Raw genomic sequence first — 72,089 nt, forward strand, 5'->3', positions numbered from 1 at the left:
TGAGCTTTGCCTCACCATTCCAGGTGGTCACCAAGAGGGACCTGAGGAGGCAGCGGCCAAGGGGGAGGCCATGATTGCTGGGAGGTAGGGGATGTGGGGATGACGAGAAGAGCTTCTCGGCCCATTGTTTGGAGACAGAAGTGACAAGAGGGACCAATTCAAGGACCAGGAGTCAACAAGATCTCTTTCTCTGGCTTTGACTTCCAGCCCACAGAGCAACAGAAATCGGTAGGAGAAAGAGGTTCAGCAAAGTCATGCTGTGGCCAGTGAATCCACAAACCTGTCAAACCAGAAGACAATCCCCAGGCCCTTGACCCTCCAGCAACAGGAAGAAGGCTACTACAGTGACAAGGAGAGCAGCTGGGGAATGCTCTCCAAGTCCTTTCTCACAGAGGCTTCTCTGGGGTTCCTGTCTCCTTTTTTGCAGTTCCTGGTCACATCTGCAATCAAAGGTGTCCTGACTACTGGTTGCTATGATTGAGGCAAAAGTGAAGAGTCCTGTGGAGTGTCAGTGGAGGGAGGGAGAGGTCCCTTTCTTGTGGGAGGAAGTGTTACTCATTTCATTCACTCGATGATTCAACAAGTATTTATGGAGGACTACCTCGTACCAGGCATTCTTCTAGGCAGAGAGCCCCTGCATCCAAGGAACTTATTTTCTAGTGGGGAAGACAGACAATAAACATGGCAGAAAATGTAAAAGCACTTAAAGGTCGCTGCAAATGCCCTCAGGGAAATAAACGAGATGATTTGGTACGTCTTACCTAGAACCCAAGAGAAGTGGCAAAGGTCAGGGATGGCCTTTCTGAGGACAGTGATATGTGGCCAGTCCTGCTGGAAAACAGGGGGAAAACCTGCCTAGCAGGGAGAACTGCAATTCCTCTGGCCTTGTGACGAAAAAGAGGGGCACTGAAGGCGCAGAAGAGATGCCGGTGTAGCTGGAGCCCAGTGAGAGAGGGGATGGAGGGAACAAAGGACAGTGTAGTGGTGGGAAGGAGCCATGATGGAGTTTGGTTTTCACTCAAAGAGCTCTGGGGAGCCAGAGAGAGAATTGAATCAAGGGAGTGCCATGATCTAATTATACTCAGTAATTTCTCTCTGGCTGCTCTCTGTGGAAAAATCTGCAAGTGGGCAGGGCACAAAGCAAAGCAGGGAGACCAATTCGGACCCTCTTGCAGTAGCCCAGTTGGGAGATGGCAGTGGCTTGGCCCAGACTGGCAGCACCAATTTAGAGAATAGTGCATGGGTTCACGTGATATTTTGGAAAGAGAACAGACAGCACTTGCTGGTGGATTGAAGGCAGTTGGTGAACAAACTTAAGAAATGAATGATTGCTATGAGAGTCTTTTCTTGCAAGTCTTGGTCATGGAGGTGTTATGTATAGTCACAGACAATACGGAGAGTGGATGTGATAGATTTAGACAAGGGAGAAAGACAGTTGGGGATGTGTGTCAAGAGTTTCAATTTGCACATGTTACGTGTCTGAAGTCTGGAAAAGTCCGCTCTCCATGTAGGCTGCAGAAACAGAATTATCAAGACAACAGGACACAGATAGTATTTAAAGCCACAAGACTGGGCAGAATCACCTAGAGAGAGTACTGTCAGGAGAAGAAAAGTGCAGGGCTATTCCCTGAGACATGCCAACATGTAGAAGGTGGGTTGAGGATAACAAGCCAGCAGAAGAGATTGAGAAGGACTGGACGGTAAATGGGCTGGCCCTAAACCTGACTCCTCTCCAGGGCCGGGCAGGGTCCAGCCTCAGTGTCCTCACTCAGGTCCTGCTTTCAGTGCTCCTGGCTGTATGTGCATGGGACTTGGTTTAAAACGGGAGGACAACAAGAACTTTGTGTGCTAGGGTTTAGATTTCTCTTTCTGTTCATTTCAAGGTGGAGCTTTAAAGAGATAGGTTCAGATACAGAGACATTCAAAGAGTGTTTGGAGCCGGCCCTGCTCTTCCCATTTCATATGGCCCACCTCCTTCTTCCTATCAGGAGGGAGTAATAGAAAGGAATGGGGATGCGGTTCAGAGAGCAGGAGAAAAGAATAGAAAATAATGGAAGAAGGTAGGGGATGGGGGTGGGTACCAGTGGGGAGAGGGACAGATCAGCTCTATATGTAAAAAATGAATGAAAACACTGAAAACAGGGATCTACATAAAGAAGTCTCTTCCTATGAATTTCTCGTTGACATAGCTGTAGGAAGGATGCTCAGGGGAATAGAGAATGAAAACATACATGTATTTTGTAGTAGGGAAATTGATTTTGTCAATTCACACTGCCCCCAAACTCCCCCGAATGAAAATAATCTTGACATACAGGCCAGCAAAAATAGCAGCCTTAGACTTTTATTTAGGAAGAATTGGAAAGTGTTTGGGTGTGTGCCCCTGTTATTTAACAAATAAGAACAAAGATTATTAAATTGTCTTGAATAAATACAGGACATTTAGCAAATGGTCCTTTGGATCCTTATAAGGTGAAGAGTTAAGGGAGGCAGAGATGTAGGGCAGGGAAGGAATGAGAATTGAGTCAATAGACATAAGAGCCCCAGGACATCAGGACATACACACACGAGCATATTTATCACCTAAGGACTCACACTGGGCAAACTAGGATACAAAGCAAGCACTCATCAACTGGGGAATGACTGGAGACATTGTGGCACAGCCATTCCATGGATTATTATGCAATCATTACCAAGCACGAGTTATGTCTATAGGGTCTGATTTAGGGGGACCTTCAAAATATGCTATTATTAAGTGAGGAAAGCAAATTGCAGAGAGGGGACAGTAGTATATGGTCTCATTTTCATGTTGGGGGTCAGGGCACGGGAGGGAAGATAAGAGGTTGTGATCCCATATTTATTTGTATGCCTACTTGACATCTCCACCTGGATGTCTCATAGGCATTTCATCCTTAAATGGCATCACCATGCACTTGGGTATTCAAGTGAAATAAAAATGAAGAGGCACCCTTATTTCCTTCCTCTCCCACTCCCACATCTTCCTCTGGCCACTGTCTCATCCTTCAGCCATTCCTATCACCTCTACCTCCCAAACACCACTTGAACCTCTCCAACTTCACTGGAGTCCACCATTAAGCCTCTTATGGGATCCTGCCAAGCCTCCTAACTGTTCTCCCACTTCCACCAAACTTCCTTGTCAATCCAGTAGCCAGACTGATCTTTCAGAAAAATGAATGGCGCCTTTTGCCTCCCCTACTCAGAACCCCAGAACGCTTCCCACTTCACTTGGACTGAAAGGCAAACTCCTCAACATGACTTAAATATAATGAGCTGCATGACCTGGCCCTTGCCATCCTCCCCATTCTCACCTTTCTCTATCCTGGTCATTGTGGGCCTTCTTAGAATCCTCTGACTACTCCATGATCCAATCTCCATCCTTCCTGAGGGCTTCCACCTACCTCAAACTGTCTTTCTCCATCTTTTTAAAATCATTAACAGGTTTTTAAACATACAAAAAATTATAGTGGGTCACAGAACATGCCCCCAAGTACACATCACTCAAACTGAAAAAAATAAAACATTTGTCCTATTTTTGTATCAGATGGTTAGATTTTTAGGATAATACAAAAATACAAAATACAGCTACCATCCCTTTTGGAGCCCCCCACCCAATCCCATTCTCCTTGCCACCCCCCATAGGGCACAAACCTTGGCTACTTCTGGGTGTGATTAAAGGCAGGATACAAGTAAGTCCTCAGTTTCTCTCTCTAATTTCTTTTTCTCTCTCTGCCTCTTTTCCCTTACTCCTTTCATGAGAATTTCTCTGACCCTTTGCTGTTTGTCTCTCAGAAACAGACAGGGTCCACAAAAGGGAACATGATTGGTGATATTTGGGCTCAGGATGGTCGTGAGAAATGAAGAAGCCTATACTCCTAGCAGTCCTTGTATGTTGCTGAATTCCTGGGCTTAAATTCCTCAAAGAACATGGGCTTTGGAGTCAAATGGACTCTCTTGTAGGCAGAGTTCCAGAGCAAAACACTTAACCGCTCTGAGCCTCAGTTTGTGCTTTGAGTTTGAATTTCAGAAACTGTAATTAAGGTTCTTAGGAATTTTTAAAATAACAAGTAGTTTTGCCCAACCCTACTTAGGAACCAAGAACAAACGGCTGACTGATGGTTTTTACATAGAATTTCAGATACTTTTCTCTCTGGGAACCAATTCTCCTCCCAATGTATGCTTAAAACTTTAATGACCTTCTTTGTCATAATCTTAGGCAGTTTACAGGCATGACCTTATAAAAATATACCTGTAGGTATATCCCCAGTCCATGACTTACTAGCTATGCTTACCTTGGTCAAGTTGCTTTGCTTGTTTCTTTAGCTTTGGAGTCCTCATCTGTACAAAGGGATGCATATTTGTAAGGACAAAAAGACGTGATAATGTTTGGAAAATGCTTTTCACAGTGCCTGGCATGCATTCAGTGCCCAACACAAGGGACTCCTTATTAATGTCAGTTCCCTCTGTCCTGAGGATATCCTTGTTCAGCTGGCTTTTGAAGGCCCAGTGTCTCTCCTTTCTGGTGTCCAAGGAAGCTTGGCACTTTCTCTCTAACCAAGAGCAAGGTATCAGTTCAGAGGGAGTCTGATCCTCTGGGTTATAGCCCAGGTTATGGCTGGATTTTACTCTAGGCAAGTGCCTGATTCTCTGGCCTGAACTCACCTAACTCACACTCGCATTCAGGTTTTCCTTCGTTCTCCTGACCTTAAGACCTTTTTATGACCCATTTATTTATTTATCTTCCCTGAGATCCAAGGACCTTGCAAGTCAACACATGAAAGAATGCCATTTTCTGTACTCAAGAAAACCCCCTAGAAGATTTGATAATACTGTCTCATAGAATGGGGTGTTGAGTCAGGTGTTGAATTTTCCCTCAGCTGCTATTCATCCCTTTGAGCACCCTTTTTTGGGACCATTTTGGAGATAAATTATTATGAGGCAATACGTTCCTTCAACTTCTTTCCTATAGGACACTGAATGCGTTTTCATGTGTTCATGATGTCTCTGGAACTCTCCTACCAACATTCATGATTGTGCTAAGACACTTTCATGGGTTATTGGCATAAGAGTGGCTGATCTTCATTACCATGAGTTGCTGAGCAATTTAAGTTTTCACTGTGTATAATAGATGTAAGATGAAATCTCCTTCCATGTGGTAAAGCCTTGGTAAAGTCATGATGATTAGCTTTGGGACCTCCTTCCATACACACCATCTTTTAGAAACCATGCTCAAAAATAAAAATTGCTCTTACTAAAAGGAAGTCACGCACGTGGTAAATAAAATAGTGGTGACCAGAAAGTACAAATAAGCTTGTGATAAAAGGCAAAGTTCTGAGACCCCATCACTTCCCACTCCCCAGTTGTGCTTCCCAGGGTAGATCATTTCAATAATTCCTGCTTGCACTGTTTTGGCAGTTACCGTATTACATCTAAATAAAGTGCTTAATCTGCTATTTCACATGATTCATCAACTTTTGCCATCATCAAGTGACCACATTCTTCCTACAGAAGAGAATTTAACTCATTCACTGTGTCTTCATTCTGCCCTCACTTTCTTTCTCTCAGATTTTATACTTTCTTTTGATTTTTAGTTTCTCTATTGATGACTCTAGTAACTTTAAATAATGTACTTAACCCTCAGTTCCTTGCATACACCTTAGTCACTTTAACTTTTCTTTCCTTTTTTCTTCTATAAAATGAGGATATTACCACTTCTATCCTTCCCTTCCTTCAACTTCTCTTCCTCATTTCCACATCCTCTTCTTACCAGGTTCATTATCATTTACATCCATTTTTGGAAACCTAAAAAACATTTTCTGCTTTGAAAAGAAATACAAGTCTTTTACTTTTTAATGAATCTCTAATAATTTTGATCATAAGTCCACATTTCTTCACTGAGTGTAGGCTGGACCAGAGAAGGAGATTAAATCCTGGTGTCAAGTCCAAATCCTGTCTATATCTTTATTCCAGTAATTTCTGAAAGGTCTGCCACATTTGAGTTTGACTTATATGGGATCTATGCATCAAACACTCTTTCTCTCTCTCCTTCTCTCTCTCTCTCTCTCTCTCTCTCTCTCTCACACACACACACACACACACACACAAACAACCACACAATTAAATGGTTGCCAGGCAATTGATCATTAAACCACTTAAGCTTATAACAATTTATAAAATGTGTGTCCTTATAATCTCTATTTTACACCTGGGGAAATTTGGTAGCAAGGACCTAAATAACAGGCAAGGTCTCATATAGTGTAAGTGGTAGAGCCTGGAATTGATTCAAAGAAAGGCAGTCTTGTTCCAGAACTGGTCCTGGTGACCACCATGTTATTCTACAATGAGCTTCTCTCTTTCAGTTTATCAGAATCTGTAACTATTGCCAAATTAACCCATGCTGTTTAAACAGGTGGAACTGCTCACAGATGTATGGATAATGGTTGACCATCAATCACCCTACTTTCAAAACCCCCACCAATCCCAGACATCAGAGGTTACAGAGAACAAAATTACCTGTTTGATTTTTTTTTTTTACACTTTCTTCAGGTTCATAGAAATCTATAAAAACTGACTGACCTTAACCTGAGGAGATATTCTTTTATTTTGTCAAAAAAAGATTACAATTTTCTGTGACTTTCTACATTCACAGAGTAGGTTAACACACGTAGATTAAATTAATTTTGTTTTATTAAAATCTGCACTAGGGGAAAAGCTGGAATTTATGCAACAATGCCCTGATTGTTTCAAGTGTTTTATTTTAAATTTTTTCGACAGGAAGAAAAAAGTCATTGTTACCTTTACTCCCCTTTCTGTAGTGCATCTTTTTATTCTCAGCCTGCTTTTAAGTATTTAAACGTGTTTTTTTGTTTTTAAAGCAATTAATTAATGGTGTGCATTAGTGAGATTTTTTTAAAAAATCTTTATTGGAGTATAATTGCTTTACAATAGTGTGTTAGTTTCTGCTGTATAACAAAGTGAATCAGCTATACATAAACATATATCCCCAAATCCCCTCCCTCTTACGTCTCCCTCCCACCCCTCTAGGTGGACACAAAGCACAGAGCTGATTTTCCTATGCTACGTGGCAGCTTCCTACTAGCTATCTATTTTACATTTCGAAGTGTATATATGTCCATAGCACTCTCTCACTTCATCCCAGCTTACCCTCCCCCTCCCCGTGTCCTCAAGTCCATTCTCTAGGTATCTGTCTTTATTCTTGTCCTGGTCCTAGGTTCTTCGGAACCTTTTTTTTTTTTTTTTTTTTTTTTACTAGATTCCGTATATATGTGTTAGCATACGGTATCTGTTTTTCTCTTTCTGACTTAATTCATTCTGTATGACAGACTCTATGTCCATCCACCTCACTACAAATAATTCAATTTCGTTTCTTTCTATGGCTGAGTAATATTCCATTGTATACATGTTCCACATCTTCTCTAACCATTCATCTGTCGATGGACACTTAGGTTGCTTCCACGTCCTGGCTATTGTAAATAGAGCTGAAATGAACATTGTGATACATGACTTTTTTGAATTATGGTTTTCTCAGTGTATATGTCCAGTAGTGGGTTTGCTGGGTCGTATGGTAGTACTATTTTTAGTTTTTTAAGGAACCTCCATACTTTTCTCCATAGTGGCTGTGTCAGTTTACATTCCCACCAACAGTGCAAGAGGGTTCCTTTTTCTCCACATCTTCTCCAGGATTTATTGTTTGTAGATTTTTCGATGATGGCCATTCTGTCTGGTGTGAGGCGATACCACATTGTAATTTTGATTTGCGTTTCTCTAATGATTACTGATGTTGAGCATCTTTTCATGTATTTTTTGGTAATCTGTATATCTTCTTTGGAGAAATGTCTACTTAGGTCATCTGCCCATTTTTGGATTGGGTTGTTTGTTTGTTTGATATTGAGCTGCATGAGCTGCATGTATACTTTGGAGACTAATCCTTTGTCAGTTGCTCCGTTTGCAAATATTTTCTCCCATTCTGTGGGTGGCCTTTTTGTCTTGTTTCTAGTTCTGTGAAAAATGCCATTGGTAGTTTGATAGGGATTGCATTCAATCTGCAGATTGCTTGTGGTAGTATAGTCATTTTTACAGTGTTGATTCTTCCAGTCAAAGAACATGGTATATCTCTCCATCTGTTTGTATCATGTATAATTTATTTCATCAGTGTCTTATAGTTTTTTGCATACAGGTTTTCTGTCTCCTTAGGTAGGTTTATTCCTACGTATTTTATTCTTTTTGTTGCAGTGGTAAATGGGAGTGTTTCCTTAATTTCTCTTTCAGATTTTTCATCATTAATGTACAGGAATGCAAGAGCTTCCTGTGCATTAATTTTATATCCTGCTACTTTACCAAATTCATTGATTAGCTCTAGTAGTTTTCTGGTAGCATATTTGGGATTCTCTATGTATAACATCATGCCATCTGCAAACAGTGACAGTTTAATTTCTTCTTTTCTGATTTGGATTTCATTGATTTCTTTTTCTTCTCTGATTGCTGTGGCTAAAACTTCCAAAACTATGTTGAATAATAGTGGTGAGAGTGGGCAACCTTGTCTTGTTCCTGATCTTAGTGGAAATGGTTTCAGTTTTTCACCATTGAGAACGATGTTGGTTGTGGGTTTGTCATATATGGCCTTTATTATGTTGAGGTAAGTTCCTTCTATGCCTACTTTCTGGAGGGATTTTATCATAAATGGGTGTTGAATTTTGCCAAAAGCTTTTTCTGCATCTATTGAGATGATCATATGGTTTTCCTCCTTCAATTTGTTAATATGGTTTATCACATTGATTGATTTGCGTATATTGAAGAATCCCTGCATTCCTGGGGTAAACGCCATTTGATGTTGGTGGATGATCCTTTGAATGTGCTGTTGGATTCTGTTTGCTAGTATTTTGTTGAGGATTTTTCATCTATGCTCCTCAGTGATATTGGTCTCTAGTTTTCTTTTTTTGTGACATCTTTGTCTGGTTTTGGTATCAGGGTGATCGTGGCCTCGTAGAATGAGTTGGGGAGTGTTCCTCCCTCTGCTATATTTTGGAAGAGTTTGAGAAGGAGAGGTGTTAGCTCTTCACTAAATGTTTGATAGAATTCGCCTGTGAAGGCATCTGGTCCTGGGCTTTTGTTTGTTGGAAGAATTTTAATCACAGTCTCAATTTCAGTGCTTGTGCTTGGTCTGTTTATATTTTCTATTTCTTCCTGCTTCAGGCTCGGGAGGTTGTGCTTTTCTAAGAATTTGTCTATTTCTTCCAGATTGTCCATTTTACTGACATATAGTTGCTTGTAGTAATCTCTCATGATCCTTTGTATTTCTGCAGTTTCAGCTGTTACTTCTCCCTTTTCATTTCTAATTCTATTGACTTGAGTCTTCTCCCATTTTATCTTGTTGACTCTGGCTAGTGGTTTATCAATTTTGTTTATCTTCTCAAAGAGGAAGCTTTTTGTTTTATTGATCTTATCTATTGTTTCCTTCATTTCTTTTTCATTTATTTCTGATCTGATCTTTATGATTTCTTTCCTTCTGCTAACGTTGGGGTCTTTTGTTATTCTTTCTCTAATTGCTTTGGCTGTAAGATTAGATTGTTTATTTGACATATTTCTTGTTTCTTGAGGTAGGATAGTACTGCTATAAACTTCCCTCTTAGAACTGCTTTTGCTGCATCCCATAGGTTTTGGGTCATCGTGTTTTCATGGTCATTTCTTATTAAGTATTTTTTGATTTCCTCTTTGATTTCTTCGGTGATCTCTTGGTTATTTAATAGTGTATTGTTTAGCCTCCATATGTTTGTATTTTTTACATATTTTTTCCTGTAATTGATATCTAATCTCATAGTGTTGTGGTCAGAAAAGATACCTGAAACGATTTCAATTTTCTTAAATTTACCGAGGCTTGATTTGTGACCCAAGATATGATCTATCCTGGAGAATGTTCCATGAGCACTTGACAAGAATGTGTATTCTGTTGTTTTTGGATGGAATATCCTATAAGTATCAATTAAGTTCATCTTGTTTAATCTATCATTTAAAGCCTGTGTTTCCTTATTAATTTTCTGTCTGCATGATCTGTCCATTTGAGGAAGTGGAGTGTTAAAATCCCCCACTATGATTGTGTTACTGTCAATTTCCCCTTTTTATGGCTGTTAGCATTTGCCTTATGTAGTGAGGTGCTCCTATGTTGGGTGCATAAATATTTACAATTGTTATATCTTTTTCTTGGATCGATCCCTTGATCATTTTGTAGTGTCCTTCCTTATCTCTTGTAATAGTCTTTATTTTAAAGTCTATTTTGTCTGATATGAGAATTGCTACTCCAGCTTTCTTTTGATTTCCATTTGCATGGAAGATCTTTTTCCATCCTTGCACTTTCAGTCTGTATGTGTCCCTTGATCTGAAGTGCGTCTCTTGTAGACATTCATTCAGTCTATGTCTTTTGGTTGGAGCATTTAATCCATTTACATTTAAGGTATTTATCAATATGTATTTTCCTATTACCGTTTTCTTAATTGTTTTGCGTTTGTTACTGTAGGTCTTTTGCTTGTCTTGTGTTTCCTGCCTATAGAAGTTCCTTTAGGATTTGTTTTAAAGCTGGTTTGGTGGTGCTGAATTCTCTTAGCTTTTGCTTGTCTCTAAAGTTTTTAATTTCTCCACTGAAGCTGAAGTAGATTCTTGCTGGGTAGAGCAATCTTGGTTGTAGGTTTTTCTCTTTCATCACTTTAAATATGTCCTGCCACTCCCTTCTGGTTTGCAGAGTTTCTGCTGAAAGATGAGCTGTTAACCTTATGGGGATTCCCTTGTATGTTATTTGTTGCTTTTCCCTTGCTGCTTTTAATATTTTTTCTTTGTATTTAATTTTTGATAGTTTGATTAATATGTGTCTTGGCATGTTTCTTCTTGGATTTATCCTGTAGGGACTCTCTGTGCTTCCTGGACTTGATTCACTACTTCCTTTCCCTTATTAGGGTAATTTTCAACTTTAATCTCTTCAAATATTTTCTCAGTCCCTTTCTTTTTCTTTTCTTCTTCTGGTACCCCTATAATTCGAGTGTTGGTGCATTTAATGTTCTCCCAGCGGTCTCTGAGACTGTCCTCAATTCTTTTCATTCTTTTTTCTTTAGTCTGCTCTGTGGTAGTTGTTTCCACTATTTTATTTTCCAGGTCACTTATCCGTTCTTCTGCCTCAGTTATTCTGCTATCATTACCTTCTAGAGAATTTTAAATTTCATTTATTGTGTTGTTCATCATTGTTTGTTTGCTCTTTAGTTTTTCTAGGTCCTTGTTAGACGTTTTTTGTATTTTCTCCATTCTATTTACAAGATTTGGATCATCTTTACTATCATTACTCTGAATTCTTTTGCAGGTAGACTGCCTATTTCCTCTTCATTTGTTTGGTCTAATGGGTTTTTACCTTGCTCCTTCATCTGCTGTGTATTTCTCTGTCTTCTCATTTCACTTAACTTACTGTGTTTGGGGTCTAGTTTTCACAGGCTGTGGGTTCGTGGTCCCCGTTGTTTTTCGTGTCTGCCCTCAGTGGCTAAGGTTGGTTCAGTTGGTTGTGGACGCTTCCTGGTGGAGGGGATTGTTGCCTGTGTTCTGGTGAATGAGGCTGAATCTTGTGTTTCTGTTGGGCAGCACCACGTCCAGTGATGTGTTTTGGCGTGTCTGTGACGTTATTATGATTTAAGACAGCCTCTCTGCTAATGGGTGGGGCTGTGTTCCTGTCTTGCTAGTTGTTTGGCATAAGGTGTCCATCACTGTAGCTTTATGGTCATTGAGTCTAGCTGGATCTTTGCACTGAGATGGAGATCTCTGAGAGAGCTTTCGCCATTTGATATTATGTTGGGCTGGGAGGTCTCTGGTGGACTAATGTCCTGAACTCAGGTCTCCCACCTCAGAGGCTCAGGCCTGACACCCGGCCAGAGTACCAAGACCCTGTCAGCCACACCGCTTAGAAGAAAAGGGAGAAAAAAATAAAAAGAAGGAAAGAAAAATAAAATAAATTTATTAAAATAAAAAATATTATTAAAAATAAAAAAATTAAAAGGTAATTAAAAAAAGAAAGAAAGAAGGGAGCAACCAAACCAAAAACCAAATCCACCAATGATCACAAGCACTAAAAACTATACTTAAAAATAAAATAAAATAAAGACAGACAGAACCCTAGGACAAATGGTAAAAACAAAGTTATGCAGACAAAAACACACAAAGAAGCATACACATACACACTCATAAAAGGAGAAAAAGAAAATATATGTGTGTGTGTGTATATATATATATATATATATATATATATATATATATATATGTTAGAAAAAAAGGAACACAGCAACCAAATCAAACAACAAATGTACCACTGATAATAAGCTCAAAATACTAAACTAAGATAAAAATAAAACCAGAAACAAATTAGATGCAGAAAGCCAACCCCAAGTTTACAGTTGCTCCCAAAGTCCACCACATCAATTTTGGGATGATTCATTGTCTATTCAGGTATTCCACAGATGCAGGGTACATCAATTTGATTGTGGAGATTTAAACCCCTGCTCCTGAGGCTGCTGCGAGAGATTTCCGTTTCTCTTCTTTGTTTGCCCAGCTCCTGGAGTTCAGCTTTTGATTTGTCCCTGCCTCTGCTTGTAGGTCGCCTGAGGGCGTTTGTTCCCCATCCAGACAGGATGGGGATAAATTAGCAGCTGATTAAGGGTCTCTGCTTCATTCAGGCCAGGGGGAGGGAGGGGTACGGAATGCAGGGTGATCCTGTGGCGGCAGAGGCCAGCATGACGTTGTAGCAGCCTGAGGCACAACGTGTGTTCTCCTGGGGAAGTTTTCCCTGGATCATGAGACACTGGCAGTGGCGTGCTGCACAGGCTCCCTGGAGGGGAGGTGTGGATAGTGACCTGTGCTTGCACACAGGCTTCTTGGTGGCTGCATCAGCCGCCTTAGTGTCTCATGCCCATCTCTGGTGTCCACCCTGATAGGTGCGGCTCACGCACATCTCTGGAACTCATTTAGGCGGTGCTCTGAATCCCCTCTCCTCGCACATCATGAAACTAAGAGACAAGAAAAAGTCTCTTGCCTCTTTGGCAGCTCCAGACATTTTCCCGGACACCCTCCCTGGCAGCTGTGGCACACTAGTCCCCTTCAGGCTGTGTTCACTAGGCCAACCCCAGTCCTCTCCCTGGGATCTGACCTCTGAAGCCCAAGCCTCAGCTCCCAGCCTCCACCCGTCCCAGTATGTGGGTTGACAAACCTCTCAGGCTGGTGCGTGCTGGTCGGCACCAATCCTCTGTGTGGGCATGTCACTGCTTTGCCCTCTGCACCCCTCTTGCTGAGCTCTCCTCCGTGGCTCTGAAGCATCCCCTCCATGCACCCACCGTCTCTGCCAGTGATGGGGCTTCCTAGTGTGTGGAAACTTTTCCTCCTTCACAGCTCCCTCCCAGAGGTGCAGGTCACATCCCTATTCTTTTGTCTCTGTTTTTTCTTTTTTCTTTTCCCCTACCCAGGTACGTGTGGAGTTTCTTGCCTTTTGGGAAGTCTGAGTTCTTCTGCCAGCATTCAGTAGGTGTTCTGTAGGAGCCGTTCCACATGTAGATGTATTTTTGATGTATTTGTGGGGAGGAAGGTGATCTCCACGTCCTACTCCTCCGCCACCTTGAAGCTGTCTCCTTAGTGAGACTTTTATTCTGTATCCTGCTTGGAATTTATAGGCCTTCTTGGAGCTGTGAGTTAATAGTTTTGCCTCATATTTGGAACATTTTCTACCATTAAATGCTCAAATATTTTTCTGCCCCTTCCTCATTTCCTCTTTTTTCTTCAATGACAACAATTACATGTAGGTTTGGTGACTTGATGTTGTCCCACAGGTCAATGAGGCTCTTTCTGTTTTTCTTTGTCTGATTTTTAAATGCTTTATTGAGGTATAACTGACATACAAGAAAATGCACATGTTTAAAGTAAACAATTTGATATGTTTGACACATGACCCATGAAATTATCTCCACAATTAAGAAACATTTCCTCATGCCCCTTGCAACCCCTCCCCCCGATTCTCCCTGACACTTCCCTCCCCATCACCAGGAAAAAACACTATTAGATTACTTTCCGTTTTCTAGAATTGTGTGCAACTTATGATTGTCACACACAAACACACACACAGACACACATGCATCCAGGAATGCATGCATGCACACATGCACATACATCATGACATGAACTTTTCTTGGTCTGGCTTCTTTCAATCAGAATAATTATTTTCAGATTCACCCATGCATCAGTAGTTCATTACAATTTATTGCAAACTAGTGTTCCATTTTGTAGATGTACAGACGTTTATTTATGCCTTCACCTGCCGACAGACTTTTGTGATGTTTCTAATTTTTGGTTATTGCATATAAAGCTGCCATGAACATCCATGTAGAAGTTTTGTGTGGATGTGTGGTTTCATTTGGCTTTGGTAAATACCTAGGAATGGAAAGGCTGTGTAATATGGTAGGTATGTATTTAACTTTTCAATGAACTACAAAAGTAGCTTTCCAAAGTGGTTGTGCATTTTACATTTCCATCAGTGGTATACGATGGTTCCAGTTCCTTCGAATCCTAGCTCATACTTGCTATGGAGAGTCTTTTTAAATCTTAGCCATTCTAAGAGTTGTGTAGTGCTATCAAATTGTGATTTTTAGTTGTAACTCTCTAATGACCAGGGATGTTGAACATGTGTTCATGTGCTTATTTCCCATCCATGGATGAATGGTGAAGTATCTGTTCTAGTCTTTTGTCCACTTTTAACTTGGTTGTTTGTATTCTTAATATTGAGTTTTGAAAGTTCTCTCTATATGTTCGGATAACTGCCCTTGATCAGATTTATTTATGTTCTTTCTGAGAATACTTGGCCCAACACAAGGTCAGAACAGGTTTTCTTCTAAAGCTTACCTTTAGGTCTGTCATCCATTTTGAGTCCATTTTTGCTGATATATAGTAAGAGATATTAATGCTCATATTTGAGGGATAGGAATATCTAATGTTGCTAGCACCACTTCTTGAAAAGACGATCCTTTCTACACTGAACTGCCTTTCTAACTATGTCAAAAATTAGTTGTCCTTATGTGGGTGGGTTTATTGCTGCATTATCTATTCTGTTCCAATGGTCCATTTGTCCATGTTCATGCCAAAATCACAGTGTCATGATGACTATCGCTTTACAGTAAGTCTTGAAATAAGGTAGTGTTAACTCTCCAAATTTGTTCATCTTTCTTAAGGTTATATTGGCTGTTCCTGGTCCTTTGTAATCCCATGTGAAATTTAAAATATTCTTGAAATTTAGAATCTCTACCAAAATAAAAAAATCCCTTCTGGAATTTTCAGTGGGTTTGTGTTGAGTCAATTTGGGAAGAACTGACATGTAACTATGTTGAATCTTCTGAACAATGAGCATGGAATATCTCTCCATTTATTTAAGTCTCCTTTGATTTCTCTCAACAGCAGTTTCACGGCATATAGCTTGAAGGTATTATCCCTAAGTATCTCATATTTTCTGATGGGGTTATAAATTTATTTTAATTTCTCACTGCCTGGTACGAGTACATACAAATACAATTAAGTTTTCTATATTGATATTGTATTATATCCTGCAACCTGGTTAAACTGGCTTATGAGTCCAGTTCCTTTTTTCTGTGGATTCCTTATGATTTTCTGTATAGAAGACCATGACATCTTCAAAGAAAGATCATCTTACTTATTACTTTCCAATCTGGGTGACTTTTATTCCTTTTTTTGTCTTATTTGCCTTGGCTTGACCCTCCATAAAAGTGGTGAGTGTGGACATCCATACCTTGATCTTGGGGGGCGCGTGGGGGAAATCATTCAGTGGTTCACCATTAAGTATGGTGTTAGCTGTTAGATATTTTTCAGTGCACATTATATCTGGCTGAGTAAGTTGCCTTCTCTTGCCAGTTTGGTGAGAGCTTTTATCATGAAATGGTGTTGGATTTTTTAAATGCTTTGTGAAGATGATGATATGGGGTTTTTTTTTTCCTGGATTTGGTTTGTCAGCATGGTGAATTACTCTCTGATTTTTGAAAAGCCGGTGAACCTTGTATTCCAAACCCCAAGTGATAATGATGTATTAATTTTAAAATATATTTTGGATTTGACTTGCTGAAATAACGTTTAGTAATTTTCCATCTTGTTCATGAGTGATGTTGGTCTACACTTTTCCTTTCTTGTAATGTCTTTTTCTGGTTTTGGTGTCAGAGTGATGTTGGCATCACCAAATGAGTATGAAAATTAAATTAAAATTAATGTGACGTTTTCTGAAAGAGCTTATGTTAAAATGGTATTATTTCTTCCTTGAGTGTTTGGTACTTTTCACCAGTAGAGCTATATGGAGTTTTCTTCAGGGGAAAATTTTTACTTATGAATTCAATTTCCTTGGTAGATATCAAACCCTTCAGGTTATCTATTTCTTACTGAATGAACTTTGGTAGTTTGTCTGTTTCAAGAAACATGTCCATTTCATCTAAGTCGTCAGATTTATTGGCACAGAGTTGTTCACAGTATTTCTTTGTTATCATTTTAATATCTACATGCTCTGCCATGATGCCACCTGCCTCATTGTGAAGTTGGCAATTTGTGTCTTCTCTCTCTTTTTCCTGAACTGTTAACCTATAGGTTTATCAGGTACATTGATCTTCTCCAAGGAAATAGCTTTCGTTTCATTCATTTACCCTATTGTCTTCCTCTTTCTGTTTTACTGATGTCTGCTCGGATCCTTACTATTTCCTTTCTTCTTTACTTTGGCTTGAATATGGCCTTACTTTGGCTTGAATTCTCCCTCTTTTCTTAAAATGACATCTGAGTTCACTTATTTGAGACATTTCTTCTTTTCTTTATATATAAAGACTATTTCTTGCAGACATTTGCAAGAGTATTTCTGGGGTTTGATTTTTTTTTGTGAGAGTCTTTCTAAATCTTTGATGGATATTGAATTTTGAAAGTTTTAAGATTAATGACATTTTCTGTATACGTTTATTTATTATATTTTATTACTTAACCTATCTGTCCAATTTTGAAAGGTATTTTAAAATCTCCCACTCTAGTTTTTCTTGCGTTTTTAAGATTTCTATGCTACTGGTTTCTGGGGTTTGTTTTTTCAATCCACCCTGACAATATGTCTTTGAATTTGTATATTTAGACCATTCACATTTAAAGTCATTATTGACGTAGATGAATTAACATCTACTATATTTGTAACTGTTTCCTATTCATTACACTTGTTCTTGGTTCTTTCTTCCCCTCTTTTTCTGCCTTCTCTGGGTTCAGTTGAGCATTGCATATGATTCCATTTTATCTTCTCCTTTAGCATATTGATTATGATTTTAAACAAATTTAAGTGGCTAACCTAGAGTCTGCAATATACATTTATAGCTAATCAAAGTCCACCTTCAAATAGCACTACACTGCTCCATGCGTACTACAGGTACCTTATATCAGAGTCTTCCCCATTCCTTCCTCCTGTTCCTAATGGCAATACTGTCATTCATTTCACTTATCAGTGTGATATAGTTATTCAATACGTTGTTACCATTATTACTTTAAACAAGCAGTTATCTTTTATTTATTTATTTATTTTTAACATCTTTATTGGAGTATAATTGCTTTACAATGGTGTGTTAGTTTCTGCTTTATAACAAAGTGAATCAGTTATACATATACATATGTTCCCATATCTCTTCCCTCTTGCATCTCCCTCCCTCCCACCCTCCCTATCCCACCCCTCTAAGTGTTCACAAACCACCGAGCTGATCTCCCTGTGCTATGCGGCTGCTTCCCACTAGCTATCCACTTTTCGTTTGGTAGTGTATATATGACCATGCCACTGTCTCACTTTGTCCCAGCTTACCCTCCCCCCTCCCCATATCCTAAAGTCCATTCTCTAGTAAGTCTGTGTCTTTATTCCCGTCTTACCCCAAGTTCTTCATGACCTTTTTTTTTTCTTAGATTCCATATATATGTGTTAGCATACGGTATTTCTTTTTCTCTTTCTGACTTACTTCACCCTGTATGACAGTCTCTAGGTCCATCCACCCCACTACAAATATCTCAATTTCGTTTCTTTTTATGGCTGAGTAATATTCCATTATATATGTGCCACATCTTCTTTATCCATTCATCCGATGATGGACACTTAGGTTGCTTCCATGTCCTGGCTGTTGTAAATAGAGCTGCAATGAACATTTTGGTACATGACTCTTTTTGAATTATGGTTTTCTCAGGGTATATGCCCAGTAGTGGGATTGCTGGGTCGTATGGTAGTTCTATTTTTATTTTTTTAAGGAACCTCCATACTGTTCTCCATAGTGGCTGTATCAATTTACACTCCCACCAACAGTGCAAGAGTGTTCCCTTTTCTCCACACCCTCTCCAGCATTTATTGTTTGTAGATTTTTTGATGATGGCCATTCTGACCGGTGTGAGATGATATCTCATTGTAGTTTTGATTTTCATTTCTCCAGTGATTAATGATGTTGAGCATTCTTTCATGTGTTTGTTGGCAATCTGTATATCTTTTAGATCAGCTAAGAATAAGAACAGTAAGTGGTTTTATTTTACTTTCATTGATTCCTTCTTCTCTGTTCTTCCTTTCCCTACGTAGATCTGCGTTTTTGACCTTTATCATTTTCCTTCTCTCTGAGGAACTTCTTTTAGTATTTTGTGCACAGCACGTCTGCTGGCAATGAATTCCCTCAGCTTGGCTTTGTCTGAGAAAGTCTTTACTTTGCCTTCATTTTCAAAGGATAATTTCACCGGATATAGATTGCTTGGTTGGTGGATTTTTCTTTCAACATTTTAACTGTTTCACTCCACTCTCTTCTTGTGTGTGTGGTTCCTGACCAGAAGTCTGATGTGATTCTTATCATTGTTCCTCTATAGTTATGGCATTTCCCTGCTTCCCATGGCTTCTTTCAAGATTTCATTCATTGTCTGTTCTTCTGCAGCTTGAATATGATATTCTAGTTTTTTTGGTATTTACACTGCTTGGTGCTTTCTGAGCTTCTTAGATCCATGTTTTGGTGTCTGTCATTAATTTTGGAATATTTTCAGCCATTATTACATCAAATATTTATTCTGCTTCATTCTCTCTTTCTTTTCCTCCTGGCGTTCCAATTATGCTTCTTTTGTACCTTTTAAACTTCTCCTACACTATTTCAATGGTGTTATTTTTTCCATATTTTTCTCTTTGTATTTCAGTTTACAAAGTGTCTATGACCATATATTTAAGCTCACTGATTACTTCATCAGTTGCAGTACACATCAAAGGTATTCTTCATATCTGTAGGCATTTTAAATTTTCAACATTTACTTTTGATTCTTTCTTACAGTTTCCATCCTTCTGCTTACAATACCCATCTGTTCTTGCATGCCGTCTATTTCTCCCATTAGGTCACTTAATATCTTCATCATAGTTGTTTTAAATTCCCTGCCTCTGTGTGTCTTTAAATGCATAAGTTGTGACTGACGCTAGGCTCAGGGGAAAGACCCTAACCCTGTGACCAGTTGGTTGTGTGTCTAACAAGCCTTTACCCTCTGTTCTGTAGAGCTCTCAAGGGAAAGACTTATACCCTGTGCTATATACAGGCCCATCAGGTGGTTGCTCATGAAAAAGCAGTAATTAGAGGATTAAAAAAAAAAAGACAGAAACGAGTCTAAAAAGCAGCCATGCTGAGCTCTACATTTATAAGTGCAGACAGCTCACTAGGACTCTTAAATCCCTCTGATGCTGCTGCTCAGGTTTCTTTCACACATATCCTGATCCTCAGGCTTGTACATTGTAGGAGAAAACACCCATGTTGTCCTGTGGCACAAATGTTTATGAAAAGTGGCACTGAATGCCTTATCTCAGAACCTCCTAATAGGCCAGAGGGCACAATGATCTTACTGCTTAATTGTAAAACAAGCAGTGAATGTGGGTCCTCTTAAGCACTGAAGCATATCAACAAGCCAGAGGGCTCCTCTGCACTCTGCTCTCTGCTTAAGCCCAAGGTCTCTAAAGCTAATTGTGCGGCAACCACAGAGGATTTTCCTAATCCTAATGATATTGATTGGAACTCCCTGGAGGAGGATGCTGCTGTAGACTGAATAATGGCCACCCAAGATATACACATCCCATTGCTGAGCATTTGAATATCACCTTATATGGCAAAGACTTTGCAGAGGCAATTAAGTTAAGGATCTTGAGATTTGGAAACTGTGTCAGATTACCGAAGTGGGACCTTGGGTAAGTGCAACCACAAGCGACCTCATAAGAGGGGGCTTAGGGATATTTGAGACAGAAGAAGAGAAGGCAGTGTGATCACAGAGGCAGAGATCGGAGTGATGTGGCCACAAACCAGGGAATGCCAGTAGCCACGAGAAGCTGGAAGAAGCAAGAAGAGATAGTCTGGTAGAGCCTCTTGAAAGGAGCACAACAACCCTGCAGACACCTTGATTGTGGCCCAGTGAAACTGATTTCAGACTTCTTGCCTCCAGAACTCAGAGAAAACAAATGTCTGTTGTGCTAAGCCATTAGGTTTGTGGTCATTTGTTACAGCAGCCTCAGGAAACTAATATAGACGCTTACCAACATGAGTTGGGTAGAGACGATCCCCTGAAGCGTATGTTATAACCACTGCAAAATAAAAAATACAAGGGAGAGGAAACAAAAACAGGGGTCTAGGTTTGATTTGACTGGAAAATCAAATTTCATTAAAAGATTTAAGCAATTATCCAATGAAAAGGGTGCTGATTGGCTTCTGTGCCTATATAATGCTATCTCTGAATTAACTTTAAGTTCTGCCAAGATGAGCCAATTGTCTGTCATATTTGTGTTCCTTAATAATGTATTATGGGTTCCACTAAACTTATGGAAATAGGTGCACGGTGTCCATTCACCTGAACATTCATGGGCATGGCTCGTGGCCTTTTCCTTGCTCCATTGGGTGTCCATAGCATATAAAGTAACTCACTCTACCGTTTCAGTAGAAAACGAGCATGCCTTCATGAACTAGAGTACATCGAGGGGGACGATTATTAAGGAAAATTGCTATAGTTCATTCAGTATATCATTATTCTAAGCACTCCAATGGGCAGGAAACCAAAGCCAGTCCTGAGCAGGCTCCTTTTGAAACCAACACCTGGCAGTTATTTCTCATGGGAGCACCTCCAAATTATAGGGCTTCCCCACTGCCTTTGATTATTCAAGTGGCTATTAGGTGGCCTAGATGGCCTAGAATCAATTGACTGCTCATGACGAGGGTCCTGAGATCTAGCTCTTCACTTGCCACGGTGACTACTACTGAGGTGAGACCCCATTTCAGGTTTTTCCTGGGCCACCTCCCACCACTGTGGAGCCCTCACCGAAAGACTTGTGATTGGTGAGTCTGTGACCTGGGCTTCCCCACCTATCTGATTCTGGGTACTTTCCTTGAGGAGCTCCAGCTCTTCTATGACAAGCTGCACAAAATATCCAATCTCCTTCTCTCTTGAACACATCCCCATGGTACAGGGCCAACTGCCCTATTCCGTAACATAAGGCATGTCCCCAGGTGCCCAGTGACTTCCTGAGGAAACTCTCCAGTGCTAGTCCATTAGTTGTCATACAATACCTTTTATGGCCTTGATTGATACTGGTTCCCAAATTACATTGGTCATCCCCAGAAACCCCACTGAATTTAAAAGAAGAACTCTCTAAGTTTTCCAGGGCATTGCCAGACATAAGAAGGAAAGTAAAGAATTCTGCCTTACATCAACCGTTTGCACAATAATTTGACTAATTTTTCAGTGGTCACAGCTCCCACCTCCCTTGGATTTCCCCTTATGGGACGGATGTTCTAACTAGCTCAGTGGCCTCCTGGAATAACATTAACACTTAAGTCCATACGGTTAGCCTCACCAAATAAGACCCTGTAGATCTATCCCAACTCCTTACAATTGTTAATATGGCCCAATATAAATTGAAATAGTGCTTTCAATGATTGGGGCCCATTACACAAGATGTATAAAGCGGGGGGATAATTATCCCCACTGTTTATGTTTCACTGTCCAATTTTGCCTGTTGATTAACCTGAACAAAATAAATGGTGCCTCACAGTGGATTTGGTGCCTCACAGTGGATTATCGCAAACTTAATGCCACCGTCTCACCCATTAAGGACCCTACATCTAACACCATTGATATGACCGAGGCCATTCAATCTTCAACTGACAGATATTTGCTGTTATAGACCTGGCTGATATGCTCTATTTTCAAGGCCTACTGTAACACCTTCTAAGCCTCAGGTCACACTCATCCTTGAAGTGACACAATACACCTTTAGTCAGTTGTCCATGGGGTACTTCAATAGCTCAGCCATAGCATACAACCTCTGATGGCAATACCTTAACCCAATCCACTTGTCCCCAGATACCCAGATCTGGAACTACAATGCTGACATCCTCCTGCAAGGAAAATCAGTACAGACTCTCATAACAAGATAGTCACCACGGCAGTTACTGAGAGGAAATGGGCTGGCATTTGTTTCAAGGGCTGGGCACCTCAGCTAAATCCTTAGGCATCCCTTAGACTGCTGAGGGTTGCTCCATTCCTGATGTAGTTAAAAAGCAACTCTTAGCTTTGTTATTCTCAACTACTCTCATGAAGGCCCAGCACTATTAGGTCTCCAGCTCCTGGAGGCCACATAGGCCCCATTTACAAACACTATTATAGCCTATTCACTCAATCTCTCACAAGTTGGCCCACTGTGAGTGGGGCCCTTTAAAACAGAAGTCTCTAGAATCAGTGTACCTCATTTAGTGCTCTTTGGAGACTCTTTTATGGTGGAAGCTCTGGCAACCACCTCCTGTGATTCTTGGAGTTTATGAATCACACATGATAGCCACCACAAATTTCTGGTGCAATAGACTGCCCCTTTTGGCCCCACATTACATATCATTAGAGCAACTTCTGCTTGCATACTAAGCCCTCCTGGAAATGGAGGCTCTCACAGGACTTGAACTTGTGACCCTCTACACCCAGCTGCCCATTATACCCTGGCTCATGGAAGCAGCACCACACAAGCTTTGCATTGCAACCAAGGCCTTCTTGCTGAAATGGAATTAGTACATACAGAGTAAAGCTATGCCTGGCCCTCTACCCTGCAAGAAGAGGTGGTCTCCCCTATTACCATTTCTTTGCCAGATGCCACGGTGCTGGAGGAGGTCACCTCTCTCTCAAAACCCCTGGCTACCTGAGGATCCCCTTGCGATCAACTGAGTGAACAGCAAAGGAAGTTCATATACTTTATGACATCAGCGCCATCACCAAATGTGATGGAACTTGTTGGAGGTATGCTGCTTTTTAATCTCTTAACCAGAACATCCCTGACAAAGGATGGCACCCACAATTGACACAATTGACCAAACTCCTCGAAGTTGTATTGGTTTTGGAGGATACGCTGACCAACAACTGGTCTCAAGTACACATCTTTACAGACTCCTGGGTCACTGCCAAAGGTCTAATGATTTGGTCTGGCCACTGGCAACAACAACAATTTCCCATTCAAGGGTACCCCCTTTGAGGTAAATAATATTGTAAATTCCCTGCCTTTCAGATAGAAAAGATATATATTAGGGTGATGGATATCTCTGCCCACACCAAGGGTTATTCTACTGATGCCCAAACTAATGCCCAATCTGATAGATTAGTACAAATTTTAGAGACTAGGGTCAGACTTCCTTAGATGACACTGCAAATACCATTTTCTTAAATTTGACCCAATGGGCCCATGAGACAGGTCATAGAGGATTCTCTGCCCTTGAAGCTTGGGCTGAATGCAAAGGGTTTACCCCTCTCCTCTGCAATGGCCCACAGGATGACAAGCTAATTCACTCTCTACAGGAAAACCTAACATTAGCGATATAATCCCTGCAGTGCCACCCCATGGGGAACCTTCCAGTATCATTGTTGACAAGTAGGTTTTATTGGGCCACTCCCCCCCACACCCCCATCACGGGTGCTGCTCATTATGTCTTGATCATGGTGAATATATATACTGACATCTTACTCACCCACCCCACTAGACATGCTACTGTTGAAGTGAACAGGGCCTCACAAAAAGACTCCTCATTCCCTTTGGAGTTCCAGATGTTACTGACAGTGTTCAATGCACTCACTTTAATTTTAAGAATACACAACAAAAATACAAACTCTTGAACAAGGCGTTCTATGGAACTTTCACCTTCTCTGTTGGCCCAAGGCAGTCACTCTTATAGACTGTCACAATCCTGTGCTTACACCTTACGGAAAGAAGAAGAAGAAATGTGATGATCTAAATGGGTCTTTCTCCTTCCATTGGCCCTCATTATACTAAATGACCAGCCTTGGGGTCTGCTACTCCATGTCAAAATGCACTGAAAACACATCAGTTGCCTTTCCTTGCTCTCTGTGGTGACACTTGGCGTATCAGGGTTTGCAAAGTTCATATTGGGGTAGGCATTGCTCTTTGTCTCTCTTCTCCTTTCATCTACCCCTTTTTCTTTCTCGCCTGCATCCCAAGTCAGATGACAGCTCCACCAAGGATGGATTGTTAGTTCTGATCCACAGAGTACTGAATGCCCTCCGGCATCTGCGACAAATAATCTGGCACCCTGATAATGATATTGATGATATACCTAAGGCACAAGCTTTGTCAAAGTTTTCTGGCTACCAAGCATATTTAATTAATAATGACATGATGATCTCACTCAGGAAGTAGAGATCATCACTCCAGGACCCACATCCACAAGAGTGTGAATAGCAGAGAGCGTCAAGAAAGATTAAAATCGTTGTTACTCAAGAGCACCCTCTGCCAAGGAATGCAGGCTATCCCTAACCATACAGACCAAGAATGGGGACATCAAGCGATCCACACTGTGCCCATCCTGGTTCAGCGGCCCCACGTGCCTCAGGTTGTAGCATCCACATGGCTCATATGCTATTATTTGGCCTTCTGGCTTTTCACAGCCTAGCTATGCCTACTTTGGGTAACATTCTGGGCCTGGGGTTCCACAGGCCATTGAGACGACTCCACCTGGAGACAGGAGATACAGCCATTGGACTGAATTACAGCCATGCTGACTTCCACACTTACTTGACCTCTTCAATATCACTGCCATAGCCAATCACTAGATGGAACAACATTTCATCCCCACCTCACTGACAACATTTTCTACAATGTTTAAAGCAGCCTCTACAGGCTATTCAAAACTCAAAAGGAGTCATACACACAGGAGGAAGCCTACATATTTGTGGCATGCCATACTCTTAAGCTTCTTGAATTAATGCCAAGCCCTCACCTCTCAAAATACATGTCAAAATACAAGCCTCATGTGGGGACATATGAAACATGCTCCTTGGAGGTTATTATATCCCCAATATGATGCCAAGATAGTGATCTCTTTTGTTGTTCATTGTGTGCCTCGTTATCCCAGTACATTCATACATTTCTGTGACTCTGTGACCAACAACATTTTATGCCTTAATGTCTTAAATTTGGCCCAACATTATTACAAACCCAAGTGAGGGTTATGACCTTGCCCTCAACCAACTCCCTGATGGCCTAATGGATCATCAGACGACCTCAGCTCAGCTGGTGGACTCATCCCCACTTATTACCTCAGCCCACAAATGGACTCAGTCCCCATCCGACTCTTGGACTCATCCCAGATCGAATCTTCCATGACCCCACGCCCTCACCCCACCTCCTATCAAACATCTCCTGCACCCCTCATACCTCTTGCGGCTCTTCCCAACTTTCATTCTTCCCCAGTTCAGCCCCAACCACCACAAGCTACTCTCCCTTCTGCTTTTCTATTCACACCCCCTAATATACCATTATCTGCAAGTAATTTTTATTTAAGCCTCAATGAGCAAACAGCCCATGTCTTAAAGCATACCAATTGTTGGGCATGCCATAAAGGCACCTCTCAACTGCCTGGCCATATTGCAGTCTGTCCAGCTGATCTTAAGGAAACCTTCACAACAGCACATTCCATCCTTTATCAGACAAAATGCCCGGCCACATCTCCAAACCTAAACGGTAACAGTTCTCCTGGACTTCCCTTTAAAGTACTAACTGCAGCTATTCAAAATGGTTTCTTATGTTGCCGTGATCAAAATGCTTACTGGCAACACATTAATTCTTGGTTGCTTGTGCAAAACGCTAAATCTAAGATTTAGCCTCTGAGGTTTATTGGTTTCATTGTCCTAAATACTTTTTGCTTCTGCTTTTACTTATCCTTCCACCTCAAACTTCTCCTCTTAATTTGATTTATACCATCTGTAATTTGGAGCCAAATGTGCTCTTTTAGGGTCGTGCCCCTAAACAAACTGAATCAATCTTGTCGCCATGCATGAAGCATGCTGTATTCTTACCAACTGAGCTAAATCTGCTGACTACATTGGGAATCACTGGTCCCACCTCAGGATCCCACAATATTCTACAACACAATTAAATAATGGATGCCAATTACAAAATGTTCAAAACAATATCCAAACATGTGATTCAAAGTGCCATGGTCCTCAAAGTCCTAATTGCAGGCCAAGGCTCTTTGGCGGATATGGTTGTTGATAATCACCTAGCCTGGGACTCTCTACTGGCCAAACAAAGGGGTGTTGGTTTTCTCAATGGTACTACTTGCTGCATGTGGATAAACAACACAGGCAAAGTTACTCAAATAGCTCAACAAATAAGACAACAGGTTAAGGTCGTTAATATCACTTAGATGACTTTTAAATTGTGGTCATTTATACAAAACATTAAAAATACCCTTGTAAGCATTTTAAGTGTACAATTCAGTGGCATTAACACAGTCATAATATTGTGCAACCATCCCCACTACACACTTCCAGATCTTTTTCATCATCCTAAACAGAAACTCTGTATCCATTAAACAATACCTCCCCTTTCGCCCCTCACCTCAACCCCTCATAACTTCTACTCTAGTTTCTGTCTCTATGAATTTGCCTACTCTGACATGGGCATTTTAACATTATTAATTTTTCTAATATATGAACATGGAGTTTCTTTCCATTTCTTAGTGTCTTTCTCAATTTCTTTCAACAACGTCTTACAGTTTTCCATGTACAGGTCTCTCACACCTGTGGTTAAATTTATTCCTATGTATTTTATTCTTTTTGTTGTGATTGTAAATGGGATTGTTTTCTTAATTTCTTTTTCTGCTAGTTTGTCATCAGTGTATAGAAATGAACAGATTTTTTCGTATTGATATTGTATCCTGAAACTTTACAGAATTCATTTAATAGTTCTAACAGCTTTTTTGTGGAGTGTTTAGGTTTTTCTGTTAAAAATTTTGTCATCCACAAATAATGACAGTTTTATTTCTTTTTTTCAAATTTGAATGCCTTTCATTTCTTTTTCTTGTCTAATTGCTATGGTTAGGATTCCCAATACTATGTTGAATAAGTGTAGCAAGAGTAGACATTTTTGTCTTGTTTCTACTCTTACAGGGGTAGCTTTTTATTTTTCATCTTTGAGTATGATGTTAGCTGTGGGTATGTCATATGTGGCCTTTATTATGTTGAGATATGTTCCTTGTATACACATTTTTGAAAGTTTTTATCATGAATGGTTCTTGAATCTTGTCAAATGATTTTTATACATCTATTGAGATGATCATATGATTTTTATCCTTCATTTTGTTAATGTGGTATATCACGTTGATGATTTGTAGGTGTTGAGCCATTCTTGCATACTTGGAATAGATTCCACTTGATAGTGGTGTATGATTTTTTTAATGCATTTTTAAATTCAGTCTGCTAATATTTTTTGAGGATTTTTGCATCTATATTCATCAGAGATTTTGCATTGTAATTTCTTTTGTTGTGTTGTCCTTCTGTGGTTTTGGTATGATTGTAATGTTGGCCTCATAAAATGAGTTAGGAAGTGTTCCCTCCTCTTCAGCTTTTTGGAAGAGTTTGAGACATCTATGTATTAAATCCTTGAATGTTTCGTAGAATTCACCTGTAACGTCCTGGACTTTTGGTTTTGGGGAGGTTTGTGATTAGTGTTTCAATCTCTTTACCAGTAATAAGTCTATTCATGTTTTCTATCTCTTCATTATTTAGTCTTAGAATGTTGTATGATTCTTAGAATTTGTCCATTTTTTTTCTAGGTTGTCTAATTTGTTGGTATATACCTGTTCATAATATTCTTTTATAATCCTATCTATTTCTGTGGTATCCATTGTTATTTCTCTTCTTTCATTTCTGATTTTATTTGTCAGAACCTTCTATTTTTCTTTGTGAGTCTAGCTAAAGGTTTGTCAACTTTTCATCTTTTCAAAGAACCAGGTCTTAACTTATTGATCTTTTCTGTTGTCTTTTTAGACTATTTCATTTATTTCTGCTCTGTTCTTTTTTTATTTTTATTATAACAGTTTTATTGAGATATAATTCACATAACATAGTTACCTATTTAAAATGTATAGTTCAGTGGTTTTTAGCATATTCTGAACTGTACAACCATCACTGCAATCAATTTTACAACATTTTCATCACCCACAAAAGAAATAACATGCTCTTTTCTGCTCTATTCTTTATTATTTCCTTCCTTCTACTGACTTTAGGCTTCTTTTGCTCTTCTTTTTCTAGTTCCTTTAGGTATAAGCTTAGATTGTTTGAGGTTTTTCTTGTTTCTTGAGGTAGGTCTGTATTGTTATAAACTTCCCTCTTAGTACCAATTTTGCTGCATCCCATAGATTTTGGTGTGTCATATTTTCATTTTCATTTGTCTTCAAGTACTTTTGTATTTCTCCTTTTATTTCTTTAATGACCCATTTGTTATTCAATATCATCTTTTTTAGTCTCCATATATATGTGATTTTTCCAGCTTTCTTCTTGCAGTTGATTTCTAGTTTTATACCATTGTGATCAGAAAATACGTTTGGTATGATTTCAACCTTCTTCAATTTATTGAGATATTTTGTGTCCCAACATTTATTGTGAATGTTCCATGTCTACTTGAGAAGAACACGTATTCTTCTGCATTTGGATGGAAAGTTTTGTATAAATCCATCAAGTTCATCTGATCAAATATTTCATTAAAGGTCACTGTTTCTAGGCAGACTTTCTGCCTGGATGATCTATCAATTGACGTAAGTGGGGTGGCAAAGTCCGCTACTATTATCGTGTTGCCATCAATTTCTCCCTTTGGGTCTATTAATAATTGCTTTGTATATTTTGATGCTCCTATGTTAGGTGCATATATATTAATAACTGTTACATCTTCTTGATAAATTGTTCCCTTTATTATTATATAATGTCCATTTTTGTGTCTTGTTACTTTTATTGATTTGAAGTCTATTTTGTCTGATGTGAGTAGGGCTATACCTATTTTCTTTAGCTGCCATTTGCTTGGAGTATCAACTTCCATCCCTTCACTTTGAATGTAGGTTTGTCTTTAGAACTGAGATGAGTCTCCAGGAAGCAGCTTACAGTTGGGTCTTGTTTTTTTTCAATCTGTCCAGTCATGCTGTGTCTTTTGATTGGGGAACTCAACCCTTTAAATTTAAGGTGATTATTGATAACTGAGGACTTTGTACTGCCATTTTATCTTCTGTTTTCTGGTTGCTTGGTATATCCATTGTTTCTTTTTCCTTGTGTTTCTTTCTGCCATTTTGGTTTGGTGGATTTTTATGACGTTTTCTCAATTTCCTCTTTTTTATGTTTCATGTTCCTGCTCTACATTTATGTCTTGTGGTTACCATGAGGTTTGTATAAAACATCTCACAGATAAAATAGTCCTTTTTCACATATACACTACCAAATGTAAAGAGATAGCTAGTGGGAAGCCACTGCATAGCACAGGGAGAGCAGCTCAGTGCTTTGTGACCACCTAGAGGGGTGGATAGGGAGGATGGGAGGGAGATGCAAGAGGGAGGAGATATGGGGATATATGTGTATGTATAGCTGATTCACTTTGCTATAAAGCAGAAACTAACACACCATTGTAAAGCAATTATACCCCAATAAAAAAATTTTTAAATAGTCCTTTTTCTTCTGATAGCATCTTACATTCATTTGCCTATATGGGTCGCATCCTTTTCCTCTTCCCTTTTCATGTTTTTTTTGTCTCAAATTATCCCTTTTTATGTTGTGAGTTCATTTCCAAATTGAAGTAGGTCCAGCTATTTTTACTGCTTTTTTTCCCTTTTAACTTTGTGCTATAATTAAGTGTTTAACAATCTATTGTGATGTAGAATTGCAATTTTTTTTAATAAAGCTTTTATTTATTTATTTATTTATGGCTGTGTTGGGTCTTCGTTTCTGTGTGAGGGCTTTCTCTAGTTGTGGCAAGCGGGGGCCACTCTTCATCACGATGCATGGGCCTCTCACTATCGTGGCCTCTCTTATTGTGGAGCACAGGCTCCAGACGCGCAGGCTCAGTAATTGTGGCTCACGGGCCCTGTTGCTCCATGGCATGTGGGATCTTCCCAGACCAGGGCTCGAACCCGTGTCCTCTGCATTGGCAGGCAGATTCTCAACCACTGCGCCACCAGGGAAGCCCTGAATTGCAATTTTTGATTCTGTCTGTTTATTTATCCCCTTACTCAAATTTTTGTGTATTTTGTCTTTTTTCTTTTCATGTAGAAGTGTTTCTTTCAACATTTCTTGCAAGGCAGCTCTAGTGTTGATGAGTTCATCAAGACTTTTGTTTGTCTGGGAAAGCCTTTATTTCTCCTTCATATCTGAATAACTGCTGGATAGCGTATTCTGAGCTGAATTTTTTTATCTTTCCAAATTTTGAGTATGTCATTCCACTCTCTTCTGGCCTGTAGAATTTCTGCTGATAGCCCAAAGAAGATTCGTTTTAAATTACCATCCTTTTTTCTTTAGCCGCCTGTAAATTTTTTTCTTGTCATCTACTTTTGATGGTTTCAATATAATATGGCTTGGAGAAGGCCTGTTTGAATTGCAGTAGTCAGGTGTTCTCTTGGCTTCATGGACTGGTATATCCACTTTCTTCCTTAGGCTTGGGACATTCTCTGCATTTATTTCTTTAAATCAACTGTCTGCTCCCTTCTTTCACTCTTCTCTTTCTGGAATACCCTTTATTTCAATGTTGCCCTTCCTAATAGAGTCAGATAGTTCTCATACAACTTATTCTTTTTTAGATATTAATTCTCTCTCTTCTTTTAGGTGTATTATTTCTAGATATTTATCTTTGCGTTTACTAGTTCTCTCTTCCATATGGTCTGCTCTAATTCCAGTGCTTTCCAATGCATTTAAAAATTTTATTTATTTATTTATTTTTGGCTGTGTTGGGTCTTCGTTTCTGTGCGAGGGCTTTCTCTAGTTGTGGTAAGCGGGGGCCACTCTTCATCGCAGTGCACGGGCCTCTCACTGTCGCGGCCTCTCTTGTTGTGGAGCACAGGCTCCAGACGCGCAGGCTCAGTAATTGTGGCTCACGGGCCCAGTTGCTCCACGTCATGTGGGATCTTCCCAGACCAGGGCTCAAACCTGTGTCCCCTGCATTGGCAGGCAGATTCTCAACCACTGCGCCACCAGGGAAGCCCGGTTTTGTTTTTTTTTTTACTTGATTTTTTGTTTTTTTTTACTTGATTCTAAAGATTCAACAGGTTAGTAATTAGAGGCCTTTCTTTTGTTTTCCAGTAGGTGGTGCTATAGCACAAGTTTTTGGTTTTGCTCACCTGTGCTACCTCTGGTTATATTTGAGATTGACCCTTTCTACTCTCCACCATCTATGTCAGAGGTGTTATCCGGTGCCCTTGTTGTTGCTGCTTGTGCCTCTGGGGTCATTGATGTCTTGCTGCTGCTGGTGTTACTGGCATCATGGCCTTGGGCATCAGGATGCCAAGCTCTTTCATTGTTGCCAGGGTCTCCTGGGTTTCAGGCACAGCAGCTTTTCGGAGAGGGGGATGGTTGAGGGGGAGCCAAGGTCATGGGCACCTCTGTTGTGTCTGGGGTTGTCACGTTTGCAGGCACCTCTGCTGCAGATGGGAGAGGGCAGAGTCGTGAGCACCTCCATGACTGGACAGTAGAGATCACAGGCCCGACTGACACTGCTGCCTGTTTCAAGTGCCGCTGTGACTGGTAGGCTGGAATTGTGTGTGTTACCTTTCCTGATGCTACATGGATCTCTGAGTCTGTGGGCTCAACTGCCATGGCCAGGGGTCCAGGATCACAGGCACCACCTCTGCTATTCCCTTGGTTCTGCCTCCTCTATGTGTTCCAGTCTGCTCATCTTTAAATGTACAGATGTGTGAAATCCTCTGTCATCCTGCTGTGTTGGACAGGGGCACCTTTGTTGAGTCATGGATGTTTTACTGGTTACAGATTGAAGGGGAAAGACAAAGGGAGCATCTCGCTACACCATTATGCTGATGTCCTCCATTTAGAAGTATCTTATTTAATTTCTGATATTTGGGTATTTTCCAGCTGTCTTTCTGTTGCCATCCAAGAATATACATTATATAATTTCTATCCTTTAAAATTTCTGAAAGTGTGTTTGGTGGCCCAGAAAGGGATCTAATTTGGGGAATATTCCATGTATTTGGAAGAAAAATCTGTATTCTGTTGTTGCTCGATGAAGTATTCTCTACACATTAAACAGGTCAAATTGATTGATAGTGCTCTTCAGATCACCGTATCCTTCTTGATTATCTCTTTCCTTGATTTATCAATTACTAACAGAATGATGCTGAAATCTCCAGCTGTAATAGTATGCTTGGCTAATTCTTTTGTCAGTCCTATGAGTTTTTGCCTCGTTTTTTTAATGCTCCCTTGTTAGATGAATACACGTTTAGGGTTGTCATGTCTTCCCCTTTATCATTATGCAATGTCCCTCTTTCTCCCTGATAATCTTCCTTGTTCTGAAGTTTGCTTTCTTTGAAATTAATATAGTTATTACAGCTTCTTTTGGAGTAGTAATAGCATGGAGTAACTTTTCCCATCCCTTCCCAATTGATTAAATTGTGGTAAAATATCATATATAATTTACTATCTTAGCCATTTTTAAGACAGCTTAGTGGTGTTGATATTAAATACATTAATAATGTTGTACAACCATCACCACCATCCATCTCCACAACTCTTTTCATTTTATAAAACCGAAACTATACTCATTAAACTATAACTCCCCATTCTTCCCTCCCTTAGTCCCTGACAACCACCATAATACTTTCCATTTTTGTCTCTATGATTTTGACTACTCTAACTACCTCATATAAGTGGAATCATACAGTATTTGTCTTTTTGTGACAGATTTATTTCACTGAGTGTAATGTTTTCAAGATTTATCCATGTTTTAGCATGTCAGAATCTCCTCCTTTTTTTAGGTTACTAAATAATAGTCCATTGTATGAATATACCACATTTTGTTTATCCATTCTTCCATTGATGGACACTTAGGTTACTTCCACATTTTAGTTATTGTGAATAATGCTGTTATAAACCTGAGTGTACAAATATATCTTCAAGAGCCTGCTTTCAATTGTTTGTGGGCATATACCCAGAAGAAGAATGTTTAGATCCTATGGTAATTGTTTTATTTTTTATTTTTTGGAGGAATTGCCATACTGTTTTGAGTAGAAGCTGTACCATTTTACATTACCACAGTGTATAAGTGTTCCAGTTTCTCTACATTCTCACCAATACTTCTTGTTTTCTGTTTTTTGTTCTTTATAGTAGCCATAATAATGAGTGTGTGGCAGTATCTTATTGTAATTTAGATTTGCATTTCCCTTATGATTAGTGATGTTGAGAATCTTTTCATGTGCTTATTGGCTATTCATACATCTTCTTTAGAAGTATGTCTATTCAAGTCCTTTCTCAATTTTTTGAATTGGGTTGCTTTTGCTATTGTTGTTGTTTATGTTGTTGCTGTTCTTTAGTTTTAGGAGTTCTCTGTATATTCTCTATTATTAGTCCATTTTAAGATATATGATTTGCAAATATACTCTCCCATTTAGTTGGTTGTCTTTTTATTTTGTTTATACTCTCTTTTGATGCACAATTTTTCAAAAAACTTTTATGAAGTCCAATTTTTCTATTTTTTTTTTCTTTTATTGCCAGTGCTTTTGGTGCCATATCTAAGAAATCATTACCAAATCCAACGTCTTAAATCTTTTGTCTATGTTTTCTTCTAAGAGTTTTATAGTTTTAGTTCATACGTTTAGGTCTTTGATTCATTTTGAGTTAAATTTTGGTAAATGGTGTTAGGTAAGTGTCCAATTGAATTATTTTGCATGTGGATATCCAGTTTTCCCAGCACCATTTGTTGAAGAATGCCCCTTTACCCATTGAATAGTCTTGATACCTTTGCCAAAAATCATTTCACCCTATATATAAGGGCTTATTTGGGGCTTTTTATTGTATTCCATTGGTCTATATATCTGTCTTTATACCAGTACCACAGTGTTTTGATTACTATAGCTTTGCAGTACTTTTTGAAATCAGGAAGTGTGAACCCTCCAGCTTTGTTCTTCTTTTTCAAGACTTTTTGTTTTTGGTCTATTCAGGGTACCTTGAGATTTCCTATGAATTTTAGGATGTATTTCTTTATTTCTGCAAAAAGCCATTGTTGGGATTTTGTTAGGGATTGCATTTAATTTGTAGATTGCTTTGGGTAGTACTGATATCTTAACAATATTAAATCTTCCAATCCATGAACTTAGAAAGTCCTTCCACTTATTTGTGTCTTCTTTAATTCCTTTCAGTAATGTTTTATATTTAAATATTTAAACAAGTCTTTCACCTCCTTGGTTAATTAATAAGTATTTTATTCTTTTTGATGTGATTGTGAATGGAAAGGTTTTCATAATTTCATTTTTAGGTTGTTAGAGTATAGAAATGCAGCTGATTTTCTGTGTGTTGACTTTGTATTCTATGACTTTGCTGAGTTTTAATAGGTTTCTTGTGGAATCTTTAAGATTTTCTACATATACGATCATATCATCTGCAGACTAAGAAAAATTTACTTCTTCCTTTACACTTTTGGTGCCTTTATTCCATTCCTGAACTTTTTTTTTTCTTTTTTAGGTTTTAAATTATTTTATCTTATTTTTTATAGAGCAGGTTCTCATTTTTTTCGAATTTTATTTATTTTTATACAACATGTTCTAATTAGCTATCTATTTTATACATATTAGTGTATGTATGTCAATCCCAATCTCCCAATTCATCCCACCACAACTACCGCCTCTCTTTCCCTGCTTGGTGCCCATACGTTTGTTCTCTACATCTGTGTCTCTATTTCTGCCCTGCAAACCGGTTCATCTGTACCATTTTTCTAGATTCTACATATGAGTTAATATACGATATTTGTTTTTCTCTTTCTGACTTACTTCACTCTGTATGACAGTCTCTAGGTGCATCCATGTCTCTACAAATGAAACAATTTCATTCCTTTTATGGATGAGTAATATTCCATTGTATATATGTACCACATTTTCTTTAGCCATTCGTCTGTTGATGGGCATTTAGGTTGCTTCCATGACCTCGCTATTGTAAATAGTGCTGCAATGAACATTGGGGTGCATGTGTCTTTTGAATTATGGTTTTCTCAAGGTATATACCCAGTAGTGGGATTGCTGGGTAATATGGTAATTCTATTTTTAGCTTTTAAGGAACTTCCATACTGTTCTCCATAGTGACTGTAACAATTTACATTGCCACCAAGAGTGCAAGAAGGTTCCCTTTTCTCCACACCCTCTCCAGCATTTGTTGTTTACAGATTTTCTGATGATGCCCATTCTAACTGGTGTGAAGTGATACCTCATTGTAATTTTGATTTGCATTTCTTTAATAACTAGTGACATTGAGCAGCTTTTCATGTGCCTCTTGGCCATCTGTATCTCTTCTTTGGAGAAATGTCTATTTAGGTCCTCTGCTCATTTTTTGATTGGGTTTTTTGTTTTTTTAATATTGAGCTGAATGAGCTGTTTATATATTTTGGAGATTACTCCTTTGTCCATTGATTCATTTGTAAATATTTTCTCCCATTCTGTGGGTTGTCTCTTCATCTTGTTTATGGTTTCCTTTGCTGTGCAAAAGCTTTTAAGTTTCATTAGGTCCCATTTTTTTTATTTTTCTTTTTATTTCCATTACTCTAGGAGGTGAGTCAAAAAAGATCTTGCTGTGATTTATGTCAAAGAGTGTTCTTCCTATGTTTTCCTCTAAGAGTTTTATAGTGTCTGGTCTTACACTTAGGTCTTTAATCCATTTTGAGTTTAATTTTGTGTATGGTATTAGGAAGTGTGCTAATTTCATTCTTTTAAATGTAGCTGTCCAGTTTTCACAGCACCACTTATTGAAGAGCCAGTCTTTTCTCCATTGTATATCCTTGCCAACTTTGTCGTAGATTAGTTGACCATAGGTGCGTGGTTTTATCTCTGGGCTTTCTATCCTGTTCCATTGATCTATATTTCTGTTTTTGTGCCAGTACCATATTGTCTTGATTACTGTAGCTTTGTAGTGTAGTCTGAAATCAAAGTGTCTGATTCCTCCAGCTCCATTTTTTCCCCTCAAGATTGCTTTGGCTATTCGGGGTCTTTGGTGTCTCCACACAAATTTTAAGATTTTTTGTTCTAGTTCCATGAAAAATGCCATTGACAATTTGATGGGGATTGCATTGAATCTGTAGATTGCTTTGGGTAGTACAGTCATTTTCACAATATTGATTCTTCCAATCCAAGAACATGGTATATCTCTCCATCTGTTTATGTCATCTTTAATTTCTTTCATCAGTGTCTTATAGTTTTCTGAGTACAGGTCTTTTACCTCCTTAGGTAGGTTTACTCCTAGGTATTTTATTCTTTTTGTTGCAGGGGTGAACGGGGTTGTTTCCTTAATCTCTTTATCTGATCTTTTGTTGTTAGTGTTTAGGAATGCAAGAGATTTCTATGCATTAATTTTGTATACTGCAACTTTACAAAATTCGTTTATTAGCTCTAGTAGTTTTCTGTACGATTATCTATGTATAGTATCATGTCATCTGCAAACAGTGACAGTTTTACTCTTCTTTTCCAATTTCTTTTCCTTTTATTTCTTTTTCTTCTCTGACTGCCGCGGTTAGGACTTCCAAAACTATGTTGAATAATAGTGGTGAGAGTGGACATCCTTGTCTTGTTCCTGGTGTTAGAGGAAGTGTTTTCAGTTTTTCACCATTGAGAATGATGTTTGCAGTGGGTTTGTTATATATGGTCTTTATTATGTTGTGGTAGGTTCCCTCTACACCCACTTTTTGGAGAGTTTTTATCATAAGTAGTTGTGGAATTTTGTCAAAAGTTTTTTCTGCATCTATTGAGATGATCATAGGGATTGTATTCTTCAATTTGTTAATATGGTTTATCACATTGATTGATTTTCATATATTGAAGAATCCTTGCATCCCTGGGATAAATGCCACTTGACCATGGTGTATAATCCTCTTAATGTGTTGTTGGATTCTGTTTGCTAGTATTTTGTTGAGGATTTTTGCATCTTTATTCATCAGTGATATTGGTCTATAATTTTCTATTTTTGTAGTATCTTTGTATGGTTTTGGCATCCGGGTGATGGCGGCCTCGTAGAATAAGTTTGGGAGTGTTCCTCCCTCTGCAATTTTTTGGAAGAGATTGAGAAGGATGTGTGTTCACTTTTCTCTAAATGCTTGATACAATTCACCTGTTGAGCCATCTGGTCCTGGGCTTTTGTTTGTGGGAAGATTTTTAATCACAGTTTCAATTTCATTACTTGTGATTGGTCTGTTCATATTTTCTATTTCTTCCTGCCTCAGTCTTGGAAGGTTATACCTTTCTAAGAATTTTTCCATTTGTTCCAGATTGTCCATTTTATTGGCATAGAGTTGCTTGTAGTAGTCTCTTATGATGCTTTGTATTTCTGTGGTGTCCATTGTAACTTCTCCTTTTTCATTTCTAACTTTATTGATTTTGTTTATCTTCTCAAAGAACCAGCTTTCAGTTTTTTGGATCTTTGCTATTGTTTTCTTTGTCTCTATTTCATTTATTTCTGCTCTGAACTTTATGATTTTTTTCCTTCTACGAACTTTGGATTTTGTTTGTTCTTTCTCTAGTTCCTTTAGGTGGAAGGTTAGATTGTTTATTTGAGATTTTTTCTTGTTTCTTGAAGTACGATTTTATTGTTCTAAACTTCCCTCTTAGAACTGCTTTTGCTACATCCCATAAGTCTAGGATCATCGTGTTTTCATTGTATTTGCCTCTAGGTATTTTTTGATTTCCTCTTTGATTTCTTCAGTGATCTCTTGGTTATTTAGTAACACAGTGTTTAGCCTCCATGTGTTTGTGTTTTTTACGTTTTTTCCCCCTGTGATTTATTTCTAATCTCATAGCATTGTGGTCGGAAAAGATGCTTGATATGATTTCAATTTTCTTAAATTTACCAAGGCTTGCTTTGTGACCCAAGATGTGATCTATCCTGGAGAATGTTCCATTGTTCATTTGAAAAGAAAATGTAATCTGCTGTTTTCAGATGTAATGTCCTATAAATATCAATTAAGTCTCTCTGGTCTAACGTGTCAACTAAGGCTTGTGTTTTCTTAGTAATTTTCTGTCTGGATGATATATCCATTGGTGTAAGTAGAGTGTTAAAGTCCCCCACTATTATTGTGGTACTGTTGATTTCCCCTTTTATGGCTGTTAGCACATGTCTTATTTATTGAGGGGCTCCTATCTTGGGTGCATAAATATTTACTATTGTTATATCTTTTTCTTGAATTGATCCCTTGATCATTATGTAGTGTCCTTCCTTGTCTCTTTTAATAGTCTTTATGTTAAAGTATATTTTGTCTGATATGAGAATTGCTACTCCAGCTTTTTGTTTTCCTTTCGTGTGGAATAATTTTTTCCATCGCCTGTCTTTCAGCCTGTATATGTCCCTAGGTCAGAAGTGTGTCTCTTGTAGACAGCATATATATGGATCTTGTTGTTGTATCCATTCAGCCAGTCTGTGTCTTTTGTTTGTTGGAGTGTTTAATCCATCCACATTTAACGTAGTTATTGATATGTATGTTACTGTTACAATTTTGTTAATTGTTTAGGGTTTGATTTTGTAGGTCCTTTTCTTCTCTTGTGTTTCCCACTTAGAGAAGTTCCTTTAGCATTTGTTGTAGAGCTGGTTTGGTGGTGTTGAATTCTCTTAGCTTTTCTTATCTGTAAGCTTTTGGTTTCTCTGTCAAATCTGAATGAGATCCTTGCTGGGTAGAGTAATCTTGGTTGTAGGTTCTTCCCTTTCATCACTTTAAATATATCATGTCACTCCCTTCTGGCTTGTAAAGTTTCTGCTGAGAAATCAGCTGTTAAGCTTATGGGAGTTCCTTTGTATGTTATTTGTCATTTTTCCCTTGTTGCTTTTAATAACTTTTCTTTGCCTTTAATTTTTATCAGTTTGATTAGTATGTGTCTTGGCATGTTTCTCCTTGGGTTTATCCTCCCTGGGACTCTCTGCACTTCCTGGACTTTGGTGGCTATTTCCTTTCCCATGTCAGGGAAATTTTCGACTATAATCTCTTCAAGTATTTTTTTAGGTCCTTTCTCTCTCTCTTCTTTTTCTGGGACCCTCTAATGTGAATGTTGGTGTGTTTAATGTTGTCCTAGAGGTCTGTTAGGATTGTCTTCATATCTTCATTCTTTTTTCTTTATTCTGTTCTGTGGCAGTGAGTTTCACCATTCTGCCTTCCAGGTCACTTACCCGTTTTTCTGCCTCAGTTATTCTGCTATTGATTCCTTCTAGTGTGTTTTCCATTTCAGTTATTGTATTTTTCATCTCTGTTTTTTCTTTAATTCTTCTAGGTGTTTGCCCTTTAATTCTTCTAGGTCTTTGTCAAACATTTCTTGCATCTTCTCGATCTTTGACTCCATTCTTTTTCCGAGGTCTTGGATCATCCTCACTATCATTATTCTGAATTTGTTTTCTGGAAGCTTGCCTATCTCCACTTCATTCAGTTGTTTTTCTGGGGTTTTATCTTGTTCTTTCATCTGGTACATAGTCTGCTGCTTTTTCATTTTGTCTCTCTTTCTGAGAATGTGGTTTTCATTCCACAGGCTGCAGGATTGTAGTTCTTCTTGCTTCTGCTGTCTGCCCTCTAGTGGATGAGGCTCTCTAAGAGGCTTGTGCAAGCTTTCTGATGGGAAGGACTGGTGGTGGGTCGAGCTGGATGTTGCTCTGGTGGGCAGAGCTCAGTAAAACTTTAGTCCACTTCTTTGCTGATGTGTGGGGCTGAGTTCCCTCCCTGTTGGTTGTTTGGCTTGAGGCAACCCAGCACTGGAGGCTGCAGGCTTTTTGGTGGGGCTAATGGCAGACTCCAGGAGGGCTCATGCCAAGGAGTGCTTCCCAGAACTTCTGCTGCCAGTGTCCTTGTCCCCATGGTGTGCCACAGCCACCCCCTGCCTCTGCAGGAGACCCTCTAACACTAGCAGGTAGGTGTGGTTCAGTCTCCTATGAGGTCCCTGCTCTTTTCCCCTGGGTCCTGATGCACACACTACTTTGTGTGTGCCCTCCAAAAGTGGAGTCTGTGTTTCCCCAGTCCTGTTGAAGCCCTGCAATCAAATCCTGCTAGCTTTCAAAGTCTGATTCTCTGGGAATTCCTCCTCCCATTGCTGGACCCCCAGGTTGGAAAGCCTGATGTGGGGCTCAGAACCTTCACTCCAGTGGGCGAACGTCTGTGGTATAATTGTTCTCCAATTTGTGAGTCACCCACCCACCAATTATGGGATTTGATTTTATTGTGATTGCTCCCTTCCTACCATCTCATTGCAGCTTCACCTTTGTCTTTGGATGTGGGGTATCTTTTTTGGTGAGTTCCAGTGTCTTCCTGTCAATGATTGTTCAGCAGTTAGTTGTGATTCTGGTGCTCTCACAAGAGGGAGTGAGCACACTTCCTTCTACTCTACCAATCTTGAACCAATCTCTCATCCCTTTACTTTTAACCTACCTGAGTCTTTGTCTTTAAAATGGATTTCTTTGAGAAACAATATAGTTGATTCTTTTTCTTTTTTGTTCAAGTTGACAGTCTCTGTCTTTTAAATAGTTTGTTTAGGCCATTCAAATTTAAAGTGATTATTGACAATGTTAGGATAAAACTAACCATGTTGTATCTGTTTATTTTATTCATTGCATTTATTCTTTGTTTTTTTTCTCTGCCTTATCTGCTTTTAATTGAACATTTTATATGATTCTATTGTATCTTATTTTGGTGTGTCATTTATACTTCTTTTAAAAACATGTTTAGTGGTTGCATTAGCGTTTACAATAAATAGTTTTAACAACTTACATCCACCTTCAAATAACAGTATATATACCTCTTCACATAGAATACAGTAACTTTACCACAGAGTATTCCCATTCTCTCTATTGTCCTCTGTGATATTGTTGTCATTCATTTTATTTTTCCATTTACTATAATCACCCATACATTGTTATTATTAATTTTTTAAAAAGTTTTCTTTTAGATTAAAAATAAGAAAAAATTAAAGATTTCATTTTTCCTTCATTTGTTCCTTCACTGATGTTCATCTTTTATTTACACAGATCCAAGTTACTCTTTTGTGGTGGCCTGTAATAGTGGAGTCAACCTCCAACCACCTAAAATTGGTTTGAATATCAACATTGATAACATAATAAACACACCAAGCAGGTACAAATAGGTTTATTACTCATACAACTGGCCTTTCTGAGGAGAGCATGAAAGACACCCAGTCTGGTCTAGAATGGCTTCAGTGAAGGGAGGGGCAACTATTGTTTTTATTGAATTTAGGGGGTGGGGACCAAATGAGGGTTTCCACATATAGGCCAGGAATTTGCATGGTTTGAGCTTTCCCATAGGCACCAATGCACAGAACAATCAAGCTTTTTTATCTGCTTGTCCAGATGTGAGGCAAGAGGTGAATGGTGAGGTCTGGAGCCTGAAAGTTCTCAGTAGTCAAACATTAAAAAGTGTAGTCATATTTCTTATTACAGTATACCTTTGATATTTTACTGTTGACCAAAATGTGTCATGTTCTATTTAATTGAATTTATTTATTTATGGCACTCTACAGGGCTTGTGGCCTGAAGCCAATAAGGAAGATGGAAGTTCTATTGGATGCCTTGTTCAAGAACCTAGTGTTGTGTATTTTGAGAAGAGAAATGAGTGTCATGGTCTTTATCAATAACGTGTGGAATGTCAAAGGGGATAAGAAGATATTTGGTATAACCTTGTGTAGTGGCTTTAGTATAGTATTTAGGGACTGAATTATGTGCCCCCCCAAATTCTTATGTTGAAGCCTAATCAACACACATACAAATACAGTCAACACAGTGACTGAATTTGGAGATAAGTCCTTTAATGATACAGTATTTAAAGTTAGAAGAGCTCATATGGGTGGGGCCCTAATCACATAGGTCGTTTCTCCTTATAAGAAGAGGAAAATACGCCAGAAGTACACACATACAAGAGAAAAGGCCATGTGATTTCCTTCTTGTAAGGCTGAATAATATTTAATTGTATTGTATTTAAATATATATATATATATATATATATACACACACCTACCATATATATATATATATATATATATATATATATATATATATATACCTACTACATTTTCTTTATCCACTCATCTTTGAAGAGATAGAGATACTTGGGTTGTTTCCATATCTTGGCTACTGTTTTCACCAAACATACAAAAATGTTAACTACATGAAGTGATAGTTATGTTTTAAAAAGTAAAGAAAAGGGCATGTGATGACACAGTGAGAAGGTAGCCATTTGCACACCAAGGAGAGAGTCTTCCTCAAAAACCAAACTTGATGGCACCTTGATCTTGGACTTCAAGTCTCCAGAACTGTAAAAAAGTAAATTTCTATTGTTTAAGCCACCTAGCCTGTAGTATTTTGTTATGGAAGCCTGGGCCAACTTTCATATATATATATAGACAGAGGGAAAGAGAGAATATGTGACCCTGAATTATATTTTGGGTATCTGTGATGCAAGAAATTTGCAGAGTTCTTTACCCCCAAGTGGGAAATTTTGGATGAGAAATTTTTCTTGTTGTCATTGCTCAAGCCAGATGGGTCAACAATTGACAATGGCTGAAGAATCTCCTAATAATGAACAGGTAGGGCTTATTGTTGACCAAGGCATCCTCTAGTGCTAATATAATTGCCTGAAGTTTGACCAGTTGTGCTGAGCCTTGGTTCCTGTACTTGATCACTGATGTCCCACTTATGGGATGAATAGCAGCAGCTCTCCAGCAGGCACCATCACATGTAATGGTAGTGATACCATCTGTAAAGCACATGGACTCGCTTTTCTAATCACCAAATTTTTCTCAAGGGGATCCCAGGTTGCCAGTGGATCTGAGAGAGGTGTGATCTCCTCTGACACCATTGCATTTGGCAAAGAATTAAGGATAGGGTAAGCTACTTCCTTCTGTAGGTGTGATATGGTAGTGAGTCCAGGTTTGGCTCTTTCATTTAAGTATCACTTTATTTCAATACATGGGGCTCTGTAGCTGTGCCAAGTCACAAGTCCATGATTCAAGTCATAATGGGCAGCTAAGTGAAGAGAGTTTTACGTGCAGGCTTATGAAAGTCATTTTCCAGAAGTGGTCAATATGAAGCCAGCAGTTGTTAAGTTAATGGTGTATAGTACAGGGACAAGGATATAAGTTTTTTTTGCAACAGAAGCCCATGGGTAACTTGTGGCCATCATTGGCAGTCCAGAGAATACAAGAGGCATGACAAGAGATTGTTAAAGCCTCTAGAGTGAAAGAGCCTCTGTGGGCACTAATGGAAGTTCCAGTTGTATTACAATTTGGACTGAGTCTAGAGTCTTTTGTTGTAGGGTTCCCCATAATCAAAGTGGGCTGATTTGTGAGCAACAGCATAAAAGGGCTTAAGTAAAACTTGTACACGAGGAAAATGTTGCTTCCAGAAACCAAAAAGGCCTAAAAATTTTTTTGACTTGTGTTATGCTGTGAGTCAGTAGTCATTTCTTGACAGTTTTGGGGTTGGAGCACCCCTCAACTGTCCAAATATTGCCAAGAAATTTTACTGAAGTGATAGAGCTTTATATTTTATGTTGGGCTGTGACTCACCCTTTTCTATGGGCTCCTTTATGAATGTTGGTATGTTTTGAATATGTGCGTCAAATGAATTTTCTCAGAGGAGGATGTCACTAATAAACTATCTTATCTGTGATCCTGGAAAAATTTGGATGAGGTTAATATATTGCCTGAAAATACTGTGTGGGATGGCAGGTCTGTTGGGATTCCTCATGGATACTTTAGTAAATGTGTATTGTGTCCCTTTAAAGGTGAAGGCAAACTGTGACTGAGAGGCTATTGAAATAAGCACTGAAGAGGGAGACTCAAGAGGGAGCAGATATGGGGATATATGTATATGTATAGCTGATTCACTTTGTTATAAAGCAGAAAGTAACACACCACTGTAAAGCAATTATACCTCAATAAATGTGTTAAAAGAACATATTAATCAAATCTACAAAAGAAATATGTTTTCAAGTGTTTGATTTGCAGGAGGCAATAATTTTAATAATACTGTATATGAGGGGCTTTAATCAGGAGTACAATAGCATTAAGGTTGTGATAATCTTCTGTTCAGTGTCATTGTTTTTTTTTAATCAGTTTTGGGTATTGGTTAAATTGGGGTATTAAAGGAGAAGACAGTAGAAATTGTGACTTTTTCCTTAAGTAAGTGTTACATAATGTGTCTTAATTCCTATATGACTTGTCTTAATCTACGTTCAGACATATTAATTATTTTAACCCAAAGGTAAGAACTATGGGGTCCCATTTGTTCAAGCTTTTTCTAAGTGGCAAAGACTTAATTTTATTTTAATTTATTATTCTTTGGCTCAGACATGCTTTCTAGGTCAATGGATAATATAAGGAATATAGGCAAGGCAATTGTTTCAGTTAAGATAAGGCATACCTGTTTGTTTGTCTTATATTTTATGTTTGGAATCTCCTCTAAGAGTGTGGGAGGTACCTTAATTAAGTTTAGTGGGATCCCCATGTATAACAGTAATTTAAATCCCAATATTCATTAAGGCCATGAAAACTTGCCAATCAGTCCATCTCTTTATATGTTAAAGTTAATTCAAAACCTATATTCTAGAGGCACAAAAGGTAATCAGTACCCTTTTTAATCTTTTTATTGCATACATTCTTTTAGTAAATTTTGGATATTCAGTTGTGTCAAATAATAGACCGTTGTTTCAGTTTTTGTTTCTTCCCCCTTGAACAAGGTTTTTATTGTTTGTTGGTTGGTGTTTTGTTTTTTAATTTTTACTGGATATGCTTTGAAGAGTGTCCTCACTTTTTTGATCATATAGACTTCTTTCTCCAGAGATTCTCAATTCAGTACCATCAGGGGTAGGGGTCTTCCCATGGCAAGTGTTATTTTATTGGGTTTAAGAACCTCAGGATTGAGTTGGTTTGAATTAACCCTTTGTCATGATAATAAATCATGACACACAGTAGAAATCAGTATTTCTGTTGGTTCGTTTTACAGCTGTGCAACAGGATGATAGTATCCCTCTATCCTTTGAGAAGGGCAGGGATAAAACATTCACGCCCACTTTCATAAGGGTCTGGCCACAGGGTGCTATGGGTGTTTCTCCCCTGTAATCCTGAGGATCAGAATTTTTGTTGGGACAGGGCATAGACAGCAATAATAGCAACATTTAAAGCATTGTAGGGTCCTAGTGAGCTGTTTGCTTTTAGGAGTGTGAGCCTCAGCATGCCACATGATGACTACCCTTCCTCACATGTACAGTCACCCAATGGGCCAGTTTAGCCTTTCCACTGAGTGCTCTATAGAATGGGAGCCAATAGCTGGTGGAGACACACAACCAATAGTCACAGAATAAGAGTTGTTCCTCTGAAAGTACTGTCAGTCATGGTTAATGCTGGATTTGAGACATGATTCAATTCAAGACACATAGCATGTTTTTATTTAATTATCATGAGTAATTTCCATAACAACCACAACACCAATAAACAGCAACCAGCCAGTAACAATCACCAACCAGGTACCATAGCTATATAACGCCACAACCCCCATGACCTCCTCATTCAAAAAGCCAGAATCACCAGTATCATAAATAACTCATTCTCCCAACCCATTGAACTTAAACACAACTTCCACCTCCTCATCCTTTAAAATATATAATATCATCAAAAACTCTATTATCAACCCTGAAAGAAACGCCCCCAAAACAGTCTTATTAGAAACCCAAACCTCAAGATACTGCTCAGTGGCCATAGCCGTCGTATAGCCAAACACAACTAATATCCCCCCTAAATAAATCAAAAACACTATCAAACCTAAAAATGAACCCCAATCCAGAGTCACTTTAAGGAGTACCTAAATTCCATACTCCTGCTCTTAAACATGGATTATCAAGACTTCTGACTTAGGTTAAATCTATAATAGAGACATGTTAGAACTTAGCAAATAAAACACTGTGCAGCATAGCTCAAAGGGCTTGCTCACTAGCAAGCAAGACAGTTAACAAGACAAAATCTGGAGAAGAAAGACACGCCCTCCCCCCATGTGGTGGTGGTAATCACCTAGACAGTCCTGCTCATGTGATTTTGTTGTGATTGCTGCACAGAGGGTGAAACCAACACCCATCCATCTAAAATTGGTTTAAATGTTGAGACTAAGACACACATGCACCAAGAAGGTATGAGGACACTTATTACTAGTATGACGGGACTTTCTGGGGAGAGGAGGGTAGGCACATAAGCTGATACAAAATGGTTTGAGTAAAGAGAGAGACAAGAGGCTTTGATTTTACTGTAGTTAAGAAATGGTGCTTAGAAATAGACTTCACACCTTACACAAAACAATAACTCAAAATGGATTATAGACCTAAATGTAAAATGGAAAACTATAAAACTTACAGGAAGAAAACATAGGAGAAAATCTATATGACTTTGGGTTCGATGACGAGGTTGTAGATACAACACCAATAACAAGATTTATGAAAGAAAAAGCTGATAAGGTGTACTTGATTAAAATTTAAAATATTTACATATAAAATACACTAGAGAATGAACAGACAAGCCACAGACTGGGAGAAAATATTTGCAAATCATATATCTGATAAAGGACATGAATCCAGAATATACAAAGGGCTCTTAAAACTCAACAATAAGAAAAAAATAACCCAATTTTTAAATGGGCAAAAGATCTGAACATAGATATAGATCAGTAGATAAATGATAGATGATAGGTAGTAGGGAGATAGATAGGTGATTAGATAGATGATAGATAGATAGATAGATAGATAGATAGATAGATAGATAGATAGAAAAATAGATAGATAGATGATAGATAAGCTGTGTGTATACACAGTTTAATTTACACACATATATTTCCTACCTTTGCCTGCTGAAAGGACTTAGAATAAAAAAAATACCACAGTAGGAACAAGCAAATCTAGCACTCAGATCTTGGTTTCTAATACCACTGTCCAATAAAAGGAAACAAGGCTTCTAGAAAATTGGCTGATTCTATGGATGAGGCAGAACATACACAGGATGAGTTTGGAGCATCTTGTAGTGCCAGAAAGAAAGGAAGTGCACAAAAACAAAATAACAGCAGTATATCAATGAGAGACAGGAGCCAATTGAATGAGTTCCCAATGGTCAAAGCTGAAACAATATGAGCCAGAGAACAAACAACACAGTTTTGGATTATAGCCTAAAGTAATATTATCCATGAGTCCATATTTATGTAAATAAATAAATAGGGAAAATAGAAAGATCTATAATGCATAAAAATTCCAAATAATGTATGTAGATACCACCCCCCTCAAGCAAGTGGAATTTAACTCCCCATTCCTTAGGTGTGGACTGCTCATAGTGACTTCCTAAGAATGCAGATTTGAAAAGGGTGGGGTGAGTAACTTTACAATGGAGAAACTTGACAAACAGGTGATGAAGGGTAACATAATCAGTGATAGGTTGTTATGATGTGATAAAAATGGTACTTTGCCTTTGTGGTCTTACTCCCCAGAACTCATAACCCCAGTCTAATCATGAGAAAAACATCAGAAAAATCAAAACTGAATAATGATCTACAAAATAGCTGACCAGTCCTCCTCACAACTGTCAAGTTCATTAAAAACAAGTGTGAGAATTTATCACAGCCAAGAAGAGCCTAAGGAAGCATGGGGGCTAAATGTAATGCGATGTCCTGGATGGGCTTCTGGAATAACAACAATGAAAAAAGACATCAAGTAAAACCTAATGAAATCCCTATAAAGTATGGACTTTAGTTAATAATAGTATATCAATATTGTTTCATCAGTTGTGTCAAATGTACCATAGATGTTAATAACAGGGAAAACTGAGTGCAGGGTAAATGGAACTCTCTACTATAATTGTGGCTTTTCTGTAAATCTAAAAAATATTCTAAAATAAAATTATTCTTTTTTAATGTAATGTAGCTGATTGATGAACTTTTGTTAGTTCCAGCATACTTTCTGCTGTTATATATTTGCGCATGTGTGCATGCGCACACACCAACAACCATCATTGGGGTCTTTGAGAGGGATGCTATTCTTAAGTTTCTGCCTAGGAGGGCAGAAAAAGGCATAATCTCTCTCTTGAACTTCAACAAAGAATTCCTTGGAGTAGTGATTGCTGATTTAGGGTTTTCCTGGATATGTTGGAGTTAGTTTAGCAAGGAGAGGGAGAAAGTTCTTCTAGATACCTTGAACCACAGCATGTTGTGTGCAGTCAGTTTCATGTGACTGAAGAACAAGACCCAAGGAGAAGAGTTTGGAGAGATATTCAGGTGCCTGAGGTCAGAGGACTTAGTGTAATGCTGTACAGTATTCTGCATTCATCTTGGAGATGAAGGGAGTACCCTGAGGGTTTCACAGGTGACTATTGTCTTCTAGTAAAAGGAAATTGTAATAATACTTTCTTACTCCATGTTCTGATTTCCTCCTTCAAGTATGGATTAAGACATTTAATTTTACTCCATCCAAAGGAAGAGAAGTGCTACACAAAGTCGATGGCACTAATTGGTTCCTGTTTTCTAGGGGTGGAATCAGTCTCAATAGTAAGAGTGTGAGCAAACCTAGAAGCTCCAATGCTGTCAAGGCTCTTTGGTGACCCATCCTTTCCTGAGGCAAGTTTGGGACTGGGGATCAGAGCTCATGGCCTCTCCCAACTCCATAAGAGGTAATCTCGTCTCCTCCACCCTCTTCCAACCCCTCTTGAAATCCTTGGAATAATCAGAACAAGGCTGAAGAGAATGAAGTCACTCCATTTAGTCCTGTTTAATGTGAGCCAAAGGAGTCCACATGGCTCCCTGTGCCCTGATCAAAGTCTAGCAGTGCTTTTGTTATAGCAGCATCCCAGAGCTTTCCTGCCTTCCCTGAAACACATTGCCCTTCTTTTTTTTGTCTCCCCCTCCTCTATGTTTCCCCATTACTACCTGGGGATTTGATTGAAAGATTAAGAATTTCTTATTCTCTCTCTCAGCTGGTTTCTCCATCTCTAAAATAAAATGTTTGGACTAACTGATAAAATCCAAGGGAATTTCTAGCATATATGGTTGACAACTATAAATCTCATTCCTGGAACACTGTGCTTGACCATTTTTGAACTAATGGGAAGTACAATGGAGTCACACCATTAACACCCTTAACTTACCTTATTTAATTTCCTTTGTTGAGAGAGAAGGAGAGAGAGAGAGAGGGAGAGATTTGAACATATAAATAGACAAAGCATAATTGTCTGCCAGTCTCTTCTCTGATTGTTTGTCCCATAGCAAGGATGAGAGTTTTGAAATGTCAGCTTCCTTACCACAGAATTGTACACACAAAATTTCAAATACTATATATTAAGGGTAATTCAGTAGGCTTCACTTAAGGATCATTTTTGTATACATGACTTTTGCCTTGTGCCCTGACTTTATGACCTAACAATTGATTGAAATGCAGTTCAACTTGTTTTCTACTCCTCTTTTCTTTGTAGTCTTGTCTCTATTTTCTCGGAGAAGATCAGGACTCTATAGAATCAGCTCAAATCGAATACTTCTTTTAATAATCCAGACGAAATCCTTAGAGAGGTTTACAGCTGCAGAAGTGATTGCTTTCTGCTACCCTATGTACTAAGGAAAGAATACTTGGTCACAAACAACAGTGGCTGGAAGTGGGGGAGGAAACAAGTTGCCTTGGTTAGATAGAAATGGCATATGCTGAAACCTCTCTCTACCCCTACTGGTCAGGTGACCTCAAGCCAATCACATATCTCCTTGATTGTAGGTATCCTCATTCCGAAAATGAGGGTAATGGTAATGCTTTCTTCATAATAGAAATCGCTAAAGATACATACACCTACCATATGTCAGTAGTTGTGAACATCATCCCCACAACTACCCAATGAGGCAGATTATAATATATCCCCATTTTATACGTTGGGAAACTGGTGGTTAGAGGGGTTAAGTAACTCCTCCAAGGGAGTGGTGGACCTGGGACTTCAACCCATGTCTGTCATGCACCAAAGCTCACCCTCTTAACCACTATGCCATGTGTACTGTTTCTGTTAGTGGTTGTGGGATAATCAAATGAGATAATGCCTAGCTAGAACAGTATTCAGTAGAAAAATGGTGGCTAACAAATACTTGTTATTGTTCTTTCCTGTGCCAACGCCTTCTCCCTCAGGCAAGTTCACCCCACCACCACCAATTAATGAACACAAGATATTAATATACCTACTCTTGCAAAACTTTTTTTTCACTTGACATATTCCATACATCTCTCTGTATGGGAACAGCTTCATGATGGTCCCCCAATGACCTTGCATGTATTCTCATAGGCCAAATAGGCAAGGCATAACTGCAGTAGGACCTAAGGCTTTGCAGAATGCCCTGTGATCCTCCTGGAACATGGAAATACAGGCAGTTTTGTGAAGAGTTGTTAAGTGGCTGTTTCTAATCCACCTCCCTATCTTGCAGAAAGTTTCCTATCTTATGGGAGGCTGCCATGAGTTTCTCAGCTGTCTTCATGGTTACACTGAGTCATGGGACTTTCCACCTTGCCCCCAGGTAAGGTACAGCTATAGACTCTAAAACAGTTTACATACAGTCTGGAGTTAGCTCCTAAATAACAGAGTGATCCACTGCTCCCATCTGACCCCTTTGGTTCAGTGTCATTCTAAGAACAAGTATTTCAGGGAGCTGACACTGTGCTGATCTTGCTTTTGATGTCTGTGTAAGTAATAAACAATCTGTGGGGGAATAAATAATAGCCCCCACAAAGACATCCATATTCTGAACCCAGAACCTGTGAATGTTACCTTATGTGGAAAAGGCACTTTTCAGATGTGATTAAGTTAAATATCTTGTGATGGGGAGATTATCCTGCATTATCCAAATGTGCCCAATGTAATCACAAGGGTCTTAACAAGAGAGATGAAGGAGAGTGAGGCAGAGCAAAAGGTGATGTGATGATGAAAACAGAGAGGAGTAATGTGCTTTGAAGGAACCACAAGCCAAGGAATACAGACAGACACTAGAAGCTAAAAACGAATCTCCAGAAGGAACAAGTACTGGTGACACCTTGACTTTAGCCTATTGAAACTAATTACAGACTTGTGATCTTTAAAAGTGTAAGAGAATAAATTTGTGTATTTCAAGCCACTAAATTTGTGTTATATTGTTATAGCAACAATAGGAAACTAATACACTAACTAAATTTGGGTTTGTTTTCTCCTTAACAACTAAATCTATGCCCATGTAACACTCTTCATTTCAATTTATATTGTGTCAGAATAAGCCAATCTATGACATGGTAACAACCAAGCTTAAATCTTTTTTTTTTTAAACATCTTTATTGGAGTATAACTGCTTTACAATGTTGTGTTAGTTTCTGCTGTGTAACAAACTGAATCAGCTATATGTATACATATATCCCCATATTCCTTCCCTCTTGCGTCTCCTTCCAAAGCACCGAACTGATCTCCCCATGCGGTGCAGCTGCTTCCCACTAGCCAAGCTTAAATCTTAGTGGTTTCCAAAAGCAAGTTTTATTCTTCATCTCACTCTGTGTCTATCCACATTTCGCTAGGGTCTCTGATCCAGTTCTCCACTCCAGAGCCCAGGCTGATGGCCTATCTACCATGTGCAACATCACTTATCACCACAACTAGAAGCAAAGAACATGGTGGCTTGTGCACTGGTTGTTAAATTTCTGTACTTCTATTAATATTTTACTGTCCAAAGTAAGTCACATGACCATATTTAACCTCAAGAGGGCACACTTACCATTTGTACCTAAGGTCAATAGGGACAGGGGAAGTCCACTAGTGTTTGGTGTAACACACTAATTACCACAGCCAACAATTATTCACTTTATTTTTTTAACAGTTACATACCCGTAGATAGATACAAATAATGTGCTTTCTAAGGTCTATTTTGAAATAATTATAGCCTTAAAAGAAGTTGGAAAAATTGTACAGAGTGATCCCTTGTACCCTTCACCTAATTTCCCCCAATGGTTATATCTTAAATTATTATAGGACACTATGAGACCAGGAAATTGATACTAGCAAAGAGTCTGTGTACTATAATGCAATCTTATCACATATGTAAATTCATGTAACCACCACCACAATCAAGACAGACTTATTTTATTTCATTACCACAAAGATCTCTTGTGCTACTCGTCTCACCTGTCTTCCACCATCTCTACGTCCTGGTAATCACTAATCTATTCTCCATCTTTATGATTCTGTCATTCTGAGAAGGCTACATAAATGGAATCATACAGTAAATGACTTTTGATATTTCCTTTTTTCCCCACTCATACAAATGCCCTTGAAGTCCTGCTAATTGTTGTATCAGTAGTTCATCCATTTAATGGCTGAATAGTATTCTAAGGTATAGATGTACCAGTTTGTTATCCATTCACCCATTAAAGGACATTTGAGTTGTTTCTGGTGTTTGGCTTTTGTGAGTAAAATGGCTATGAATATTCATGTATAAGAAGTTTTGTGTAGATATAAGCTTTCAATTCTCCGGGATGTATACCCAGAGTGCAACGTCTGGGTCATATGTTAAGTGTATAAGTTTTGTAAGAAACTGCCAAGCTAGTTTCCAGAGTGACTACCATTTTACATACCCAGAAACAATGTATGAGGAATCCGTTTACATCACATTTCACCATCTTCAGGAACTGCCATTTTTTAAGCTAAAAAACATTTTATATTTTATTATTACTTTTAAATTGTGCACTAAATGTTCTTTATTTCATTAAAGTTTATAGTAAACTTATATACATAGATATAGATATACCTAATATTTTTCCTGGGAGCTGGTTTTTGAACATTTGCCAGTGCGCCACTGACCTCACTCCTCCAAAATTGAAATTAAAAGTTTTGTTAATACATCTTCCTGATATATTTAAAGTGCTGAAAGAAAAACAATTAACTACCAAGGGTACTCTGTCTGGCAAAATTGTATTTCATAAATGAATGAGAGATAAAGACTTCCAGGCAAACAAAAGCCAAGGGAGTTCATCACTATTAGACCTGCCTTACAAGAAATGCTACAAGGAACCTGCAAGCTGAAATGGAAGGATTATAATTAGTAACATGAAAGCACATGAAAAAATACAACATATTGGAATGGTAAGTATAGTTAAATACAGAATACACTAATACTGTCATAAGGTGCTGTATTAATCACTTTAGTATAATGGTTAAAGGACAAAAGTACTTTTAAAAACTATAGCTACAATAATTTGTTAATGAAAACACAATATAAAAAAGGTATGCTGTGGCATCAAAAACAAAAAAGAGGGGAATATGTGATCCAAGTTAAATAATTTCAGTGAAAAATAGACTGTTATATCTATAAGATGTTTTATGTAAGCCTCATGGAAATCACAAAGCAAAAACTTACCAAAGATTCACAAAAAATAAAGAGAAGAGAATCAAAGCATGCCACTATGGAAAATCATCAATTCACAAAAGGAGGCAGCAAGAGAGGAAGCAAGGAACAAGGGAACGACAAAACAGCCGAAAACCAGTAAGATGGAATTAGTAAGTATTTACTTATAAATAATTACTCTAAATGCAAATGGATTAAGTTCTCCAGTCAAAGGTTGTAATGTATGGATTTTAAAAAAACAAGACCCAAATATGCTATGCGCAAGAGATGCATTTCAACCTTAAGAATTCATATAGGCTCAAAGTAAAGCAATGGAAAAAGATATTCCATGCAAGTAAAAACTAAACGAGATCAGGGTAGCTTTACTTATATCAGAAAAAAAAAAATAAAGATGTTAACTTAATAACAGAAATTAGAGACAAAGAAGGTAATAATATAATGATGAAGGGGTCAATTCATCTAGAATATATAACAATCATAAATATATATGCACCCAATATCAAATCACCTAAATATAATAACCAAATATTAACAGATCTGAAGGGAAAAATAGACAGCAATATGATAATAGTAGCGGACTTCAATACTTCACTTTCAACAATGGAGAGATCATCCAGACAGAAAATCAATAAGAAAACATTGGACTTGAACTATACTTTAGATGAATTAGACCTAACAGATATATATGGAAGAACCATTCATCAGCAGCAGAATACATATTCTTCTCTAGTGCACATGGAACATTCCCCAGAATAAATCATGTGATAGCTCGCGAAACAAGTCTTAGTAAATTTAGGAAAACTGAAATCATACCAAGTATCTTTTCTGACCACAATGATATAAAATTAGAAATAAATAACAGGAAGAAAGCTTGAAAAGTCACAAATATGTGAAAATTAAACAACAAATATTGAACAACCAATGGGTCAAAGAAGAAATTGAAAAGGAAAAAAAGTCTTGAAACAAAAGAAAATGGATACACAACATATCAAAATCTATGAGATGATGCAAAAACAATATTGAGAGGGAAATTTGTAGTGATAAACACGTACATTTAAAAAAAAGAAAGGTCTTAAATAAAACTTACCACTACACCTTAAAGAACTAGAATAAGAAGAACAAACTAAGCCCAAAGTTAGCAGAAGAAAGGAAATAATAAAAATCAGAATGGAAAAAGATGAATTACAGACCATAAAAACAATAGGAAAGATCAACAAAACTAAGAGATTTTCTTGAAAAGATGAACAAAATTGAAAAAAATTATGTTAGACTAAGGAAAAAAGAGAGAAGACTGAAATAAAGTCAGAAATGAAAAATGAATCATTAATGTTACAGATATAAAAAGGTTCATAAGAGATTACAATGAACAATCATGCAAACGAATTGGATAAACTAGAAGAAATGGATACATTCCTAGAAACATAAAATCTACCAAGACTGAATTATGAAGAAATAGGAAATTTGAACAGACCAATAATGAGTAAGGAAATTGAAGCATTAATCTAAATTCTCCCAACAAAGAAAAGCTCAGGACCACATGGTTTCCCTGGTGAATTCTAGAACGTATTTAAAGAATTAACACCAATCCTTCCAAAACTCTTCTTAAAAATTGAAGAGGAGAGAAGGAACACTCCCAAATACATTTAATGAGGCCAATATTACCCTTATAAAAAAGCCAGATTAAAAACATTACAAGAAAATAAAACTACAGGCAATATCCCTAATGAATATAGATGCAAATTTTCTCAAAATATAGTGAGCAAACCAAATTGTACAGCACATTAAATGGATTATACACCATGATAAACCAGGATTTACCCCTGGGATGCAAGGATGATTCAATATACCCAAATCAAAAAATGCAATACACCACACTAATAGAATGAAAGAGAAAAATTATATGATCATGTCAATAGATACAGAGAAAACATTTGACAAAATATAATATTTTTTCATGATAAAAAAATTTCTCAACAAAATGGGTATAGAAGGAATGTATCTCAACATGATAAAGGATAGATATGACAAGCCCATAGCTAACATCATACTTAATTGTGAAAGGATAAAAGCTTTTCCTCTAAGATCAGAAACAAGACAAGGGAGCCCCCACTCAACAATCCTATTCAACACAGTATTGAAAGTCCTAGCCAGAGCTAGTGTGAAAGAAATTAAATAAAAGGCATCAAAACTGGGAAGGAAAAAGTAAAATTGTCTTCGTTTGCAGTTAAAATGATCTTATATATAGAAGATCCTAAAGACTCCATTAAAATCCTGTCAGAACAAACAATTCACTAAAGTAGCAGGATACAAATGCAACATATGGAATAGAGTTGTGTTTCTATACACTAACAATCAGATATATTTAAAAGAAATAAAGAAAACAATCCCACTTACAATAGCATTGAAAACAATAAAATACTTAAAATAAATTTAATCAAGGGGTAAAAGATCTGTACACTGAAAATTATGACTTTGATGTAAAAAATTCAAGACACAAATAAATGGAGAGACATTCTATTTGGAAGAATATTGGTAAAATGTCCATACTGCCCAAAGCCAGGGTTTCAATGCAATGTCTATCAAAATTATGATGGCATTTTTCACAGAAATAGAAAAAAAATCCTAAAATAGTATGGAACCAAAAGAGACCTCAGATACTCAAAGCAATCCTGGGAGAAAGGAACAAAGCTGGAGGCATCACACTTGCTGATTTCAAACTTTACTACAAAGCTATAGCAATCAGAACAGTATGGTGCTGGCATAAATATAGACACATAACCAGTGGAACAAAATCAAGAGCCCACATATAAACCCTCACATGCATGTTCAACTTATATTTGATGAGGGAGCCAAGAATACTCAATAGGGAAATGATAGTCTCTTCAACAAATGGCATTGGGAAAACTGGAAAATCACATGCAGAAGAATGAAATTGAACCCCTATCTTACACTGTTCTCAAAAATTAATTCAAAATGGATTAAACATTTAAATTTTAAGACCTGGAACCCTAAAACTACTAGAAGAAAACACAGGGTAAAAGCTCCTTCACATTGGTCTTGTCAATGATTTTTTTAATATAACACCAAAAGCATAGCAATGAAAGCCAAAATAAATGGGACTACATCAAACTAAATAGCTTCTGCACAGCAAAAGAAACTATCATCAAATAAAAAGGAAACCTATGGAATGGAAGAAAATACTTGCAAATCATATATTGGATAAGAGATTAATAATCAAATAATGAACTCACATAATTTAAAAAACACACAATCTGATTTTTTAAATATGCAAAGGGCTTAAATAGACATTTCTCCAAAGGAAATATACAAATGGCTCAATGTCTCTTATTATCAGGGAAATGCAAATTAAAAACCACAGTGAGATATCACCTGACACTTATTAGAATGGCTATTATCAGCAAAACCAAACAAAACAAGAGATAAATGTTGGCTAGGATGTGAAGAAAAGGGATCCCTTGTGCACTGTTGGTGTGAACGTAAATTGGTACAGTCACAATGGAAACCAGTATGAAGGTTTCTCAAAAAATTAAAAATAGAACTACCATATGATTCAGCCATCCCACCTCCAGGTGTATATCAGAACCCTGAAGAAATATCTGCACCACCATAATATGGAAACAACGTAAGTGCTCATCTAGAGAGAAGTGATATATGAATATTATTCAACCAGGAGAAAGAAAGAAATCCTACCATTTGTGACAACATGAATGGAACTTGAGGGCATTATACTAAGTAAAATAAATCAGCCAGAGAAAGATAAATACTGTATGATATCACCTATATGTGGAATCTAAAAACATTGAACTCACAGAAACAGAGAGCAGAATGGTGTTGGCAGGGGCTGGGGATTGGAGACATGGGGAGATGCTGGTCAAAAGGTACAAATTTCCAATTACAAGATAAATAAGTTCTGAGGAGCTGATGTACAGCATGGTGATTATAGTTAACAATACTGTATTACATACTTTAAAATTGCTAAGAGAATAGATTTCAATGTTCTCATCACAAAAAGGAAGTGAAGTGATAGAGGTGTTAACTAATGCTAGTGTTGTAATCATTTTGCAACATAAAAGTATTTTAAATAAACATGTTGTATATGTTAAACTTATACAATGTTACAGTCAAATATATCTCAATAAAGCTGGAAAAAAATGACAAGTAAAATTAAATGGCATTTAATGTATTCATTGTTTCACAACTATCCCCTTTATCTACTTTCAAAACATTTTCCTCACACCCAAAGACCAAGCAGTCACTCTCCATTTCCTCCTGTCTCCAGTCCCTGACAAACACAAAGTTGCTTTCTGTCTCTATGGGTTTGTCTATTATGGATATTTCATATAAATGGAATCGTACAATATATGACATTTTGTGTCTGGCTACTTTCATTTAGCATAATGTTTTCCTGACTCATCCACATTGTAGCATTATCAGCATTTCACCCTATTTTTGGGTGAATAATATTCCAGTGCATGGATATACCATATTTTTACTCATTCATTGTTAATGGGCATTTGGGTTGTTTCCACCTCTTTGCTATTGTGAATAGTGCTGCTGTGAATGTTCATTTACACATGTTGATTGACTAACTTTTCCATGTTTTAGTTTACATACTCAGGAGTGGAAATGCTTGGTCACATGAAAATTCAATGCATAACTTTTGAGGAACTACCAAACTTTTTTATGGTGGCTGCACTATATTACATTTCCACCAACATGAAGGAGTTCCAATTTCTCCAAATCCATTACAAAATATTTTCTTTTTTTCAAATTATAATGATCCTAGTTATGTGAAATAGTATTCGTTTGAGATTTTTAAAATTCATGTTAATTTATTTAAATTTTTTCAAGCTTAGTGAAGTATAACTGAAAAATTTTAAATATATATTTAACGTGCACAACATGTATTGATATAGATATACATTGTGAAATAATTAAGCTAATTAACATATACATCATCTCACATAGATACCATTTTTTTTTTGGTGTGGTGAAAATGTTTCAGATCTACTCTTTTAGCAACTCTCAAGCATACCATACAGTATTTTTAACTATAGGCACCATACTGTACATTACATCTCCAGAGCTTATTCATCCAGCATAACTGAACCTTTGTAACTTTTGACCATATCTTCTCATTTTTCCCACCCCTCTTCCCGGGCAATCATCATTCTACTCTCTGTTTCTATGAGTTTAACTTTATTGGATTACACATATAAAACAGGAAAAACTCAGTCTTTCCCTCCCGTTGTAGGGGAAAACCTCAGTTCAGTCTATCTCCTGCGTGTTTCTTTTACTACTCACACAAGACACTTCACTTATGATACTTCTGGTCACCAAATGTGTGGGGGTTTGCCTCACAAAAACAAGCAAGGCTCTGACACCAGTTGGGTATCCTACAATTTAACTCCACTCTGACACTATCTATCCAGAGATAGTATCAGATCCCACAGATCCCACAGGTTAAGGGCTCAGTCCCACAATACTGCACACACACACACACACACACACACACACAATCTTCAGATGCCATATCCCAGGTTATTACCTATGCTCTGGTCAAGCAGCTATAGATAGGAGGTCCCAATGACCCACTCTTTTGGTTTGATTAATTTGCTAGAGAGGCTCACAGAACTCAGAAAAACACTTACCTCTACCAGTTTATTAAAGGATATAATAAAGGTTAGAGATGAACAGCCAGATGAGGAGAAACATAGGGTGAGGTCTCGGAAAGTCCTGAACGCAGGAGCTTCTGTCCCTGTGGAGTTGGGGGTGGGGGTATCACCCTCCAGGTATGGATGTATTTGCCAACCTGGCAGTTCTTCAAACCCCACACTGTTGGGATTCTATGGAGGCTTCGTCACATAGGCATGATCAATTATTAACTTCATTTCCATCCCCTCTCCCCTCTCTGGAGAAGTGGGGATTGAGGCTGAAAATTACAAGCTTATAATAATGGCTTGGTCTTTCTGGTAATCAGCCTCCATACAGGAGCCATCCAGAGCTGCCTCATTAGAGCAACATGTGTCTCCTGGGCTGCAGTACTAAGAAACCCCAAATAAATACCTTTTTATTTCAATCAGGTCTCCATTTCTGAAATTTTGTTTAAGCATGCTCTTGAAACCTTTATCAATTAAATGTAAATTCATGGATTTATTTCTGGTTGTCTATCCTATTCCATTGTTCTATATGACTGATTTTAGGCCAGTACCACCTGTTTCAATTACCAGCTTTGTAGTATAATTTGAAATCTGGTAGTGTGATGCAGCCAGCTGTGTACTTCTTGCTCAAGATTGATTTGGCTATTCTGGGTCTTCTGTGTTTCTGTGTACATATTAAGATTTTTTTCTATTTCTGTGAAAAAATATCATTGGAATTTTGATAGAGATTGCATTAAATCCATAGATTGCTTGGGTAGTATGAACATTTTAACAATATTAACTCTTCCATTCCATGAACAAAGGATTTCTTTCCATTTGCTTGTGTGTTCATTTTCTATTATCAGTGTTTTACAGTTTTCAATGTACAGATATTTCACCACCTCGGTTAAATTTGTTCCTAAGCATTTTTTTTGATGCTATTGTAAATGGGATTATTTGCTTAATTTACATTTCAAATATTTTGTTGTAAGTATATAAAAGCACAAAAGATTTTGTATGTTTATTTTGTATCCTGCAACTTTTTAAAATTCATTTACTAGTTATAAGTTTGGTGACATCTTTAGGATTTTCAATATATAAGAACTGTTATGTATGTACATACAAATAGAGGCAACTTACTTTCTGAATTGGATGCTTATTTTTATTGAAATATAGTCGATGTACAATATTATGTTAGCATCAGGTGTACAACATAATGATCTGATATTTGTATACATTATGAAATAATTACCATGATAAGTCCAGTAATCATCTGTCCCCATACAAAGTTATTAAAATATTATTGACTATATACCTTATGCAGCATATTGCATCCCCATGACATTTATTACATAACTAGTGGATTATACCTCTTTATCCCCTATACCTATTTTGCCAACTCCCCATCCGCCACCCCCTGGCCACCACCTGTTTATTCTCTGTACCTATAAGTATCTTTTGGTTTTGTTTTGTTGTTTTGTTTTTTAGAATCCACATATAAGTGATATTATGCAATATTTGTCTTTATCTGCCTGACTTATTTCACTTAACATAATACACTCTTGGACCATGTTTATGTTGCTGGAAATGGCAAGATTTCATTTTTTTAACGGCTCAGTGACATTCCATCATACATACATACCATATCTTCTTTATCCATTTGTCTATTAATAGAAACAGAATGCTTCCATATCTTGGCTATTGTAAATAATGCTGCAATGAACATTGGAGTGCATATATCTTTTTAAATTATTGTTTTCCTCAGGTAAATACAAAGACATGAAATTGCTGGATCATATGGCAGTTCTATTTTTAAATTTTTTACTAACTTCCATACAGTTTTCCATAGTAGCTTCACTAATTTACAATCTCAGGAACAGTGCATGAGTGTTCTCCTCCAAATCCTTGCCAACACATGTTATTTGTTGTCTTTTGATGTAGCCATTCCAACAACTATGAGGTGCTGTCCCATTATGGTTTTGATTTGCATTTCCCTGATGATTAGTGATGTTGAGCATTTTTTCATGAGCCTGTTGGCCATCTGAATGTCTTCTTTGGAAAGTTGCCTATTCAGGTCTTCTGTCATTTTTAAATTGGGTTGATTTTTTGTTGTTGAGTTGTATGAGTTCTTTGCATATTTCGGATATTAATCCCTATCAGATATATTGTTTGCAAATATCTTTTCCCATGCTCGGCTGCCTTTTCATTGAATTGATAGTTTCCTTCCTTGTACAAAAGCTTTTTAGTTTGATGTAGTCCCATTTGCTTATTTTTGCTTCTGTTTCCCTTGCCAGAAGAGACATATCCAAAAAAATATTGCTTAGACCTATATCAAAGAACACACTGTCTATGCTTTCTTCTAGAACTTTTATGGGTTCAGGACTTACATTTAAGTATTTAATCAACATTGAGCTTCAGTTAAATATGGTGTAAGAAAGTAACCCAGTTTGATTGTTTTGCATGCAGCTGTCCAGTTTTGGCAACACCATTTATGAAAGAGGCTGTCTTTTACCCACTGTATATTCTTGCCCCAGTTGCTGTAGATTAATTGACCATATAACTGCAGGTTTATTTCTGGGCTCTCTATTCTGTTCAACTTAACTATGTGCCTGTTTTTTTGTTTGTTTTGGTTTTTGCCATTACCATTCTGTTTTTTTTTAACATCTTTATTGGAGTATAATTGATTTACAATGGTGTGTTAGTTTCTGCTTTATAACAAAGTGAATCAGTTATACATATACATATATCCCCATATCTGCTCCCTCTTGTGTCTCCCTCACACCCTCACTATCCTGCCCCTCCAGGTGGTCACAAAGCACCGAGCTGATCTCCTTGTTCTATGGGGCTGCTTCCCACTAGCTATCTATTTTACATTTAGTAGTATTTATAAGTCCATGCCACTCTCTCACTTCGTCCCAGCTTAACCGTCCCCTTCCACGTGTCTTCAAGTCCATTCTCTACATCTGCGTCTTTATTCCTGCCCTGCCCCTAGGTTCTTCATTACCTTTTTTGTTTTTTTTAGATTCCATATATATGTGTTAGCATACGGTATTTATCTAGCCCTTCTGACTTACTTCACTCTGTATGACAGACTCTAGGTCCATCCACCTCACTACAAATAACTCAATTTCATTTATTTTTATGGCTGAGTAATATTCCATTGTATATATGTGCCACATCTTCTTTATCCATTCATCTATCGATGGACACTTAGGTTGCTGTCATGTCCTGGCTATGGTAAATACAGCTTCAAAGAACATTGTGGTAAATGACTCTTTCTGAATTATGGTTTTCTCTGGGTATATGCCCAGTAGTGGGATTACTGGGTTGTATGGTAGTTCTATTTTTAGTCTTTTAAGGAACCTCCATACTGTTCTCCATAGTGGCTGTATCAATTTACATTCCCACCAGCAGTGCAAGAGTTTTCCCTTATCTCAACAACCTATCCAGCATTTATTGTTTGTAAATATTTGATAATGGCCATTCTGAATGGTGTGAGGTGATATCTCATTGTAGTATGGATTTGCATTTCTCTAATGATTACTGATGTTGAGCATCCTTTCATGTGTTTCTTGGCTATGTGTACATCTTCTTTGGAGAAATGTCTATTTAGGTCTTCAGCCTATATTTGGATTGGGTTTTTGTTGTTTTAATATTGAGCTGCATGAGCTGCTTGTAAATTTTGGAGATTAATGCTTTGTCAGTTGCTTCATTTGCAAATATTTTCTCCCATTCTGAGGGTTGTCTTTTCGTCTTGTTTATGGTTTCCTTTGCTGTGCAAAAGCTTTGAACTTTCATTAGGTCCCATTTGTTTATTTTTGTTTTTATTTCCATTTCTCTAAGAGGTGGGTCAAAAAGGATCTTGCTGTGACTTATGTCATAGAGTGTTCTGCCTATGTTTTCCTCTAACAGTTTTAGAGTGTCTGGCATTACATTTAGGGCTTTAATCCATTTTGAGTTTATTTTTGTGTATGGTGTTAGGGAGTGGTCTAATTTCATTCTTTTACATGTAGCTGTCCAGTCTTCCCAGCACCACTTATTGAAGAGGCCATCTTTTCTCCATTGTATATTCGTGCCTCCTTTATTAAAAATAAGGTGACCATATGTGCGTGGGTTTATCTCTGGGTTTTCTATCCTGTTCCATTGATCTATATTTCTGTTTTTGTGCCAGTATCATACTGTCTTGATTACTGTAACTTTGTAGTATAGTCTGAAGTCAGGGAGCCTGATTCTTCCAGCTCCATTTTTCTTTCTCAGGATTGCTTTGGCTATCCAGGGCCTTTTGTGTTTCCATACAAATTGTGAAAAATTTTGTTCTAGTTCTGTGAAAAATGTCATTGGTAGTTTCATAGGGATTGCATTGAATCTGTAGATTGCTTTGGGTAGTAGAGTCATTTTCATAATGTTGATTGTTCCAAACCAAGAACATGGTATATCTCTCCATCTGTTTGTATCATCTTTAATTTCTTTCATCAGTGTCTTAAAGTTTTCTGCATACAGGTCTTTTGTCTCCTTAGGTAGGTTTATTGCTAGGTGTTCTTTCTGTTGCAATGGTAAATGGGAGTGTTTCCTTAATTTCTCTTTCAGATTTTCCATCCTTAGTGTATAGGAATGCAGGAGATTTCTGTGCATTAATTTTGTATCCTGCTACTTTACCAAATTCATTGATTAGCTATAGTAGGTTTCTGGTGGCATCTTTAGGATTCTCTATGTATAGCATCATGTCATCTGCAAACAGTGACAGCTTTACTTCTTCTTTTCCGATTTGGATTCCTTTTATTTCTTTTTCTTCTCTGATTGCTGTGGCTAAAACTTCCAAAACTATGTGGAATAATAGCGGTGAGTGTGGGCAACCTTGTCTTTTTCCTGATCTTAGTGGAAATGGTTTCAATTTTTCACCATTGAGAACGATGTTGGCTGTGGGTTTGACATATTTGGGATTTGTTATGTAGAGGTAAGTTCCCTCTATGCCTACCTTCTGGAGGGTTTTTATCATAATTGGGGGTTGAATTTTGTTGAAAGCTTTTTCTGCATCTATTGAGATGATCATATGATTTTCCTCCTTCAATTTGTTACTGTGGTTTATCACGTTGATTGATTTGCATATATTGAAGAATCCTTGCATTCCTGGAATAAACCCCACTTGATCATCGTGTATGCACCTTTTAATGTGCTGTTGGATTCTGTGTGCTAGTATTTTGTTGAGGATTTTTGCATCTATGTTCATCAGTGATATTGGCCCTTAGTTTTCTTTCTTTGTGACATTTTTGTGTGGTTTTGGTATCAGAGTGATGGTGGCCTCATAGAATGAGTTTGGGAGTGTTCCTCTCTCTGCTATATTTTGGAAGAGTTTGAGAAGGGTCACTCTTAGCTCTTCTCTAAATTTTTGATAAAATTCGCCTGTGAAACGATTTGGTCCTGGGCTATGTTTGGTGGAAAATTTTTAGTCACAGTTTCAATTTCAGTGCTTGTGATTGGTCTGTTCATATTTTCTATTTCTTCCTAGTTCAGTCTCAGAAGGTTGTGCTTTTCTAAGAATTTGTCCATTTCTTCCAGGTTGTCCATTATATTGGCATATAGCTGCTTGTAGTAATCTCTCATGATCCTTTGTATTTCTGCAGTGTCAGTTGTTACTTCTCCTTTTTCATTTCTAATTCTATTGTTTTGAGTCTTCTCCCTTTTTTTCTTGATGAGTTTGGCTAATGGTTTATCAATTTTGTTTATCTTCTCAAAGAACCAGCTTTTAGTTTTATTATCTTTGCTATTGTTTCCTTCATTTCTTCTTCACTTATTTCTGATCTGATCTTTATGATTTCTTTCCTTCTGCTAACTTTGGTGTTTTATTGTTCTTTTTTCTCTAATTGCTTTAGGTGTAAGGTTAGGTTGTTTATTTGAGATGATTCTTCTTCCCTGAGGTAGGATTGTATTGCTATCAACTTTCCTTAGAACTGCTTTTGCTGCATCCCATAGGTTTTGGGTTGTCCTGTTTTCATTGTCATTTGTTTCTAGGTATTTTTTGATTCCCTCTTTGATTTCTTCACTGATCTCTTGGTTATTTAGTAGTGTATTGTTTAGCCCCCATGTGTTTGTATATTTTACAGACTTTTCTGTAATTGATATGTAGTCTCATAGCATTGTGGGCGGAAAAGATACTTGATACGATTTCAATTTTCTTAAATTTTCCAAGGCTTGATTTGTGACCCAAGATATGAGCTTTCCTGGAGAATGTTCCAAGAGCACTTGAGAAGAAAGTGCATTCTGTTGTGTTTGGATGGAATGTCCTATAAATATCAATTAAGCCCACCTTGTTTAATGTATCATTTAAAGCTTGTTTTTCCTTATTTATTTTCATTTTGGATGATCTGTCCATTGGTGAGAGTGGGGTGTGAAAGTCCCCTACTATGATTGTGGTACTTTCGATTTCCCCTTTTATGGCTGTTAGCATTTGCCTTATGTATTTAGGTGCTCCTATGTTGGGTGCATAAATATTTACAATTGTTATATCTTCTTCTTGGATTGATCCCTTGATCATTATGTAGTGTCCCTCTTTGTCTCTTGTTATAGTGTTTAAGTCTATTTTGTCTGATATGAGAATTGCTACTCCATCTTTCTTTTGATTTCCATTTGCATGGAATATCTTTTTCCATCCCCTCACTTTCAGTCTGTATGTCCCCTAGGTCTGAAGTGGGTCTTTTGTAGGCAGCATACATACATTTCTTGTTTTTGTATCCATTCAGCCAGTCTATGTCTTTTGGTGAGAGTATTTAGTCCATTTACATTTAAGGTAATTATCGATATGTATGTTCCTAATACCATTTTCTTAATTGTTTTGGGTTTGTTATTGTAGGTCTTTTCCTTCTCCAGTGTTTCCTGCCTAGAGAAGTTTCTTTATCATTTGTTGTAAAGCTGGCTTGGTGGTGCTGAATTCTCTCAGCATTTGCTTGTCTGTAAGGGTTTTAGTTTCCCCGTCGAATCTTAATGAGATCCTTGCTGGGTAGAATAATCTTAGTTGTAGGTTTTTCCCTTTCATCACTTGAAATATGTCCTGCCACTCCCTTCTGGCTTGCAGAGTTTCTGCTGAAAGATCAGCTGTTAACCTTATGGTGATTCCCTTGTATGTTACTTGTTGTTTTTCCCTTGCTGATTTTAATATTTTTTTCTTTGTATTTATTTTTTGATAGTGTGTGTAATATGTGTCTTGGCATATTTCTCCTTGGATTTATCTTTTATTTATATTTTATTTATCCTGGACTTGATTGACTATTTCCTTTCCCATATTAGGGAAGTTTTCAACTATAATCTCTGCAAATGTATTCTCAGTCTCTTTCTTTTTCTCTTCTTTTTCTGGGACCCCTATATTTCGAATGTTGGTGCGTTGAATGTTGTCCCAGATGTCTCTAAGACTGTCCTGAATTCTGTTCATTCTTTTTTTGTTATTCTGCTCTGCAGTAGTTATTTCCACTATTTTATCTTCCAGGTCACTTATCCGTTCTTCAGCCTCAGTTATTCTGCTACTGATGCCTTCAAGAGAATTTTTAATTTCCTTTTTTTGTGTTGTTCATCATTGTTTGTTTGCTCTTTGGTTCTTTTAGGTCCTTGTTAAACGTTTCTTGTATTTTCTGCATTCAATTTCAAAGATTTTGGATCATCTTTACTATCATTACTCTAAATTCATTTTCAGGTAGACTGCCTGTTTCCCCTTCATTTGTTTCGTCTGGTGGGTATTTACCTTGCTCTTTCATCTGCTGTGTGTTTCTCTGTCTTCTCATTTTGCTTAACTTACTGTGTTTAGGGTTTCATTTTCACAGGCTGCACGTTCATAATTCCCATTGTTTTTGGTGTCTGCCCCCAGTGGCTAATGTTGGTTCCGTGGGTTGTGTAAGCTTTCTGGTGGAGGAGACTGTGTTCTGGAGGATGAGGCTGAATCTTTTCTTTCTGGTGGGCAAGACTGCGTGCAGTGGTGTGTTTTGGGGTGTCTGTGACGTTATTATGATTTTAGGCAACCTCTCTGCTAATGGGTGGGGTTGTGTTCCTGTCTTGCTAGTTGTTTGGCATAGGGTGTCGAGGACTCGAGCTTGCTGGTCGTTGAGTGGAGATGAGTCTTAGCCTTGAGATGGAAATCTCTGGCATTGTTTTTGCCATTTGATATTATGTGGGGCCCAGACGTCCTGGTGGACCCATGTATTGAACTTGGCTCTCCCACCTCAGATGCACAGGCCTGATACCAGGCTGGAGCACCAAGACCCTGTCAGCCACACAGCTCAGAGGAAAAGGAAGGAAAAATAAATAAATAAATAAATAAATAAATTTATTAAATTAAATAATAAAAAATAATTATTAAAAATAAAAAATTAAAAAGTAAGAAAAACAGAAAAAAAGAAAGAAGAGAGCAGCAAACCAAAAAACAAATCCACCAATGATAACAAGCGCTAAAAACTATACTAAAAAACAAAAACAAAAATCAGACAGACAGAACCCTAGAACAAATGGTAAAAACTAAGCTACACAGACAAATCACACCAAGAAGCATACACATACACACTCACAAAAAGAGAAAAAGGAAAAATATATATATATCGTTGCTCCCAATGTCCGCCACCTCAATTTTGGGATAATTCATTGTCTATTCAGGTATTCCGCATATGCAAGGTACATCAAGTTGATTGTGGAGATTTAATCCACTGCTCCTGAGGCTGCTGGGAGAGATTTCCCTTTCTCTTCTTTGTTCACACAGTTCCTGAGGTTCAGCTGTGGATTTGGCCCCGCCTCTGTGCGTAGGTCACCTGAGGGCATCTGTTATTCGCTCAGACAGGACGGGGTTAAAGGAGCAGCTGATTAGGGGGCTCTGGCTCACTCAGGCCAGGGGGAGGGAGGGGTACAGAATGCGGGGTGAGCCTGTGGTTGCAGAGGCCAGTGTGATGTTGCAACAGCCTGAGGCACACCGTGTGTTCTCCTGGGGAAGTTGTCCCTGGATCACGGGACCCTGGCAGTGACAAGCTGCACAGGCTCCCAGGAGGGGATGTGTGGATAGTAACCTGTGCTTGCACTCAGGCTTCTTGGTGGTTGCAGCAGCAGCCTTAGCGTTTCATGCCCATCTCTCATGTCCACACTGATATCCGCATCTCATGCCCGTCTCTGGAGCTTGCTTAGGCAGTGCTCTGAATCCCCTCTCCTCGCACACCCTGAAACAATGGTCTCTTGCCTCTTAGGCAGGTCCAGACTTTATCCCAGACTCCCTCCCAGCTTGCTGTGGCCATTAGCTCCCTTCAGGCTGTGTTCACACAGCCAACCCCAGTGCTCTCCCTGGGATCTGACCTCCGAAGCTGGAGCCACAGCTCCCAGCCCCCACCCGCCCCGGCAGGTGAGCAAACAAGCCTCTCAGGCTGGTGAGTGCTGGTCGGCACCGATCCTCTGTTCGGGAATCTCTCCACTTTGTCCTCTGCACCCCTGTTCTTGGGCTCTCCTCCATGTCTCCGAAGATTCCCCCCACCCATCCACCCACCCGGGTCTCCACCAGTGAAGGGGCTTCCTAGTGTGTGGAAGCTATTCATCCTTCCCAGCTCCCTCCCTGAGGTGCAGGTCCCATCCATATTCTTTTTGTCTTTTGTTTTTCTTTTGCCCTACCCAGGTACATGGGGAGTTTCTTGCCTTTTGGGAAGTCTGAGGTCTTCTGCCAATGTTCAGTAGGTGTTCTGTAGGAGTTGTTCCACATGTAGATGTATTTCTGATGTATTTGTGGGAGTAAGGCTATCTCCACGTCTCACTCCTCCGCCATCTTGAAGCTGCCTCTTACCATTCTGTTTTGATTATTGTATCTTTGTAGTATACTTTTAAATTAGAGAAAGTAATACCTCCATCTTCACTGTTCTTTCTCAAGACTGTTTTGGCTATTCAGGGTCTTTTGCATTTCCATATATTTTAAATTATTTATTCTCATTCTGTGATAAATGCCATTGGTATTATTATAGGGATTGCATTCATCTGTAGATTACCTTGAGTAATATGGTCATTTTAACAATATTAATTCTTGCAATTCATGAGCATGGTATATCTTTTCATTTGTTTGTGTGATATTCAATTTCTTTTAAAAATATCTTATAATTTTACCAGTACAGGTCTTTTACTTTCTTGGTTAAGTTAGGTTAGGTTAGGTATTATTGTAGTTATAATTATTTTTAATACATGTGTGTATTAATTTTTATACTAGAGTTTAAAATGATTTATACACCATTATTACAGTATCAGAATATTCTGAATTTTACTAAACTCTCACCTTTACAGTGAATTTATACTTTCATACAATTTCAAGTTTTTAGCATCTGTTTGTTTCAACTTGAAGAACTCCCTTTAGCATTTCTTGTAAAGCAGGTTTACTGGTGATGTACTTCCCCATCTTTTGCTTGTCTGGGAAAGTCATTATCTCTCTATTTCTGAAGGACATCTTTTCCAGGTACAGTGTTCCTGGATGACAGTTTTTTTTCCTTTCAACACTTTGAATATATCATTTCCGTCTCTCCTAGCCTACAAGGTTTCTGCTGAGTAATCCCATAACAGTCTTATAGGAGTTCCTTTGTAAGAGATAATTTTTTTTCTCTTGCTGCTTTCAAAAATCTCTGTCTTTGACTTTTGACAATTTGATCATAATGTCTTGGTGAAGATCTCTTTATATTTAGTTTATTTGGGTTTTAGGGGGCTTCATAGTTCTGGATGTTCATTTATCTCTCTTGATTTGGGAAATTTAGATGCTCCAAATCATATGTCATCATAAATATGCAAACTAAACAACGGTCAGATACCATTATACATCTATTAGAATGTCCAATATTTGGAACACTGACGACACCAAATGCTGGTGACTATGTAGTGCAATAAGAACTCTCATTCAATCAAGTGGGAATGTAAAATGGTACAGCCACATTGAAACAGTTTAGCAGTTTCTTACAAAACTAAACATACTCTTACCATAGATCAAGGAATCACAATCCTTGGTATTTAGCCAAAGGATTTGAAAAGTTATGTCCATGCAAAAACCTGAACATAGATGTTTATAGCAGCTTAATTTATATTTGCTAAAACTTGAAAGCAACCAAATTGTCCTTCAGTAGTTAAATGGATAGAAAAGGTGGAGTATATCCAGACAATGGAATATTATTCAGTGCTAAAATAAATTGAGCTATGAAGCCATGAATACACAGAGGAACATTAAATGCATATTACTAAGTGAAAGAAGCCCAGTTGAGAAGGCTATATACTATAATATTGCAACTAGAAAAAGCAAAACTATGGAGACAATAAAAAAGTCCCCTAAGACATGAACAAGACAAGGATGTCTGTTTTTGCCACTTCTACTGAACATAGTGATAGACATTCTAGGCGGACATATTCAGCAAGAAAAATAAACAAGATATCAAAACTAGAATTAAAGAAATAAAATTATCCTGTTGACAGATGACTTATACTATATGTAGCAAATTCTAGATACTCCATGAAAGAACTCTTAGAGATAATAAATGAATTCAGCAATTATTGCAGGATACAAAATCAACACACAAAAATCAGTTGTTTTTCTTTCTCCTAAAATGAATGACCACAAGAGAAAGTTAAGAAAACAATTCCATTTACAATGGCATCACATGAAAATGGGAATAAATTTAATTAAGGAGGCCAAAAAAAAAAACAACACCTTGTACAGTGAAACTTACAAAACATTGCTGAAACAAATTTTAAAAGACATAAATAAATGGAAATGCATCACGTGTTCACAGACTGGAATACTGAAAATTCTTTTTATTTTTTTAATTAAAAATGCATGGCTGCAGGACCACCCTATAGAGTTCGGGTTTTGCTAGTGTACTTGATTAACACTTTTCTTTTTTTCTTTTTTTAAATTTTTTAATTTAATTTAATTTATTTTTTTAATACAGCACATCCTTATTAGTCATCAATTTTATACACATCAGTGTATACAGGTCAATCCCAATCGCCCAATTCATCACACCACCACCACCACCCCCCTACCGTTTTCCACCCTTGGTGTACGTACGTTTGTTCTCTACATCAGTGTCTCAATTTCTGCCCTGCAAACCGGTTCATCTGTACCATTTTTCTAGGTTCCACATATATGTGTTAATATACCATATTTGTTTTTCTCTTTCTGACTTACTTCACGCTGTATGACAGTCACTAAGTCCATCCACGTCTCTACAAATGACCCAGTTTCGTTCCTTTTTATGGCTGAGTAATATTCCATTGTATATATGTACCACATCTTCTTTAGCCATTCGTCTGTTGATGGGCATTTAGGATGCTTCCAAGACCTGGCTATTGTAAATAGTGCTGCAATGAACACTGTGGTACATGACTCTTTTTGAATTATGGTTTTCTCAGAGTATATGCCCAGGAGTGGGATTGCTGGATCATATGGTAATTCTATTTTTAGTTTTTTAA

Source organism: Balaenoptera physalus, assembly GCF_965194825.1.
Source record: "Balaenoptera physalus genome assembly, chromosome: X".
NCBI classification, from domain to species: Eukaryota; Metazoa; Chordata; class Mammalia; order Artiodactyla; family Balaenopteridae; genus Balaenoptera; species Balaenoptera physalus.